The 72,089-nt window shown below is 38.9% G+C and overlaps 2 protein-coding genes across 2 annotated transcripts; both read right to left on the bottom strand.

Moving 5' to 3' along the window:
* Positions 1–54,019: 54,019 nt before the first annotated feature.
* LOC106602034 (mannose-binding protein) lies at positions 54,020–60,179 on the bottom strand. Its single transcript, XM_082972895.1, has 6 exons — positions 60,136–60,179; positions 59,324–59,462; positions 58,872–58,922; positions 55,197–55,286; positions 55,074–55,121; positions 54,020–54,603 (listed from the first exon to the last, which is right to left on the bottom strand). Exons 2-6 carry the CDS (start codon positions 59,457–59,459, stop codon positions 54,224–54,226), a joined length of 705 nt encoding a protein of 234 aa, XP_082829021.1. The 5' UTR covers positions 59,460–59,462; positions 60,136–60,179; the 3' UTR covers positions 54,020–54,223.
* A 7,106-nt stretch (positions 60,180–67,285) lies between these two features.
* On the bottom strand, positions 67,286–68,672 carry LOC145877431 (mannose-binding protein-like). Its single transcript, XM_082972894.1, has 3 exons — positions 68,462–68,672; positions 68,339–68,386; positions 67,286–67,869 (listed from the first exon to the last, which is right to left on the bottom strand). The coding sequence occupies exons 1-3, from the start codon at positions 68,658–68,660 to the stop codon at positions 67,490–67,492; spliced, it is 627 nt and encodes a 208-aa protein (XP_082829020.1). The 5' UTR covers positions 68,661–68,672; the 3' UTR covers positions 67,286–67,489.
* Positions 68,673–72,089: the final 3,417 nt, after the last annotated feature.

Below are 72,089 nucleotides of genomic sequence, written 5' to 3'. Positions count from 1 at the left end.
TTTTTGGAGAGAAGGACTAACTCTCCCATTATTAGAGAAAATAACTAACCCTCCCATTATAGGAGAGAACTATGAACTCTCCCATTATAACATTATTGGAGAGAAGAACTAACTCTCCCATTATAACATTATTGGAGAGAAGGACTAACTCTCCCATGACTGGAGAGAAGGACTAACTCTTCCATTATAACCTTATTGGAGAGAAGGACTAACTCTCCCATTATTTCCTTATTGGAGAAAAGGACTAACTCTCCCATTATTGGAGAGAAGGGCTAACTCTCCCATTAGTGGAGAGAAGGCCTAACTCTCCCAATATTGGAAAGAAGAACTAACTCTCCCATTATAACCTTATTAGAGAGAAATCCTAACTCTCCCATTATACCATTATTGGAGATAAGGACTAACTCTTACATTATTGGAGAGAAGAACAAACTCTCCCATTATAACATTATGGAAGAGAAGAACTAACTCTTCCATTATAACCTTATTGGAGAGAAGGACTAACTCTTCCATTATATCCTTATTGGAGAGAAGGACTAAGTCTCCCAGTATTGGAAAGAAGAACCAACTCTCCCATTATAGCATTATTGGAGAGAAGGACTAACTGTCCCATTACTGGAGAGAAGGACAAACTCTCCCATTATAACCTTATTTGAGAGAAGGACTAACTCTCCCATTATTGGAGAGAAGGACTAACTCTCCCATTATTGGAGAGAAGTACTAACTCTCCCATTATTGTAGAGAATAACTAACTCTCCCATTATAACCTTATTGGAGAGAAGGATTTACTCTTCCATTATTGGAGAGAGGGACTAACTCTCCCATTATTGGAGAGAAGGGCTAACTCTCTCATTATTGGAGAGAAGGCCTAACTCTCCCATTATTGGAGAGAAGGACTAAGTCTCCCAGTATTGGAAAGAAGAACCAACTCTCCCATTATAGCATTATTGGAGAGAAGGGCTAACTCTCTCATTATTGGAGAGAAGGCCTAACTCTCCCATTATTGGAGAGAAGGACTAACTCTCCCATTATTGGAGAGATGAACAAACTCTCCGATTATAACATTATGGAAGAGAAGAACTAACTCTTCCATTATAACCTTATTGGAGAGAAGGACTAACTCTTCCTTTATATCCTTATTGGAGAAAATGACTAACTCTCCCATTATTGGAGAGAAGGGCTAACTCTCTCATTATTGGAGAGAAGGCCTAACTCTCCCATTATTGGAGAGAAGGACTAAGTCTCCCAGTATTGGAAAGAAGAACCAACTCTCCCATTAAAGCATTATTGGAGAGAAGGACTAACTGTCCCATTACTGGAGAGAAGGACAAACTCTCCCATTATAACCTTATTTGAGAGAAGGACTAACTCTCCCATTATTGGAGAGAAGGACTAACTCTCCCATTATTGGAGAGAAGGCCTAACTCTCCCATTATTGGAGAGAAGAACTAACGCTCCCATAATAACCGTATTGGAGAGAAGAACTGACTCTCCCATTATTGAAGAGAAGGACTAACTCTCCCAATATTGGAAAGAAGAACTAACTCTCCCTTTATAACCTTATTAGAGAGAAATCCTAACTCTCCCATTATACCATTATTGGAGATAAGGACTAATTCTCCCATTATTGGAGAGAAGAACAAACTCTCCCATTATAACATTATGGAAGAGAATAACCAACTCTTCCATTTTAACCTTATTGGAGAGAAGGACTAACTCTTCCATTATATCCCTTTTGGAGAGAAGGACTAACTCTCCCATTATTGGAGAGAAGAACTAACCCTCCCATTATAGGAGAGAACTATGAACTCTCCCATTATAACATTATTGGAGAGAGGGACTAACTCTCCCATTATTGGAGAGAAGGGCTAACTCTCCCATTATTGGAGAGAAGGCTTAACTCTCCCATTATTGGAGAGAAGAACTAACTCTCCCATTATAACCTTATTAGAGAGAAATCCTAACTATCCCATTATACCATTATTGGAGATAAGGACTAACTCTCCCATTATTGGAGAGAAGGACTAACTCTTCCATTATATACTTTTTGGAGAGAAGGACTAACTCTCCCATTATTGGAGAGAAGATCTAACCCTCCCATTATAGGAGAGAACTATGAACTCTCCCATTATAACATTATTGGAGAGAAGAACTAACTCTCCCATTATAACATTATTGGTGAGAAGGACTAACTCTCCCATTACTGGAGAGAAGGACTAACTCTTCCATTATAACCTTATTGGAGAGAAGGACTAACTCTCCCATTATATCCTTATTGGAGAAAAGGACTAACTCTCCCATTATTGGAGAGAAGAACTAACCCTCCCATTATAGGAGAGAACTATGAACTCTCCCATTATAACATTATTGGAGAGAGGGACTAACTCTCCCATTATTGGAGAGAAGGGCTAACTCTCCCATTAGTTGAGAGAAGGCCTAACTCTCCCATTATTGGAGAGAAGGCCTAACATTTGCCATTATTGGAGAGAAGAACTAACGCTCCCATTATAACCTTATTGGAGAGAAGAACTAACTCTCCCATTATTGAAGAGAAGGACTAACTCTCCCAGTATTGGAAAGAAGAACTAACTCTCCCTTTATAACCTTATTAGAGAGACATCCTAACTCTCCCATTATACCATTATTGGAGATAAGGACTAACTCTTCCATTATTGGAGAGAAGAACAAACTCTCCCATTATAACATTACGGAAGAGAATAACTAACTCTTCATTATAACCTTATTGGAGAGAAGGTCTAACTCTTCCATTATATCCTTATTGGAGAGAAGGACTAACTCTCCCATTATAACATTATTGGAGAGAAGGACCAACTCTCCCATTATAACCTTATTGTAGAGAAATCCTTACTCTCCCATTATACCATTATTGGAGATAAGGACTAACTCTCCCATTATTGGAGAGAAGGACTAACTCTTCCATTATATCCTTTTTGGAGAGAAGAACTAACCCTCCCATTATAGGAGAGAACTATGAACTCTCCCATTATAACATTATTGGAGAGAAGGACCAACTCTCCCATTATAACCTTATTAGAGAGAAATCTTAACTATCCCATTATACCATTATTGGAGATAAGGACTAACTCTTCCATTATATCCTTTTTGGAGAGAAGGACTAACTCTCCCATTATTAGAGAAAATAACTAACCCTCCCATTATAGGAGAGAACTATGAACTCTCCCATTATAACATTATTGGAGAGAAGAACTAACTCTCCCATTATAACATTATTGGAGAGAAGGACTAACTCTCCCATGACTGGAGAGAAGGACTAACTCTTCCATTATAACCTTATTGGAGAGAAGGACTAACTCTCCCATTATATCCTTATTGGAGAAAAGGACTAACTCTCCCATTATTGGAGAGAAGGGCTAACTCTCCCATTAGTGGAGAGAAGGCCTAACTCTCCCAATATTGGAAAGAAGAACTAACTCTCCCATTATAACCTTATTAGAGAGAAATCCTAACTCTCCCATTATACCATTATTGGAGATAAGGACTAACTCTTCCATTATTGGAGAGAAGAACAAACTCTCCCATTATAACATTATGGAAGAGAAGAACTAACTCTTCCATTATAACCTTATTGGAGAGAAGGACTAACTCTTCCATTATATCCTTATTGGAGAGAAGGACTAAGTCTCCCAGTATTGGAAAGAAGAACCAACTCTCCCATTATAGCATTATTGGAGAGAAGGACTAACTGTCCCATTACTGGAGAGAAGGACAAACTCTCCCATTATAACCTTATTTGAGAGAAGGACTAACTCTCCCATTATTGGAGAGAAGGACTAACTCTCCCATTATTGGAGAGAAGTACTAACTCTCCCATTATTGTAGAGAATAACTAACTCTCCCATTATAACCTTATTGGAGAGAAGGATTTACTCTTCCATTATTGGAGAGAGGGACTAACTCTCCCATTATTGGAGAGAAGGGCTAACTCTCTCATTATTGGAGAGAAGGCCTAACTCTCCCATTATTGGAGAGAAGGACTAAGTCTCCCAGTATTGGAAAGAAGAACCAACTCTCCCATTATAGCATTATTGGAGAGAAGGGCTAACTCTCTCATTATTGGAGAGAAGGCCTAACTCTCCCATTATTGGAGAGAAGGACTAACTCTCCCATTATTGGAGAGATGAACAAACTCTCCGATTATAACATTATGGAAGAGAAGAACTAACTCTTCCATTATAACCTTATTGGAGAGAAGGACTAACTCTTCCTTTATATCCTTATTGGAGAAAATGACTAACTCTCCCATTATTGGAGAGAAGGGCTAACTCTCTCATTATTGGAGAGAAGGCCTAACTCTCCCATTATTGGAGAGAAGGACTAAGTCTCCCAGTATTGGAAAGAAGAACCAACTCTCCCATTAAAGCATTATTGGAGAGAAGGACTAACTGTCCCATTACTGGAGAGAAGGACAAACTCTCCCATTATAACCTTATTTGAGAGAAGGACTAACTCTCCCATTATTGGAGAGAAGGACTAACTCTCCCATTATTGGAGAGAAGGCCTAACTCTCCCATTATTGGAGAGAAGAACTAACGCTCCCATAATAACCGTATTGGAGAGAAGAACTAACTCTCCCAATATTGGAAAGAAGAACTAACTCTCCCTTTATAACCTTATTAGAGAGAAATCCTAACTCTCCCATTATACCATTATTGGAGATAAGGACTAATTCTCCCATTATTGGAGAGAAGAACAAACTCTCCCATTATAACATTATGGAAGAGAATAACCAACTCTTCCATTTTAACCTTATTGGAGAGAAGGACTAACTCTTCCATTATATCCCTTTTGGAGAGAAGGACTAACTCTCCCATTATTGGAGAGAAGAACTAACCCTCCCATTATAGGAGAGAACTATGAACTCTCCCATTATAACATTATTGGAGAGAGGGACTAACTCTCCCATTATTGGAGAGAAGGGCTAACTCTCCCATTATTGGAGAGAAGGCTTAACTCTCCCATTATTGGAGAGAAGAACTAACTCTCCCATTATAACCTTATTAGAGAGAAATCCTAACTATCCCATTATACCATTATTGGAGATAAGGACTAACTCTCCCATTATTGGAGAGAAGGACTAACTCTTCCATTATATACTTTTTGGAGAGAAGGACTAACTCTCCCATTATTGGAGAGAAGATCTAACCCTCCCATTATAGGAGAGAACTATGAACTCTCCCATTATAACATTATTGGAGAGAAGAACTAACTCTCCCATTATAACATTATTGGTGAGAAGGACTAACTCTCCCATTACTGGAGAGAAGGACTAACTCTTCCATTATAACCTTATTGGAGAGAAGGACTAACTCTCCCATTATATCCTTATTGGAGAAAAGGACTAACTCTCCCATTATTGGAGAGAAGAACTAACCCTCCCATTATAGGAGAGAACTATGAACTCTCCCATTATAACATTATTGGAGAGAGGGACAAACTCTCCCATTATTGGAGAGAAGGGCTAACTCTCCCATTAGTTGAGAGAAGGCCTAACTCTCCCATTATTGGAGAGAAGGCCTAACATTTGCCATTATTGGAGAGAAGAACTAACGCTCCCATTATAACCTTATTGGAGAGAAGAACTAACTCTCCCATTATTGAAGAGAAGGACTAACTCTCCCAATATTGGAAAGAAAAACTAACTCTCCCATTATAACCTTATTAGAGAGAAATCCTAACTCTCCCATTATACCATTATTGGAGATAAGGACTAACTCTTCCATTATTGGAGAGAAGAACAAACTCTCCCATTATAACATTATGGAAGAGAAGAACTAACTCTTCCATTATAACCTTATTGGAGAGAAGGACTAACTCTTCCATTATATCCTTATTGGAGAGAAGGACTAACTCTTCCATTATTGGAGAGAAGAACAAACTCTCCCATTATAACATTATGGAAGAGAAGAACTAACTCTTCCATTATAACCTTATTGGAGAGAAGGACTAACTCTTCCTTTATATCCTTATTGGAGAAAATGACTAACTCTCCCATTATTGGAGAGAAGGGCTAACTCTCTCATTATTGGAGAGAAGGCCTAACTCTCCCATTATTGGAGAGAAGGACTAAGTCTCCCAGTATTGGAAAGAAGAACCAACTCTCCCATTATAGCATTATTGGAGAGAAGGACTAACTGTCCCATTACTGGAGAGAAGGACAAACTCTCCCATTATAACCTTATTTGAGAGAAGGAATAACTCTCCCATTATTGGAGAGAAGGACTAACTCTCCCATTATTGGAGAGAAGGCCTAACTCTCCCATTATTGGAGAGAAGAACTAACGCTCCCATAATAACCTTATTGGAGAGAAGAACTAACTCTCCCATTATTGAAGAGAAGGACTAACTCTCCCAATATTGGAAAGAAGAACTAACTCTCCCTTTATAACCTTATTAGAGAGAAATCCTAACTCTCCCATTATACCATTATTGGAGATAAGGACTAACTCTTACATTATTGGAGAGAAGAACAAACTCTCCCATTATAACATTATGGAAGAGAATAACTAACTCTTCATTATAACCGTATTGGAGAGAAGGTCTAACTCTTCCATTATATCCTTATTGGAGAGAAGGACTAACTTTCCCATTATAACATTATGGAAGAGAAGAACTAACTCTTCATTATAACCGTATTATAGAGAAGGACTAACTCTTCCATTATATCCTTATTGGAGAGAAGGACTAACTCTCCCATTATTGGAGAGAAGAACTAACCCTCCCATTATAGGAGAGAACTATGAACTCTCCCATTATAACATTATTGGAGAGAAGGACCAACTCTCCCATTATAACCTTATTAGAGAGAAATCCTAACTCTCCCATTATATCCTTATTGGAGAGAAGGACTAACTTTCCCATTATAACATTATGGAAGAGAAGAACTAACTCTTCATTATAACCGTATTATAGAGAAGGACTAACTCTTCCATTATATCCTTATTGGAGAGAAGGACTAACTCTCCCATTATTGGAGAGAAGAACTAACCCTCCCATTATAGGAGAGAACTATGAACTCTCCCATTATAACATTATTGGAGAGAAGGACCAACTCTCCCATTATAACCTTATTAGAGAGAAATCCTAACTCTCCCATTATACCATTATTGGAGATAAGGACTAACTCCCGTTATTGGAGAGAAGGACTCACTCTCCCATTTTAACATTATTGAGAGAAGAACTAATTCTCCCATTATTGGAGAGAAGAACAAACTCTCCCATTATAACATTATGGAAGAGAATAACTAACTCTTCCATTTTAACCTTATTGGAGAGAAGGACTAACTCTTCCATTATATCCCTTTTGGAGAGAAGGACTAACTCTCCCATTATTGGAGAGAAGAACTAACCCTCCCATTATAGAAGAGAACTATGAACTCTCCCATTATAACATTATTGGAGAGAGGGACTAACTCTCCCATTATTGGAGAGAAGGGCTAACTCTCCCATTATTGGAGAGAAGGCTTAACTCTCCCATTATTGGACAGAAGAACTAACTCTCCCATTATAACCTTATTAGATAGAAATCCTAACTATCCCATTATACCATTATTGGAGATAAGGACTAACTCTCCCATTATTGGAGAGAAGGACTAACTCTTCCATTATATACTTTTTGGAGAGAAGGACTAACTCTCCCATTATTGGAGAGAAGAACTAACCCTCCCATTAAAGGAGAGAACTATGAACTCTCCCATTATAACATTATTGGAGAGAAGAACTAACTCTCCCATTATAACATTATTGGAGAGAAGGACTAACTCTCCCATTACTGGAGAGAAGGACTAACTCTTCCATTATAACCTTATTGGAGAGAAGGACTAACTCTCCCATTATATCCTTATTGGAGAAAAGGACTAACTCTCCCATTATTGGAGAGAAGAACTAACCCTCCCATTATAGGAGAGAACTATGAACTCTCCCATTATAACATTATTGGAGAGAGGGACTAACTCTCCCATTATTGGAGAGAAGGGCTAACTCTCCCATTAGTTGAGAGAAGGCCTAACTCTCCCATTATTGGAGAGAAGGCCTAACTCTGCCATTATTGGAGAGAAGAACTAACGCTCCCATTATAACCTTATTGGAGAGAAGAACTAACTCTCCCATTATTGAAGAGAAGGACTAACTCTCCCAATATTGGAAAGAAGAACTAACTCTCCCATTATAACCTTATTAGAGAGAAATGCTAACTCTCCCATTATACCATTATTGGAGATAAGGACTAACTCTTCCATTATTGGAGAGAAGAACAAACTCTCCCATTATAACATTATGGAAGAGAAGAACTAACTCTTCCATTATAACCTTATTGGAGAGAAGGACTAACTCTTCCATTATATCCTTATTGGAGAGAAGGACTAACTCTTCCATTATTGGAGAGAAGAACAAACTCTCCCATTATAACATTATGGAAGAGAAGAACTAACTCTTCCATTATAACCTTATTGGAGAGAAGGACTAACTCTTCCTTTATATCCTTATTGGAGAAAATGACTAACTCTCCCATTATTGGAGAGATGGGCTAACTCTCTCATTATTGGAGAGAAGGCCTAACTCTCCCATTATTGGAGAGAAGGACTAAGTCTCCCAGTATTGGAAAGAAGAACCAACTCTCCCATTATAGCATTATTGGAGAGAAGGACTAACTGTCCCATTATTTGAGAGAAGGACTAACTCTCCCATTATTGGAGAGAAGGACGACTAACTCTCCCATTATTGGAAAGAAGAACTAAGTCTCCCATTATAACCTTATTAGAGAGAAATCCTAACTCTCCCATTATACCATTATTGGAGATAAGGACTAACTCTTCCATTATTGGAGAGAAGAACAAACTCTCCCATTATAACATTATGGAAGAGAAGAACTAACTCTTCATTATAACCGTATTATAGAGAAGGACTAACTCTTCCATTATATCCTTATTGGAGAGAAGGACTAACTCTCCCATTATTGGAGAGAAGAACTAACCCTCCCATTATAACCTTATTAGAGAGAAATCCTAACTCTCCCATTATACCATTATTGGAGATAAGGACTAACTCCCGTTATTGGAGAGAAGGACTCACTCTCCCATTTTAACATTATTGAGAGAAGAACTAACTCTTCCATTTTAACCTTATTGGAGAGAAGGACTAACTCTTCCATTATATCCCTTTTGGAGAGAAGGACTAACTCTCCCATTATTGGAGAGAAGAACTAACCCTCCCATTATAGAAGAGAACTATGAACTCTCCCATTATAACATTATTGGAGAGAGGGACTAACTCTCCCATTATTGGAGAGAAGGGCTAACTCTCCCATTATTGGAGAGAAGGCTTAACTCTCCCATTATTGGAGAGAAGAACTAACTCTCCCATTATAACCTTATTAGATAGAAATCCTAACTATCCCATTATACCATTATTGGAGATAAGGACTAACTCTCCCATTGTTGGAGAGAAGGACTAACTCTTCCATTATATACTTTTTGGAGAGAAGGACTAACTCTCCCATTATTGGAGAGAAGAACTAACCCTCCCATTAAAGGAGAGAACTATGAACTCTCCCATTATAACATTATTGGAGAGAAGAACTAACTCTCCCATTATAACATTATTGGAGAGAAGGACTAACTCTCCCATTACTGGAGAGAAGGACTAACTCTTCCATTATAACCTTATTGGAGAGAAGGACTAACTCTCCCATTATATCCTTATTGGAGAAAAGGACTAACTCTCCCATTATTGGAGAGAAGAACTAACCCTCCCATTATAGGAGAGAACTATGAACTCTCCCATTATAACATTATTGGAGAGAGGGACTAACTCTCCCATTATTGGAGAGAAGGGCTAACTCTCCCATTAGTTGAGAGAAGGCCTAACTCTCCCATTATTGGAGAGAAGGCCTAACTCTGCCATTATTGGAGAGAAGAACTAACGCTCCCATTATAACCTTATTGGAGAGAAGAACTAACTCTCCCATTATTGAAGAGAAGGACTAACTCTCCCAATATTGGAAAGAAGAACTAACTCTCCCATTATAACCTTATTAGAGAGAAATGCTAACTCTCCCATTATACCATTATTGGAGATAAGGACTAACTCTTCCATTATTGGAGAGAAGAACAAACTCTCCCATTATAACATTATGGAAGAGAAGAACTAACTCTTCCATTATAACCTTATTGGAGAGAAGGACTAACTCTTCCATTATATCCTTATTGGAGAGAAGGACTAACTCTTCCATTATTGGAGAGAAGAACAAACTCTCCCATTATAACATTATGGAAGAGAAGAACTAACTCTTCCATTATAACCTTATTGGAGAGAAGGACTAACTCTTCCTTTATATCCTTATTGGAGAAAATGACTAACTCTCCCATTATTGGAGAGAAGGGCCAACTCTCTCATTATTGGAGAGAAGGCCTAACTCTCCCATTATTGGAGAGAAGGACTAAGTCTCCCAGTATTGGAAAGAAGAACCAACTCTCCCATTATAGCATTATTGGAGAGAAGGACTGACTGTCCCATTACTGGAGAGAAGGACAAACTCTCCCATTATAACCTTATTTGAGAGAAGGACTAACTCTCCCATTATTGGAGAGAAGGACGACTAACTCTCCCATTATTGGAAAGAAGAACTAACTCTCCCATTATAACCTTATTAGAGAGAAATCCTAACTCTCCCATTATACCATTATTGGAGATAAGGACTAACTCTTCCATTATTGGAGAGAAGAACAAACTCTCCCATTATAACATTATGGAAGAGAAGAACTAACTATTCCATTATAACCTTATTGGCAAGAAGGACTAACTCTTCCATTATATCCTTATTGGAGAGAAGGACTAACTCTTCCATTATTGGAGAGAAGAACAAACTCTCCCATTATAACATTATGGAAGAGAAGAACTAACTCTTCCATTATAACCTTATTGGAGAGAAGGACTAACTCTTCCATTATATCCTTATTGGAGAGAAGGACTAACTCTTCCATTATTGGAGAGAAGAACAAACTCTCCCATTATAACATTATGGAATAGAAGAACTAACTCTTCCATTATAACCTTTTTGGAGAGAAGGACTAACTCTTCCTTTATATCCTTATTGGAGAAAATGACTAACTCTCTCATTATTGGAGAGAAGGGCTAACTCTCTCATTATTGGAGAGAAGGCCTAACTCTCCCATTATTGGAGAGAAGGACTAAGTCTCCCAGTATTGGAAAGAAGAACCAACTCTCCCATTATAACCTTATTTGAGAGAAGGACTAACTCTCCCATTATTGGAGAGAAGGACTAACTCTCCCATTATTGGAGAGAAGGCCTAACTCTCCCATTATTGGAGAGAAGAACTAACGCTCCCATAATAACCTTATTGGAGAGAAGAACTAACTCTCCCATTATTGAAGAGAAGGACTAACTCTCACAATATTGGAAAGAAGAACTAACTCTCCCTTTATAACCTTATTAGAGAGAAATCCTAACTCTCCCATTATACCATTATTGGAGATAAGGACTAACTCTTACATTATTGGAGAGAAGAACAAACTCTCCCATTATAACATTATGGAAGAGAATAACTAACTCTTCATTATAACCTTATTGGAGAGAAGGTCTAACTCTTCCATTATTGGAGAGAAGAACTAACCCTCCCATTAAAGGAGAGAACTATGAACTCTCCCATTATAACATTATTGGAGAGAAGAACTAACTCTCCCATTATAACATTATTGGAGAGAAGGACTAACTCTCCCATTACTGGAGAGAAGGACTAACTCTTCCATTATAACCTTATTGGAGAGAAGGACTAACTCTCCCATTATATCCTTATTGGAGAAAAGGACTAACTCTCCCATTATTGGAGAGAAGAACTAACCCTCCCATTATAGGAGAGAACTATGAACTCTCCCATTATAACATTATTGGAGAGAAGGACTAACTCTTCCATTATATCCTTATTGGAGAGAAGGACTAACTCTTCCATTATTGGAGAGAAGAACAAACTCTCCCATTATAACATTATGGAAGAGAAGAACTAACTCTTCCATTATAACCTTATTGGAGAGAAGGACTAACTCTTCCTTTATATCCTTATTGGAGAAAATGACTAACTCTCCCATTATTGGAGAGAAGGGCTAACTCTCTCATTATTGGAGAGAAGGCCTAACTCTCCCATTATTGGAGAGAAGGACTAAGTCTCCCAGTATTGGAAAGAAGAACCAACTCTCCCATTATAGCATTATTGGAGAGAAGGACTAACTGTCCCATTACTGGAGAGAAGGACAAACTCTCCCATTATAACCTTATTTGAGAGAAGGACTAACTCTCCCATTATTGGAGAGAAGGACTAACTCTCCCATTATTGGAGAGAAGGCCTAACTCTCCCATTATTGGAGAGAAGAACTAACGCTCCCATAATAACCTTATTGGAGAGAAGAACTAACTCTCCCATTATTGGAGAGAAGGACTAACTCTTCCATTATATCCTTTTTGGAGAGAAGGACTAACTCTCCCATTATTGGAGAGAAGAACTAACCATCCCATTATAGTAGAGAACTATGAACTCTCCCATTATAACATTATTGGAAAGAAGGACTAACTCTTCCATTATATCCTTTTTGGAGAGAAGGACTAACTCTCCCATTATTGGAGAGAAGAACTAACCCTCCCATTATAGGAGAGAACTATGAACTCTCCTATTATAACATTATTGGAGAGAGGGACTAACTCTCCCATTATTGGAGAGAAGGGCTAACTCTCCCATTATTGGAGAGAAGGCTTAACTCTCCCATTATTGGAGAGAAGAACTAACTCTCCCATTATAACCTTATTAGAGAGAAATCCTAACTATCCCATTATACCATTATTGGAGATAAGGACTAACTCTCCCATTATTGGAGAGAAGAACTAACTCTCCCATTATAACATTATTGGAGAGAAGGACTAACTCTCCCATTACTGGAGAGAAGGACTAACTCTTCCATTATAACCTTATTGGAGAGAAGGACCAACTCTCCCATTATATCCTTATTGGAGAAAAGGACTAACTCTCCCATTATTGGAGAGAAGAACTAACCCTCCCATTATAGGAGAGAACTATGAACTCTCCCATTATAACATTATTGGAGAGAGGGACTAACTCTCCCATTATTGGAGAGAAGGGCTAACTCTCCCATTAGTTGAGAGAAGGCCTAACTCTCCCATTATTGGAGAGAAGGCCTAACTCTGCCATTATTGGAGAGAAGAACTAACGCTCCCATTATAACCTTATTGGAGAGAAGAACTAACTCTCCCATTATTGAAGAGAAGGACTAACTCTCCCAATATTGGAAAGAAGAACTAACTCTCCCATTATACCATTATTGGAGATAAGGACTAACTCTTCCATTATTGGAGAGAAAAACAAACTCTCCCATTATAACATTATGGAAGAGAAGAACTAACTCTTCCATTATAACCTTATTGGAGAGAAGGACTAACTCTTCCATTATATCCTTATTGGAGAGAAGGACTAACTCTTCCATTATTGGAGAGAAGAACAAACTCTCCCATTATAACATTATGGAATAGAAGAACTAACTCTTCCATTATAACCTTTTTGGAGAGAAGGACTAACTCTTCCTTTATATCCTTATTGGAGAAAATGACTAACTCTCCCATTATTGGAGAGAAGGGCTAACTCTCTCATTATTGGAGAGAAGGCCTAACTCTCCCATTATTGGAGAGAAGGACTAAGTCTCCCAGTATTGGAAAGAAGAACCAACTCTCCCATTATAACCTTATTTGAGAGAAGGACTAACTCTCCCATTATTGGAGAGAAGGACTAACTCTCCCATTATTGGAGAGAAGGCCTAACTCTCCCATTATTGGAGAGAAGAACTAACGCTCCCATAATAACCTTATTGGAGAGAAGAACTAACTCTCCCATTATTGAAGAGAAGGACTAACTCTCACAATATTGGAAAGAAGAACTAACTCTCCCTTTATAACCTTATTAGAGAGAAATCCTAACTCTCCCATTATACCATTATTGGAGATAAGGACTAACTCTTACATTATTGGAGAGAAGAACAAACTCTCCCATTATAACATTATGGAAGAGAATAACTAACTCTTCATTATAACCTTATTGGAGAGAAGGTCTAACTCTTCCATTATATCCTTATTGGAGAGAAGGACTAACTCTCCCATTATAACATTATGGAAGAGAAGAACTAACTCTTCATTATAACCGTATTGGAGAGAAGGACTAACTCTTCCATTATATCCTTATTGGAAAGAAGGACTAACTCTCCCATTATTGGAGAGAAGAACTAACCCTCCCATTTTAGGAGAGAACTATGAACTCTCCCATTATAACCTTATTAGAGAGAAATCCTAACTCTCCCATTATACCATTATTGGAGATAAGGACTAACTCTCCCGTTATTGGAGAGAAGGACTCACTCTCCCATTTTAACATTATTGAGAGAAGAACTAATTCTCCCATTATTGGAGAGAAGAACAAACTCTCCCATTATAACATTATGGAAGAGAATAACTAACTCTTCCATTTTAACCTTATTGGAGAGAAGGACTAACTCTTCCATTATATCCCTTTTGGAGAGAAGGACTAACTCTCCCATTATTGGAGAGAAGAACTAACCCTCCCATTATAGGAGAGAACTATGAACTCTTCCATTATAACATTATTGGAGAGAGGGACTAACTCTCTCATTATTGGAGAGAAGGGCTAACTCTCCCATTATTGGAGAGAAGGCTTAACTCTCCCATTATTGGAGAGAAGAACTAACTCTCCCATTATAACCTTATTAGAGAGAAATCCTAACTATCCCATTATACCATTATTGGAGATAAGGACTAACTCTCCCATTATTGGAGAGAAGGACTAACTCTTCCATTATATCCTTTTTGGAGAGAAGGACTAACTCTCCCATTATTGGAGAGAAGAACTAACCCTCCCATTATAGGAGAGAACTATGAACTCTCCCATTATAACATTATTGGAGAGAAGAACTAACTCTCCCATTATAACATTATTTGAGAGAAGGACTAACTCTCCCATTACTGGAGAGAAGGACTAACTCTTCCATTATAACCTTATTGGAGAGAAGGACTAACTCTCCCATTATATCCTTATTGGAGAAAAGGACTAACTCTCCCATTATTGGAGAGAAGGACTAACTCTCCCATTATTGGAGAGAAGAACTAACCCTCCCATTATAGGAGAGAACTATGAACTCTCCCATTATAACATTATTGGAGAGAAGGACTAACTCTCCCATTACTGGAAAGAAGGACTAACTCTTCCATTATAACCTTATTGGAGAGAAGGACTAACTCTCCCATTATATCCTTATTGGAGAAAAGGACTAACTCTCCCATTATTGGAGAGAAGGACTAACTCTCCCAATATTGGAAAGAAGCACTAACTCTCCCATTATAGCATTATTGGAGAGAAGGACTAACTGTCCCATTACTGGAGAGAAGGACAAACTCTTCCATTATAACCTTATTGGAGAGAAGGACTAACTCTCCCATTATAACCTTATTGGAGAGAAGGACTAACTCTCCCATTATTGGAGAGAAGGACTAACTCTCCCATTATTGGAGAGAACTATGAACTCTCCCATTATAACATTATTGGAGAGAAGGACCAACTCTCCCATTATAACCTTATTAGAGAGAAATCCTAACTCTCCCATTATACCATTATTGGAGATAAGGACTAACTCTCCCGTTATTGGAGAGAAGGACTCACTCTCCCATTTTAACATTATGGAAGAGAATAACTAACTCTTCCATTTTAACCTTATTGGAGAGAAGGACTAACTCTTCCATTATATCCCTTTTGGAGAGAAGGACTAACTCTCCCATTATTGGAGAGAAGAACTAACCCTCCCATTATAGGAGAGAACTATGAACTCTTCCATTATAACATTATTGGAGAGAGGGACTAACTCTCCCATTATTGGAGAGAAGAACTAACCCTCCCATTATAGGAGAGAACTATGAACTCTCCCATTATAACATTATTGGAGAGAAGAACTAACTCTCCCATTATAACATTATTTGAGAGAAGGACTAACTCTCCCATTACTGGAGAGAAGGACTAACTCTTCCATTATAACCTTATTGGAGAGAAGGACTAACTCTCCCATTATATCCTTATTAGAGAAAAGGACTAACTCTCCCATTATTGGAGAGAAGAACTAACCCTCCCATTATAGGAGAGAACTATGAACTCTCCCATTATATCATTATTGGAGAGAAGGACTAACTCTCCCATTACTGGAAAGAAGGACTAACTCTTCCATTATAACCTTATTGGAGAGAAGGACTAACTCTCCCATTATATCCTTATTGGAGAAAAGGACTAACTCTCCCATTATTGGAGAGAAGGACTAACTCTCCCAATATTGGAAAGAAGCACTAACTCTCCCATTATAGCATTATTGGAGAGAAGGACTAACTGTCCCATTACTGGAGAGAAGGACAAACTCTTCCATTATAACCTTATTGGAGAGAAGGACTAACTCTCCCATTATAACCTTATTGGAGAGAAGGACTAACTCTCCCATTATTGGAGAGAAGGACTAACTCTCCCATTATTGGAGAGAACTATGAACTCTCCCATTATAACATTATTGGAGAGAAGGACCAACTCTCCCATTATAACCTTATTAGAGAGAAATCCTAACTCTCCCATTATACCATTATTGGAGATAAGGACTAACTCTCCCGTTATTGGAGAGAAGGACTCACTCTCCCATTTTAACATTATGGAAGAGAATAACTAACTCTTCCATTTTAACCTTATTGGAGAGAAGGACTAACTCTTCCATTATATCCCTTTTGGAGAGAAGGACTAACTCTCCCATTATTGGAGAGAAGAACTAACCCTCCCATTATAGGAGAGAACTATGAACTCTTCCATTATAACATTATTGGAGAGAGGGACTAACTCTCCCATTATTGGAGAGAAGGGCTAACTCTCCCATTATTGGAGAGAAGGCTTAACTCTCCCATTATTGGAGAGAAGAACTAACTCTCCCATTATAACCTTATTAGAGAGAAATCCTAACTCTCCCATTATACCATTATTGGAGATAAGGACTAACTCTTCCATTATACCATTATTGGAGATAAGGACTAACTCTTCCATTATTGGAGAGAAGAACAAACTCTCCCATTATAACATTATGGAAGAGAAGAACTAACTCTTCCATTATAACCTTATTGGACAGAAGGACTAACTCTTCCATTATATCCTTATTGGAGAGAAGGACTAACTCTTCCATTATTGTAGAGAAGAACAAACTCTCCCATTATAACATTATGGAAGAGAAGAACTAACTCTTCCATTATAACCTTATTGGAGAGAAGGACTAACTCTTCCTTTATATCCTTATTGGAGAAAATGACTAACTCTCCCATTATTGGAGAGAAGGACTAAGTCTCCCAGTATTGGAAAGAAGAACCAACTCTCCCATTATAGCATTATTGGAGAGAAGGACTAACTGTCCCATTACTGGAGTGAAGGACAAACTCTCCCATTATAACCTTATTTGAGAGAAGGACTAACTCTCCCATTATTGGAGAGAAGGACTAACTTCCCCATTATTGGAGAGAAGGCCTAACTCTCCCATTATTGGAGAGAAGAACTAACGCTCCCATAATAACCTTATTGGAGAGAAGAACTAACTCTCCCATTATTGAAGAGAAGGACTAACTCTCCCAATATTGGAAAGAAGAACTAACTCTCCCTTTATAACCTTATTAGAGAGAAATCCTAACTCTCCCATTATACCATTATTGGAGATCAGGACTAACTCTTACATTATTGGAGAGAAGAACAAACTCTCCCATTATAACATTATGGAAGAGAATAACTAACTCTTCATTATAACCGTATTATAGAGAAGGTCTAACTCTTCCATTATATCCTTATTGGAGAGAAGGACTAACTTTCCCATTATAACATTATGGAAGAGAAGAACTAACTCTTCATTATAACCGTATTATAGAGAAGGACTAACTCTTCCATTATATCCTTATTGGAGAGAAGGACTAACTCTCCCATTATTGGAGAGAAGAACTAACCCTCCCATTATAGGAGAGAACTATGAACTCTCCCATTATAACATTATTGGAGAGAAGGACCAACTCTCCCATTATAACCTTATTAGAGAGAAATCCTAACTCTCCCATTATATCCTTATTGGAGAGAAGGACTAACTTTCCCATTATAACATTATGGAAGAGAAGAACTAACTCTTCATTATAACCGTATTATAGAGAAGGACTAACTCTTCCATTATATCCTTATTGGAGAGGACTAACTCTCCCATTATTGGAGAGAAGAACTAACCCTCCCATTATAGGAGAGAACTATGAACTCTCCCATTATAACATTATTGGAGAGAAGGACCAACTCTCCCATTATAACCTTATTAGAGAGAAATCCTAACTCTCCCATTATACCATTATTGGAGAGGACTCACTCTCCCATTTTAACATTATTGAGAGAAGAACTAATTCTCCCATTATTGGAGAGAATAACAAACTCTCCCATTAAAACATTATGGAAGAGAAGAACTAACTCTTCCATTTTAACCTTATTGGAGAGAAGGACTAACTCTTCCATTGTATCCTTTTTGGAGAGAAGGACTAACTCTCCCATTATTGGAGAGAAGGACTAAGTCTCCCAGTATTGGAAAGAAGAACCAACTCTCCCATTATAACCTTATTTGAGAGAAGGACTAACTCTCCCATTATTGGAGAGAAGAACTAACCCTCCCATTATAGGAGAGAACTATGAACTCTCCCATTATAACATTATTGGAGAGAAGGACCAACTCTCCCATTATAACCTTATTAGAGAGAAATCGTAACTCTCCCATTATACCATTATTGGAGATAAGGACTAACTCTCCCGTTATTGGAGAGAAGGACTCACTCTCCCATTTTAACATTATTGAGAGAAGAACTAATTCTCCCATTATTGGAGAGAAGAACAAACTCTCCCATTATAACATTATGGAAGAGAATAACTAACTCTCCCATTATAGGAGAGAACTATGAACTCTTCCATTATAACATTATTGGAGAGAGGGACTAACTCTCTCATTATTGGAGAGAAGGGCTAACTCTCCCAATATTGGAGAGAAGGCTTAACTCTCCCATTATTGGAGAGAAGAACTAACTCTCCCATTATAACCTTATTAGAGAGAAATCCTAACTATCCCATTATACCATTATTGGAGATAAGGACTAACTCTCCCATTATTGGAGAGAAGGACTAACTCTTCCATTATATCCTTTTTGGAGAGAAGGACTAACTCTCCCATTATTGGAGAGAAGAACTAACCCTCCCATTATAGGAGAGAACTATGAACTCTCCCATTATAACATTATTGGAGAGAAGAACTAACTCTCCCATTATAACATTATTGGAGAGAAGGACTAACTCTCCCATTACTGGAGAGAAGAACTAACCCTCCCATTATAGGAGAGAACTATGAACTCTCCCATTATAACATTATTGGAGAGAAGGACCAACTCTCCCATTATAACCTTATTAGAGAGAAATCCTAACTCTCCCATTATATCCTTATTGGAGAGAAGGACTAACTTTCCCATTATAACATTATGGAAGAGAAGAACTAACTCTTCATTATAACCGTATTATAGAGAAGGACTAACTCTTCCATTATATCCTTATTGGAGAGGACTAACTCTCCCATTATTGGAGAGAAGAACTAACCCTCCCATTATAGGAGAGAACTATGAACTCTCCCATTATAACATTATTGGAGAGAAGGACCAACTCTCCCATTATAACCTTATTAGAGAGAAATCCTAACTCTCCCATTATACCATTATTGGAGAGGACTCACTCTCCCATTTTAACATTATTGAGAGAAGAACTAATTCTCCCATTATTGGAGAGAATAACAAACTCTCCCATTATAACATTATGGAAGAGAATAACTAACTCTCCCATTATAGGAGAGAACTATGAACTCTTCCATTATAACATTATTGGAGAGAGGGACTAACTCTCTCATTATTGGAGAGAAGGGCTAACTCTCCCAATATTGGAGAGAAGGCTTAACTCTCCCATTATTGGAGAGAAGAACTAACTCTCCCATTATAACCTTATTAGAGAGAAATCCTAACTATCCCATTATACCATTATTGGAGATAAGGACTAACTCTCCCATTATTGGAGAGAAGGACTAACTCTTCCATTATATCCTTTTTGGAGAGAAGGACTAACTCTCCCATTATTGGAGAGAAGAACTAACCCTCCCATTATAGGAGAGAACTATGAACTCTCCCATTATAACATTATTGGAGAGAAGAACTAACTCTCCCATTATAACATTATTGGAGAGAAGGACTAACTCTCCCATTACTGGAGAGAAGAACTAACCCTCCCATTATAGGAGAGAACTATGAACTCTCCCATTATAACATTATTGGAGAGAAGGACCAACTCTCCCATTATAACCTTATTAGAGAGAAATCCTAACTCTCCCATTATATCCTTATTGGAGAGAAGGACTAACTTTCCCATTATAACATTATGGAAGAGAAGAACTAACTCTTCATTATAACCGTATTATAGAGAAGGACTAACTCTTCCATTATATCCTTATTGGAGAGGACTAACTCTCCCATTATTGGAGAGAAGAACTAACCCTCCCATTATAGGAGAGAACTATGAACTCTCCCATTATAACATTATTGGAGAGAAGGACCAACTCTCCCATTATAACCTTATTAGAGAGAAATCCTAACTCTCCCATTATACCATTATTGGAGAGGACTCACTCTCCCATTTTAACATTATTGAGAGAAGAACTAATTCTCCCATTATTGGAGAGAATAACAAACTCTCCCATTAAAACATTATGGAAGAGAAGAACTAACTCTTCCATTTTAACCTTATTGGAGAGAAGGACTAACTCTTCCATTGTATCCTTTTTGGAGAGAAGGACTAACTCTCCCATTATTGGAGAGAAGGACTAAGTCTCCCAGTATTGGAAAGAAGAACCAACTCTCCCATTATAACCTTATTTGAGAGAAGGACTAACTCTCCCATTATTGGAGAGAAGGACTAACTCTCCCATTATTGGAGAGAAGGCCGAACTCTCCCATTATTGGAGAGAAGAACTAACGCTCCCATAATAACCTTATTGGAGAGAAGAACTAACTCTCCCATTATTGAAGAGAAGGACTAACTCTCACAATATTGGAAAGAAGAACTAACTCTCCCTTTATAACCTTATTAGAGAGAAATCCTAACTCTCCCATTATACCATTATTGGAGATAAGGACTAACTCTTACATTATTGGAGAGAAGAACAAACTCTCCCATTATAACATTATGGAAGAGAATAACTAACTCTTCATTATAACCTTATTGGAGAGAAGGTCTAACTCTTCCATTATATCCTTATTGGAGAGAAGGACTAACTCTCCCATTATAACATTATGGAAGAGAAGAACTAACTCTTCATTATAACCGTATTGGAGAGAAGGACTAACTCTTCCATTATATCCTTATTGGAGAGAAGGACTAACTCTCCCATTATTGGAGAGAAGAACTAACCCTCCCATTATAGGAGAGAACTATGAACTCTCCCATTATAACATTATTGGAGAGAAGGACCAACTCTCCCATTATAACCTTATTAGAGAGAAATCGTAACTCTCCCATTATACCATTATTGGAGATAAGGACTAACTCTCCCGTTATTGGAGAGAAGGACTCACTCTCCCATTTTAACATTATTGAGAGAAGAACTAATTCTCCCATTATTGGAGAGAAGAACAAACTCTCCCATTATAACATTATGGAAGAGAATAACTAACTCTCCCATTATAGGAGAGAACTATGAACTCTTCCATTATAACATTATTGGAGAGAGGGACTAACTCTCTCATTATTGGAGAGAAGGGCTAACTCTCCCAATATTGGAGAGAAGGCTTAAATCTCCCATTATTGGAGAGAAGAACTAACTCTCCCATTATAACCTTATTAGAGAGAAATCCTAACTATCCCATTATACCATTATTGGAGATAAGGACTAACTCTCCCATTATTGGAGAGAAGGACTAACTCTTCCATTATATCCTTTTTGGAGAGAAGGACTAACTCTCCCATTATTGGAGAGAAGAACTAACCCTCCCATTATAGGAGAGAACTATGAACTCTCCCATTATAACATTATTGGAGAGAAGAACTAACTCTCCCATTATAACATTATTGGAGAGAAGGACTAACTCTCCCATTACTGGAGAGAAGGACTAACTCTTCCATTATAACCTTATTGGAGAGAAGGACTAACTCTCCCATTATATCCTTATTGGAGAAAAGGACTAACTCTCACCTTTATTGGAGAGAAGAAATAACCCTCCCATTATAGGAGAGAACTATGAACTCTCCCATTATAACATTATTGGAGAGAAGGACTAACTCTCCCATTACTGGAGAGAAGGACTAACTCTTCCATTATAACCTTATTGGAGAGAAGGACTAACTCTCCCATTATATCCTTATTGGAGAAAAGGACTAACTCTCCCATTATTTGAGAGAAGGACTAACTCTCCCAATATTGGAAAGAAGCACTAACTCTCCCATTATAGCATTATTGGAGATAAGGACTAACTCTCCCGTTATTGGAGAGAAGGACTCACTCTCCCATTTTAACATTATGGAAGAGAATAACTAACTCTTCCATTTTAACCTTATTGGAGAGAAGGACTAACTCTTCCATTATATCCCTTTTGGAGAGAAGGACTAACTCTCCCATTATTGGAGAGAAGAACTAACCCTCCCATTATAGGAGAGAACTATGAACTCTTCCATTATAACATTATTGGAGAGAGGGACTAACTCTCCCATTATTGGAGAGAAGGGCTAACTCTCCCATTATTGGAGAGAAGGCTTAACTCTCCCATTATTGGAGAGAAGAACTAACTCTCCCATTATAACCTTATTAGAGAGAAATCCTAACTATCCCATTATACCATTATTGGAGATAAGGACTAACTCTCCCATTATTGGAGAGAAGGACTAACTCTTCCATTATATCCTTTTTGGAGAGAAGGACTAACTCTCCCATTATTGGAGAGAAGAACTAACCCTCCCATTATAGGAGAGAACTATGAACTCTCCCATTATAACATTATTGGAGAGAAGAACTAACTCTCCCATTATAACATTATTGGAGAGAAGGACTAACTCTCCCATTACTGGAGAGAAGGACTAACTCTTCCATTATAACCTTATTGGAGAGAAGGACTAACTCTCAAAATATATCCGTATTGGAGAAAAGGACTAACTCTCAAATTATTGGAGAGAAGAACTAACCCTCCCATTATAGGAGAGAACTATGAACTCTCCCATTATAACATTATTGGAGAGAAGGACTAACTCTCCCATTACTGGAGAGAAGGACTAACTCTTCCATTATAACCTTAATGGAGAGAAGGACTAACTCTTCCATTATATCCTTTTGGAGAGAAGGACTAACTCTCCCATTATTGGAGAGAAGAACTAACCCTCCCATTATAGGAGAGAACTATGAACTCTCCCATTATAACATTATTGGAGAGAAGAACTAACTCTCCCATTATAACATTATTGGAGAGAAGGACTAACTCTCCCATTACTGGAGAGAAGGTCTAACTCTTCCATTATAACCTTATTGGAGAGAAGGACTAACTCTCCCATTATATCCTTATTGGAGAAAAGGACTAACTCTACCATTATTGGAGAGAAGAACTAACCCTCCCATTATAGGAGAGAACTATGAACTCTCCCATTATAACATTATTGGAGAGAAGGACTAACTCTCCCATTACTGGAGAGAAGGACTAACTCTTCCATTATAACCTTATTGGAGAGAAGGACTAACTCTCCCAATATATCCTTATTGGAGAAAAGGACTAACTCTCCCATTATTGGAGAGAAGGACTAACTCTCCCAATATTGGAAAGAAGCACTAACTCTCCCATTATAGCATTATTGGAGAGAAGGACTAACTGTCCCATTACTGGAGAGAAGGACAAACTCTTCCATTATAACCTTATTGGAGAGAAGGACTAACTCTCCCATTATAACCTTATTGGAGAGAAGAACTAACTCTCCCATTATTGGAGAGAAGGACTAACTCTCCCATTATTGGAGAGAACTATGAACTCTCCCATTATAACATTATTGGAGAGAAGGACCAACTCTCCCATTATAACCTTATTAGAGAGAAATCCTAACTCTCCCATTATACCATTATTGGAGATAAGGACTAACTCTCCCGTTATTGGAGAGAAGGACTCACTCTCCCATTTTAACATTATGGAAGAGAATAACTAACTCTTCCATTTTAACCTTATTGGAGAGAAGGACTAACTCTTCCATTATTGGAGAGAAGAACTAACCCTCCCATTATAGGAGAGAACTATGAACTCTTCCATTATAACATTATTGGAGAGAGGGACTAACTCTCCCATTATTGGAGAGAAGGGCTAACTCTCCCATTATTGGAGAGAAGGCTTAACTCTCCCATTATTGGAGAGAAGAACTAACTCTCCCATTATAACCTTATTAGAGAGAAATCCTAACTCTCCCATTATACCATTATTGGAGATAAGGACTAACTCTTCCATTATACCATTATTGGAGATAAGGACTAACTCTTCCATTATTGGAGAGAAGAACAAACTCTCCCATTATAACATTATGGAAGAGAAGAACTAACTCTTCCATTATAACCTTATTGGACAGAAGGACTAACTCTTCCATTATATCCTTATTGGAGAGAAGGACTAACTCTTCCATTATTGTAGAGAAGAACAAACTCTCCCATTATAACATTATGGAAGAGAAGAACTAACTCTTCCATTATAACCTTATTGGAGAGAAGGACTAACTCTTCCTTTATATCCTTATTGGAGAAAATGACTAACTCTCCCATTATTGGAGAGAAGGACTAAGTCTCCCAGTATTGGAAAGAAGAACCAACTCTCCCATTATAGCATTATTGGAGAGAAGGACTAACTGTCCCATTACTGGAGTGAAGGACAAACTCTCCCATTATAACCTTATTTGAGAGAAGGACTAACTCTCCCATTATTGGAGAGAAGGACTAACTTCCCCATTATTGGAGAGAAGGCCTAACTCTCCCATTATTGGAGAGAAGAACTAACGCTCCCATAATAACCTTATTGGAGAGAAGAACTAACTCTCCCATTATTGAAGAGAAGGACTAACTCTCCCAATATTGGAAAGAAGAACTAACTCTCCCTTTATAACCTTATTAGAGAGAAATCCTAACTCTCCCATTATACCATTATTGGAGATCAGGACTAACTCTTACATTATTGGAGAGAAGAACAAACTCTCCCATTATAACATTATGGAAGAGAATAACTAACTCTTCATTATAACCGTATTATAGAGAAGGTCTAACTCTTCCATTATATCCTTATTGGAGAGAAGGACTAACTTTCCCATTATAACATTATGGAAGAGAAGAACTAACTCTTCATTATAACCGTATTATAGAGAAGGACTAACTCTTCCATTATATCCTTATTGGAGAGAAGGACTAACTCTCCCATTATTGGAGAGAAGAACTAACCCTCCCATTATAGGAGAGAACTATGAACTCTCCCATTATAACATTATTGGAGAGAAGGACCAACTCTCCCATTATAACCTTATTAGAGAGAAATCCTAACTCTCCCATTATATCCTTATTGGAGAGAAGGACTAACTTTCCCATTATAACATTATGGAAGAGAAGAACTAACTCTTCATTATAACCGTATTATAGAGAAGGACTAACTCTTCCATTATATCCTTATTGGAGAGGACTAACTCTCCCATTATTGGAGAGAAGAACTAACCCTCCCATTATAGGAGAGAACTATGAACTCTCCCATTATAACATTATTGGAGAGAAGGACCAACTCTCCCATTATAACCTTATTAGAGAGAAATCCTAACTCTCCCATTATACCATTATTGGAGAGGACTCACTCTCCCATTTTAACATTATTGAGAGAAGAACTAATTCTCCCATTATTGGAGAGAATAACAAACTCTCCCATTAAAACATTATGGAAGAGAAGAACTAACTCTTCCATTTTAACCTTATTGGAGAGAAGGACTAACTCTTCCATTGTATCCTTTTTGGAGAGAAGGACTAACTCTCCCATTATTGGAGAGAAGGACTAAGTCTCCCAGTATTGGAAAGAAGAACCAACTCTCCCATTATAACCTTATTTGAGAGAAGGACTAACTCTCCCATTATTGGAGAGAAGGACTAACTCTCCCATTATTGGAGAGAAGGCCGAACTCTCCCATTATTGGAGAGAAGAACTAACGCTCCCATAATAACCTTATTGGAGAGAAGAACTAACTCTCCCATTATTGAAGAGAAGGACTAACTCTCACAATATTGGAAAGAAGAACTAACTCTCCCTTTATAACCTTATTAGAGAGAAATCCTAACTCTCCCATTATACCATTATTGGAGATAAGGACTAACTCTTACATTATTGGAGAGAAGAACAAACTCTCCCATTATAACATTATGGAAGAGAATAACTAACTCTTCATTATAACCTTATTGGAGAGAAGGTCTAACTCTTCCATTATATCCTTATTGGAGAGAAGGACTAACTCTCCCATTATAACATTATGGAAGAGAAGAACTAACTCTTCATTATAACCGTATTGGAGAGAAGGACTAACTCTTCCATTATATCCTTATTGGAGAGAAGGACTAACTCTCCCATTATTGGAGAGAAGAACTAACCCTCCCATTATAGGAGAGAACTATGAACTCTCCCATTATAACATTATTGGAGAGAAGGACCAACTCTCCCATTATAACCTTATTAGAGAGAAATCGTAACTCTCCCATTATACCATTATTGGAGATAAGGACTAACTCTCCCGTTATTGGAGAGAAGGACTCACTCTCCCATTTTAACATTATTGAGAGAAGAACTAATTCTCCCATTATTGGAGAGAAGAACAAACTCTCCCATTATAACATTATGGAAGAGAATAACTAACTCTTCCATTTTAACCTTATTGGAGAGAAGGACTAACTCTTCCATTATATCCCTTTTGGAGAGAAGGACTAACTCTCCCACTATTGGAGAGAAGAACTAACCCTCCCATTATAGGAGAGAACTATGAACTCTTCCATTATAACATTATTGGAGAGAGGGACTAACTCTCTCATTATTGGAGAGAAGGGCTAACTCTCCCATTATTGGAGAGAAGGCTTAACTCTCCCATTATTGGAGAGAAGAACTAACTCTCCCATTATAACCTTATTAGAGAGAAATCCTAACTATCCCATTATACCATTATTGGAGATAAGGACTAACTCTCCCATTATTGGAGAGAAGGACTAACTCTTCCATTATATCCTTTTTGGAGAGAAGGACTAACTCTCCCATTATTGGAGAGAAGAACTAACCCTCCCATTATAGGAGAGAACTATGAACTCTCCCATTATAACATTATTGGAGAGAAGAACTAACTCTCCCATTATAACATTATTGGAGAGAAGGACTAACTCTCCCATTACTGGAGAGAAGGACTAACTCTTCCATTATAACCTTATTGGAGAGAAGGACTAACTCTCCCATTATATCCTTATTGGAGAAAAGGACTAACTCTCACCTTTATTGGAGAGAAGAAATAACCCTCCCATTATAGGAGAGAACTATGAACTCTCCCATTATAACATTATTGGAGAGAAGGACTAACTCTCCCATTACTGGAGAGAAGGACTAACTCTTCCATTATAACCTTATTGGAGAGAAGGACTAACTCTCCCATTATATCCTTATTGGAGAAAAGGACTAACTCTCCCATTATTTGAGAGAAGGACTAACTCTCCCAATATTGGAAAGAAGCACTAACTCTCCCATTATAGCATTATTGGAGATAAGGACTAACTCTCCCGTTATTGGAGAGAAGGACTCACTCTCCCATTTTAACATTATGGAAGAGAATAACTAACTCTTCCATTTTAACCTTATTGGAGAGAAGGACTAACTCTTCCATTATATCCCTTTTGGAGAGAAGGACTAACTCTCCCATTATTGGAGAGAAGAACTAACCCTCCCATTATAGGAGAGAACTATGAACTCTTCCATTATAACATTATTGGAGAGAGGGACTAACTCTCCCATTATTGGAGAGAAGGGCTAACTCTCCCATTATTGGAGAGAAGGCTTAACTCTCCCATTATTGGAGAGAAGAACTAACTCTCCCATTATAACCTTATTAGAGAGAAATCCTAACTATCCCATTATACCATTATTGGAGATAAGGACTAACTCTCCCATTATTGGAGAGAAGGACTAACTCTTCCATTATATCCTTTTTGGAGAGAAGGACTAACTCTCCCATTATTGGAGAGAAGAACTAACCCTCCCATTATAGGAGAGAACTATGAACTCTCCCATTATAACATTATTGGAGAGAAGAACTAACTCTCCCATTATAACATTATTGGAGAGAAGGACTAACTCTCCCATTACTGGAGAGAAGGACTAACTCTTCCATTATAACCTTATTGGAGAGAAGGACTAACTCTCCCATTATATCCGTATTGGAGAAAAGGACTAACTCTCAAATTATTGGAGAGAAGAACTAACCCTCCCATTATAGGAGAGAACTATGAACTCTCCCATTATAACATTATTGGAGAGAAGGACTAACTCTCCCATTACTGGAGAGAAGGACTAACTCTTCCATTATAACCTTAATGGAGAGAAGGACTAACTCTTCCATTATATCCTTTTGGAGAGAAGGACTAACTCTCCCATTATTGGATAGAAGAACTAACCCTCCCATTATAGGAGAGAACTATGAACTCTCCCATTATAACATTATTGGAGAGAAGAACTAACTCTCCCATTATAACATTATTGGAGAGAAGGACTAACTCTCCCATTACTGGAGAGAAGGTCTAACTCTTCCATTATAACCTTATTGGAGAGAAGGACTAACTCTCCCATTATATCCTTATTGGAGAAAAGGACTAACTCTACCATTATTGGAGAGAAGAACTAACCCTCCCATTATAGGAGAGAACTATGAACTCTCCCATTATAACATTATTGGAGAGAAGGACTAACTCTCCCATTACTGGAGAGAAGGACTAACTCTTCCATTATAACCTTATTGGAGAGAAGGACTAACTCTTCCATTATATCCTTTTTGGAGAGAAGGACTAACTCTCCCATTATTGGAGAGAAGAACTAACACTCCCATTATAGGAGAGAACTATGAACTCTCCCATTATAACATTATTGGAGAGAAGAACTAACTCTCCCATTATAACATTATTGGAGAGAAGGACTAACTCTCCCATTACTGGAGAGAAGGACTAACTCTTCCATTATAACCTTATTGGAGAGAAGGACTAACTCTCCCATTATATCCTTATTGGAGAAAAGGACTAACTCTCCCATTATTGGAGAGAAGAACTAACCCTCCCATTATAGGAGAGAACTATGAACTCTCCCATTATAACATTATTGGAGAGAAGGACTAACTCTCCCATTACTGGAGAGAAGGACTAACTCTTCCATTATAACCTTATTGGAGAGAAGGACTAACTCTCCCAATATATCCTTATTGGAGAAAAGGACTAACTCTCCCATTATTGGAGAGAAGGACTAACTCTCCCAATATTGGAAAGAAGCACTAACTCTCCCATTATAGCATTATTGGAGAGAAGGACTAACTGTCCCATTACTGGAGAGAAGGACAAACTCTTCCATTATAACCTTATTGGAGAGAAGGACTAACTCTCCCATTATAACCTTATTGGAGAGAAGAACTAACTCTCCCATTATTGGAGAGAAGGACTAACTCTCCCATTATTGGAGAGAACTATGAACTCTCCCATTATAACATTATTGGAGAGAAGGACCAACTCTCCCATTATAACCTTATTAGAGAGAAATCCTAACTCTCCCATTATACCATTATTGGAGATAAGGACTAACTCTCCCGTTATTGGAGAGAAGGACTCACTCTCCCATTTTAACATTATGGAAGAGAATAACTAACTCTTCCATTTTAACCTTATTGGAGAGAAGGACTAACTCTTCCATTATATCCTTATTGGAGAGAAGGACTAACTCTCCCATTATTGGAGAGAAGAACTAACCCTCCCATTATAGGAGAGAACTATGAACTCTTCCATTATAACATTATTGGAGAGAGGGACTAACTCTCCCATTATTGGAGAGAAGGGCTAACTCTCCCATTATTGGAGAGAAGGCTTAACTCTCCCATTATTGGAGAGAAGAACTAACTCTCCCATTATAACCTTATTAGAGAGAAATCCTAACTATCCCATTATACCATTATTGGAGATAAGGACTAACTCTCCCATTATTGGAGAGAAGGACTAACTCTTAAATTATATCCTTTTTGGAGAGAAGGACTAACTCTCCCATTATTGGAGAGAAGAACTAACCCTCCCATTATAGGAGAGAACTATGAACTCTCCCATTATAACATTATTGGAGAGAAGAACTAACTCTCCCATTATAACATTATTGGAGAGAAGGACTAACTCTCCCATTACTGGAGAGAAGGACTAACTCTTCCATTATAACCTTATTGGAGAGAAGGACTAACTCTCCCATTATATCCGTATTGGAGAAAAGGACTAACTCTCCCATTATTGGAGAGAAAAACTAACCCTCCCATTACAGGAGAGAACTATGAACTCTCCCATTATAACATTATTGGAGAGATGGAGTAACTCTCCCATTACTGGAGAGAAGGACTAACTCTTCCATTATAACCTTATTGGAGAGAAGGACTAACTCTCCCATTGTATCCTTATTGGAGAAAAGGACTAACTCTCCCATTATTGGAGAGAAGGACTAACTCTCCCATTATTGGAGAGAAGAACTAACGCTCCCATTATAACCTTATTGGAGAGAAGAACTAACTCTCCCATTATTGGAGAGAAGTACTAACTCTCCCATTATTGGAGAGAAGAACAAACTCTCCCATTATAACCTTATTGGAGAGAAGGATTAACTCTTCCATTATTGGAGAGAGGGACTAACCGTCCCATTATTGGAGAGAAGGACTAACTCTCCCATTATTGGAGAGAAGAACTAACCCTCCCATTATAGGAGAGAACTATGAACTCTCCCATTATAACATTATTGGAGAGAAGGACTAACTCTCCCATTACTGGAGAGAAGGACTAACTCTTCCATTATAACCTTATTGGAGAGAAGGACTAACTCTCCCATTATATCCTTATTGGAGAAAAGGACTAAATCTCCCATTATTGGAGAGAAGGGCTAACTCTCCCATTATTGGAGATAAGGCCTAACTCTCCCATTATTGGAGAGAAGGGCTAACTCTCCCATTATTGGAGAGAATGCCGAACTCTCCCATTATTGGAGAGAAGAACTAACGCTCCCATTATAACCTTATTGGAGAGAAGAACTAACTCTCCCATTATTGGAGAGAAGGACTAACTCTCCCAATATTGGAAAGAAGAACTAACGCTCCCATTATAGCATTATTGGAGAGAAGGACTAACTGTCCCATTACTGGAGAGAAGGACAAACTCTTCCATTATAACCTTATTGGAGAGAAGGACTAACTCTCCCATTATAACCTTATTGGAGAGAAGGACTAACTCTCCCATTATTGGAGAGAAAGACTAACTCTCCCATTATTGGAGAGAAGTACTAACTCTCCCATTATTGGAGAGAAGAACAAACTCTCCCATTATAACCTTATTGGAGAGAAGGACTCACCCTCCCATTTTAACATTATTGAGAGAAGAACTAATTCTCCCTATTATTGGAGAGAAGAACAAACTCTCCCATTATAACATTATGGAAGAGAAGAACTAACTTTTCCATTTTAACCTTATTGGAGAGAAGGACTAACTCTTCCATTATTGGAGAGAAGAACTAACCCTCCCATTATAGGAGAGAACTATGAACTCTCCCATTATAACATTATTGGAGAGAGGGACTAACTCTCCCATTATTGGAGAGAAGGGCTAACTCTCCCATTATTGGAGAGAAGGCTTAACTCTCCCATTATTGGAGAGAAGAACTAACGCTCCCATTATAACCTTATTGGAGAGAAGAACTAACTCTCCCAATATTGGAAAGAAGAACTAACTCTCCCATTAAAACCTTATTAGAGAGAAATCCTAACTATCCCATTATACCATTATTGGAGATAAGGAATAACTCTCCCATTATTGGAGAGAAGGTCTAACTCTTCCATTATATCCTTTTTGGAGAGAAGGACTAACTCTCCCATTGTTGGAGAGAAGAAGAACTAACCCTCCCATTATAGGAGAGAACTATGAACTCTCCCATTATAATATTATTGGAGAGAAGAACTAACTCTCCCATTATAACATTATTGGAGAGAAGGACTAACTCTCCCATTACTGGAGAGAAGGACTAACTCTTCCATTATAACCTTATTGGAGAGAAGGATTAACTCTTCCATTATTGGAGAGAGGGACTAACCGTCCCATTATTGGAGAGAAGGACTAACTCTCCCATTATTGGAGAGAAGAACTAACCCTCCCATTATAGGAGAGAACTATGAACTCTCCCATTATAACATTATTGGAGAGAAGGACTAACTCTCCCATTACTGGAGAGAAGGACTAACTCTTCCATTATAACCTTATTGGAGAGAAGGACTAACTCTCCCATTATATCCTTATTGGAGAAAAGGACTAAATCTCCCATTATTGGAGAGAAGGGCTAACTCTCCCATTATTGGAGATAAGGCCTAACTCTCCCATTATTGGAGAGACGGGCTATCTCTCCCATTATTGGAGAGAATGCCGAACTCTCCCATTATTGGAGAGAAGAACTAACGCTCCCATTATAACCTTATTGGAGAGAAGAACTAACTCTCCCATTATTGGAGAGAAGGATTAACTCTCCCAATATTGGAAAGAAGAACTAACTCTCCCATTATAGCATTATTGGAGAGAAGGACTAACTCTCCCATTACTGGAGAGAAGGACTAACTCTTCCATTATAACCTTATTGGAGAGAAGGACTAACTCTCCCATTATATCCTTATTGGAGAAAAGGACTAAATCTCCCATTATTGGAGAGAAGGGCTAACTCTCCCATTATTGGAGATAAGGCCTAACTCTCCCATTATTGGAGAGACGGGCTTTCTCTCCCATTATTGGAGAGAATGCCGAACTCTCCCATTATTGGAGAGAAGAACTAACGCTCCCATTATAACCTTATTGGAGAGAAGAACTAACTCTCCCATTATTGGAGAGAAGGACTAACTCTCCCAATATTGGAAAGAAGAACTAACTCTCCCATTATATCCTTATTGGAGAGAAGGACAAACTCTTCCATTATAACCTTATTGGAGAGAAGGACTAACTCTCCCATTATAACCTTATTGGAGAGACGGACTAACTCTCCCATTATTGGAGAGAAGGACTAACTCTCCTATTATTGGAGAGAAGTACTAACTCTCCCATTATTGGAGAGAAGAACAAACTCTCCCATTATAACCTTATTGGAGAGAAGGACTCACCCTCCCATTTTAACATTATTGAGAGACGAACTAATTCTCCCTATTAATGGAGAGAAGAACAAACTCTCCCATTATAACATTATGGAAGAGTAGAACTAACTTTTCCATTTTAACCTTATTGGAGAGAAGGACTAACTCTTCCATTATATCCTTTTTGGAGAGAAGGACTAACTCTCCCATTATTGGAGAGAAGAACTAACCCTCCCATTATAGGAGAGAACTATGAACTCTCCCATTATAACATTATTGGAGAGAGGGACTAACTCTCCCATTATTGGAGAGAAGGGCTAACTCTCCCATTATTGGAGAGAAGGCTTAACTCTCCCATTATTGGAGAGAAGAACTAACGCTCCCATTATAACCTTATTGGAGAGAAGAACTAACTCTCCCAATATTGGAAAGAAGAACTAACTCTCCCATTATAACCTTATTAGAGAGAAATCCTAACTATCCCATTATACCATTATTGGAGATAAGGAATAACTCTCCCATTATTGGAGAGAAGGTCTAACTCTTCCATTATATCCTTTTTGGAGAGAAGGACTAACTCTCCCATTGTTGGAGAGAAGAAGAACTAACCCTCCCATTATAGGAGAGAACTATGAACTCTCCCATTATAATATTATTGGAGAGAAGAACTAACTCTCCCATTATAACATTATTGGAGAGAAGGACTAACTCTCCCATTACTGGAGAGAAGGACTAACTCTCCCATTATATCCTTATTGGAGAAAAGGACTAAATCTCCCATTATTGGAGAGAAGGGCTAACTCTCCCATTATTGGAGATAAGGCCTAACTCTCCCATTATTGGAGAGAAGGGCTAACTCTCCCATTATTGGAGAGAAGGCCGAACTCTCCCATTATTGGAGAGAAGAACTAACTCTCCCATTATAGCATTATTGGAGAGAAGGACTAACTGTCCCATTACTGGAGAGAAGGACAAACTCTTCCATTATAACCTTATTGGAGAGAAGGACTAACTCTCCCATTATAACCTTACTGGAGAGAAGGACTAACTCTCCCATAATTGGAGAGAAGGACTAACTCTCCCATTATTGGAGAGAAGTACTAACTCTCCCATTATTGGAGAGAAGAACAAACTCTCCCATTATAACCTTATTGGAGAGAAGGACTCACCCTCCCATTTTAACATTATTGAGAGAAGAACTAATTCTCCCTATTATTGGAGAGAAGAACAAACTCTCCCATAATAACCTTATTAGAGAGAAATACTAACTCTCCCATTATACCATTATTGGAGAAAAGGATTAACTCTCCCATTATTGGAGAGAACTATGAACTCTCCCTTTATTAAATTATTGGAGAGAAGGCCTAACTCTCCCATTATTGGAGAGAAGGACTAACTCTCCAAATATCGGAAAGAAGAACTACCTCTCCCATTATAACCTTATTAGAGAGAAATCCTAACTCTCCCATTATACCATTATTGGAGATAAGGACTAACTCTCCCGTTATTGGAGAGAAGGATTCACTCTCCCATTTTAACATTATTGAGACAAGAACTAATTCTCCCATTATTGGACAGAAGAACAAACTCTGCCATTATAACATTATGTAAGAGAAGAACTAACTTTTCCATTTTAACCTTATTGGAGAGAAGGACTAACTCTTCCATTGTATCCTTTTTGGAGAGAAGGACTAACTCTCCCATTATTGGAGAGAAGAACTAACCCTCCCATTATAGGAGAGAACTATGAACTCTCCCATTATAACATTATTGGAGAGAGGGACTAACTCTCCCATTATTGGAGAGACGGGCTTTCTCTCCCATTATTGGAGAGAATGCCGAACTCTCCCATTATTGGAGAGAAGAACTAACGCTCCCATTATAACCTTATTGGAGAGAAGAACTAACTCTCCCATTATTGGAGAGAAGGACTAACTCTCCCAATATTGGAAAGAAGAACTAACTCTCCCATTATAGCATTATTGGAGAGAAGGACTAACTGTCGCATTACTGGAGAGAAGGACAAACTCTTCCATTATAACCTTATTGGAGAGAAGGACTAACTCTCCCATTATAACCTTATTGGAGAGACGGACTAACTCTCCCATTATTGGAGAGAAGGACTAACTCTCCCATTATTGGAGAGAAGTACTAACTCTCCCATTATTGGAGAAAAGAACAAACTCTCCCATTATAACCTTATTGGAGAGAAGGACTCACCCTCCCATTTTAACATTATTGAGAGACGAACTAATTCTCCCTATTAATGGAGAGAAGAACAAACTCTCCCATTATAACATTATGGAAGAGTAGAACTAACTTTTCCATTTTAACCTTATTGGAGAGAAGGACTAACTCTTCCATTATATCCTTTTTGGAGAGAAGGACTAACTCTCCCATTATTGGAGAGAAGAACTAACCCTCCCATTATAGGAGAGAACTATGAACTCTCCCATTATAACATTATTGGAGAGAGGGACTAACTCTCCCATTATTGGAGAGAAGGGCTAACTCTCCCATTATTGGAGAGAAGGCTTAACTCTCCCATTATTGGAGAGAAGAACTAACGCTCCCATTATAACCTTATTGGAGAGAAGAACTAACTCTCCCAATATTGGAAAGAAGAACTAACTCTCCCATTATAACCTTATTAGAGAGAAATCCTAAATATCCCATTATACCATTATTGGAGATAAGGAATAACTCTCCCATTATTGGAGAGAAGGTCTAACTCTTCCATTATATCCTTTTTGGAGAGAAGGACTAACTCTCCCATTGTTGGAGAGAAGAAGAACTAACCCTCCCATTATAGGAGAGAACTATGAACTCTCCCATTATAATATTATTGGAGAGAAGAACTAACTCTCCCATTATAACATTATTGGAGAGAAGGACTAACTCTCCCATTACTGGAGAGAAGGACTAACTCTCCCATTATATCCTTATTGGAGAAAAGGACTAAATCTCCCATTATTGGAGAGAAGGGCTAACTCTCCCATTATTGGAGATAAGGCCTAACTCTCCCATTATTGGAGAGAAGGGCTAACTCTCCCATTATTGGAGAGAAGGCCGAACTCTCCCATTATTGGAGAGAAGAACTAACTCTCCCATTATAGCATTATTGGAGAGAAGGACTAACTGTCCCATTACTGGAGAGAAGGACAAACTCTTCCATTATAACCTTATTGGAGAGAAGGACTAACTCTCCCATTATAACCTTACTGGAGAGAAGGACTAACTCTCCCATAATTGGAGAGAAGGACTAACTCTCCCATTATTGGCGAGAAGTACTAACTCTCCCATTATTGGAGAGAAGAACAAACTCTCCCATTATAACCTTATTGGAGAGAAGGACTCACCCTCCCATTTTAACATTATTGAGAGAAGAACTAATTCTCCCTATTATTGGAGAGAAGAACAAACTCTCCCATAATAACCTTATTAGAGAGAAATACTAACTCTCCCATTATACCATTATTGGAGAAAAGGATTAACTCTCCCATTATTGGAGAGAACTATGAACTCTCCCTTTATTAAATTATTGGAGAGAAGGCCTAACTCTCCCATTATTGGAGAGAAGGACTAACTCTCCAAATATCGGAAAGAAGAACTACCTCTCCCATTATAACCTTATTAGAGAGAAATCCTAACTCTCCCATTATACCATTATTGGAGATAAGGACTAACTCTCCCGTTATTGGAGAGAAGGATTCACTCTCCCATTTTAACATTATTGAGAGAAGAACTAATTCTCCCATTATTGGACAGAAGAACAAACTCTGCCATTATAACATTATGTAAGAGAAGAACTAACTTTTCCATTTTAACCTTATTGGAGAGAAGGACTAACTCTTCCATTGTATCCTTTTTGGAGAGAAGGACTAACTCTCCCATTATTGGAGAGAAGAACTAACCCTCCCATTATAGGAGAGAACTATGAACTCTCCCATTATAACATTATTGGAGAGAGTGACTAACTCTCCCATTATTGGAGAGAAGGGCTAACTCTCCCATTATTGGAGAGAAGGCTTAACTCTCCCATTATTGGAGAGAAGAACTAACGCTCCCATTATAACCTTATTGGAGAGAAGAACTAACTCTCCCAATATTGGAAAGAAGAACTAACTCTCCCATTATAACCTTATTAGAGAGAAATCCTAACTATCCCATTATAACATTATTGGAGATAAGGACTAACTCTCCCATTATTGGAGAGAAGGACTAACTCTTCCATTATATCCTTTTTGGAGAGAAGGACTAACTCTCCCATTGTTGGAGAGAAGAAGAACTAACCCTCCCATTATAGGAGAGAACTATGAACTCTCCCATTATAATATTATTGGAGAGAAGAACTAACTCTCCCATTATAACATTATTGGAGAGAAGGACTAACTCTCCCATTACTGGAGAGAAGGACTATCTCTCCCATTATAACCTTATTGGAGAGAATGATTAACTCTTCCATTATTGGAGAGAGGGACTAACTCTCCCATTATTGGAGAGAAGGACTAACTCTCCCAGTATTGGAGAGAAGGCCTAAATCTCCAATTATTGGATAGAAGAACTAACTCTCCCATTATTGAAGAGAAGGACTAACTCTCCCAATATTGGAAAGAAGAACTAACTCTCCCATTATAACCTTATTAGAGAGAAATCCTAACTCTCCCATTATTGGAGAGAAGGACTAACTCTCCCAATATTGGAAAGAAGAACTATCTCTCCCATTATAGCATTATTGGAGAGAAGGACTAACTGTCCCATTACTGGAGAATAGGACAAACTCTTCCATTATAACCTTATTGGAGAGAAGAACTAACTCTCCCATTATAACCTTATTGGAGAGAAGGACTAACTCTCCCATTATTGGAGAGAAGTACTAACTCTCCCATTATTGGAGAGAAGAACAAACTCTCCCATTATAACCTTATTGGAGAGAAGGATTAACTCTTCCATTATTGGAGAGAGGGACTAACCCTCCCATTATTGGAGAGAAGGACTAACTCTCCCATTATTGGAGAGAAGTACTAACCCTCCCATTATAGGAGAGAACTATGAACTCTCCCATTATAACATTATTGGAGAGAAGGACTAACTCTCCCATTACTGGAGAGAAGGACTAACTCTTCCATTATAACCTTATTGGAGAGAAGGACTAACTCTCCCATTATATCCTTATTGGAGAAAAGGACTAACTCTCCCATTATTGGAGAGAAGGGCTAACTCTCCCATTATTGAAGAGAAGGCCTAACTCTCCCATTATTGGAGAGAAGAACTAACGCTCCCATTATAACCTTATTGGAGAGAAGAACTAACTCTCCCATTATTGGAGAGAAGGACTAACTCTCCCAATATTGGAAAGAAGCACTATCTCTCCCATTATAGAATTATTGGAGAGAAGGACTAACTGTCCCATTACTGGAGAGAAGGACAAACTCTTCCATTATAACCTTATTGGAGAGAAGGACTAACTCTCCCATTATAACCTTATTGGAGAGAAGGACTAACTCTCCCATTATTGGAGAGAAGGACTAACTCTCCCATTATTGGAGAGAAGTACTAACTCTCCCATTATTGGAGAGAAGAACAAACTCTCCCACTATAACCTTATTGGAGAGAAGGATTAACTCTTCCATTATTGGAGAGAGGGACTAACCGTCCCATTATTGGAGAGAAGGACTAACTCTCCCATTATTGGAGAGAAGAACTAACCCTCCCATTATAGGAGAGAACTATGAACTCTCCCATTATAACATTATTGGAGAGAAGGACTAACTCTCCCATTACTGGAGAGAAGGACTAACTCTTCCATTATAACCTTATTGGAGAGAAGGACTAACTATCCCATTATATCCTTATTGGAGAAAAGGACTAAATCTCCCATTATTGGAGAGAAGGGCTAACTCTCCCATTATTGGAGAGAATGCCGAACTCTCCCATTATTGGAGAGAAGAACTAACGCTCCCATTATAACCTTATTGGAGAGAAGAACTAACTCTCCCATTATTGGAGAGAAGGACTAACTCTCCCAATATTGGAAAGAAGAACTAACTCTCCCATTATAGCATTATTGGAGAGAAGGACTAACTGTCCCATTACTGGAGAGAAGGACAAACTCTTCCATTATAACCTTATTGGAGAGAAGGTCTAACTCTCCCATTATAACCTTATTGGAGAGAAGGACTAACTCTCCCATTATTGGAGAGAAGGACTAACTCTCCCATTATTGGAGAGAAGTACTAACTCTCCCATTATTGGAGAGAAGAACAAACTCTCCCATTATAACCTTATTGGAGAGAAGGACTCACCCTCCCATTTTAACATTATTGAGAGACGAACTAATTCTCCCTATTATTGGAGAGAAGAACAAACTCTCCCATTATAACATTATGGAAGAGTAGAACTAACTTTTCCATTTTAACCTTATTGGAGAGAAGGACTAACTCTTCCATTATATCCTTTTTGGAGAGAAGGACTAACTCTCCCATTATTGGAGAGATGAACTAACCCTGCCATTATAACCTTATTAGAGAGAAATCCTAAATCTCCCATTATACCATTATTGGAGATAAGGACTAACTCTTCCATTATTGGAGAGAAGAACAAACTCTCCCATTTTAACATTATGGAAGAGAAGAACTAACTCTTCATTATAACCTTATTGGAGAGAAGGACTAACTCTTCCATTATTGGAGAGAAGAACTAACGCTCCCATAATAACCTTATTGGAGATAAGAACTAACTCTCCCATTATTGAAGAGAAGGACTAACTCTCCCAGTATTGGAAAGAAGAACTAAGTCTCCCATTATAACCTTATTAGAGAGAAATCCTAACTCTCCCATTATACCATTAGTGGAGATAAGGACTAACTCTTCCATTATTGGAGAGAAGAACAAACTCTCCCATTATAACATTATGTAAGAGAAGAACAAACTCTTCATTATAACCGTATTGGAGAGAAGGACTAACTCTTCCATTATATCCTTATTGGAGAGAAGGACTAACTCTCCCATTATTGGAGAGAAGAACTAACCCTCCCATTATAGGAGAGAACTATGAAATCTCCCATTATAACATTATTGGAGAGAAGGACCAACTCTCCCATTATAACCTTATTAGAGAGAACTCCTAACTCTCCCATTATACCATTATTGGAGAGGACTCACTCTCCCATTTTAACATTATTGAGAGAAGAACTAATTCTCCCATTATTGGAGAGAATAACAAACTCTCCCATTAAAACATTATGGAAGAGAAGAACTAACTCTTCCATTTTAAACTTATTGGAGAGAAGGACTAACTCTTCCATTATATCCTTTTTGGAGAGAAGGACTAACTCTCCCATTATTGGAGAGAAGAACTAACCCTCCCATTATAGGAGAGAACTATGAACTCTCCTATTATAACATTATTGGAGAGAGGGACTAACTCTCCCATTATTGGAGAGAAACACTAACGCTCCCATTATAATCTTATTGGAGAGAAGAACTAACTCTCCAATTATTGGAGAGAAGGACTAACTCTCCCATTATTGGAGAGAACTACGAACTCTCCCATTATAACATTATTGGAGAGAAGGCCTAACGCTCCCATTATAACCTTATTGGAGAGAAGAACTAACTCTCCCATTATTGGAGAGTAGGACTAAATCTTCCATTATATCCTTATTGGAGAGAAGGACTAACTCTCCCATTATTGGAGAGAAGAACTAACCCTCCCATTATAGGAGAGAACTATGAACTCTCCCATTATAACATTATTGGAGAGAAGAACTAACTCTCCCATTATAACATTATTGGAGAGAAGGACTAACTCTCCCATTACTGGAGAGAAGGACTAACTCTCCCATTATATCCTTATTGGAGAAAAGGACTAACTCTCCCATTATTGGAGAGAACTATGAACTCTCCCATTATAACATTATTGGAGAGAGGGACTAACTCTCCCATTATTGGAGAGAAGGCCTAACGCTCCCATTATAACCTTATTAGAGAGAAATCCTAACTCTCCCATTATACCATTATTGGAGATAAGGACTAACTCTCCCGTTATTGGAGAGAAGGACTAACTCTCCCATTTTAACATTAATGAGAGAAGAACTAACTCTCCCATTATTGGAGAGTGGAACAAACTCTCCCATTATAACATTATGGAAGAGAAGAACTAACTCTTCCATTATAAGCTTATTGGAGAGAAGGACTAACTCTTCCATTATATCCTTATTGGAGAGAAGGACTAACTCTCCCATTATTGGAGAGAAGAACTAACCCTCCCATTATAGGAGAGAACTATGAACTCTCCCATTATAACATTATTGGAGTGAAGAACTAACTCTCCCATTATAACATTATTGGAGAGAAGAACTAACTCTCCCATTACTGGAGAGAAGGACTAACTCTTCCATTATAACCTTATTGGAGAGAAGGACTAACTCTCCCATTATATCCGTATTGGAGAAAAAGACTAACTCTCCAATTATTGGAGAGAAGAACTAACCCTCCCATTATAGGAGAGAACTATGAACTCTCCCATTATAACATTATTGGAGAGAGGGACTAACTCTCCCATTATTGGAGAGAAGGGCTAACTCTCACATTATTGGAGAGAAGGCCTAACTCTCCCATTATTGGAGAGAAGGGCTAACTCTCCCATTATTGGAGAAAAGAACTAACCCTCCCATTATAGGAGAAAACTATCAACTCTCCCATTATAACATTATTGGTGAGAGGGACTAACTCTCCCATTATTGGAGAGAAGGGCTAACTCTCCCATTATAACCTTATTGGAGAGAATGATTAACTCTTCCATTATTGGAGAGAGGGACTAACTCTCCCATTATAACCTTATTGGAGAGAAGGATTAACTCTCCCATTACTGGAGAGAAGGACTAACTCTCCCATTATAACCTTATTGGAGAGAAGGATTAACTCTTCCATTATTGGAGAGAGGGACTAACTCTCCCATAATAACCTTATTGGAGATAAGAACTAACTCTCCCATTATTGAAGAGAAGGACTAAATCTCCCTGTATTGGAAAGAAGAACGAAGTCTCCCATTATAACCTTATTAGAGAGAAATCCTAACTCTCCCATTATACCATTATTGGAGATAAGGACTAACTCTTCCATTATTGGAGAGAAGAACAAACTCTCCCATTATAACATTATGGAAGAGAAGAACTAACTCTTCATTATAACCGTATTGGAGAGAAGGACTAACTCTTCCATTATATCCTTATTGGAGAGAAGGACTAACTCTCCCATTATTGGAGAGAAGAACTAACCCTCCCATTATAGGAGAGAACTATGAAATCTCCCATTATAACATTATTTGGAGAGAAGGACCAACTCTCCCATTATAACCTTATTAGAGAGAAATCCTAACTCTCCCATTATACCATTATTGGAGATAAGGACTAACTCTCCCGTTATTGGAGAGAAGGACTCACTCTCCCATTTTAACATTATTGAGATAAGAACTAATTCTTCCATTATTGGAGAGAAGAACAAACTCTCCCATTATAACATAATGGAAGAGAAGAACTAACTCTTCCATTATGTCCTTTTTGGAGAGAAGGACTAACTCTCCCATTATTGGAGAGAAGGACTAACTCTCCCATTATAACCTTATTGGAGAGAAGGATTAACTCTTCCATTACTGGAGAGAAGGACTAACTCTCCCATTATAACCTTATTGGAGAGAAGGATTAACTCTTCCATTATTGGAGAGAGGGACTAACTCTCCCATTATTGGAGAGAAGGGCTAACGCTCCCATAATAACCTTATTGGAGAGAAGAACTAACTCTCCCATTATTCAAGAGAAGGACTAACTCTTCCATTATGTCCTTTTTGGAGAGAAGGATTAACTCTCCCATTACTGGAGAGAAGGACTAACTCTCCCATTATAACCTTATTGGAGAGAAGGATTAACTCTTCCATTATTGGAGAGAGGGACTAACTCTCCCATTATTGGAGAGAAGGGCTAACGCTCCCATAATAACCTTACTGGAGAGAAGAACTAACTCTCCCATTATTGAAGAGAAGGACTAACTCTCCCAATATTGTAAAGAAGAACTAACTCTCCCATTATAACCTTATTAGAGAGAAATCCTAAATCTCCCATTATACCATTATTGGAGATAAGGACTAACTCTTCCATTATTGGAGAGAAGAACAAACTCTCCCATTTTAACATTATGGAAGAGAAGAACTAACTCTTCATTATAACCTTATTGGAGAGAAGGACTAACTCTTCCATTATTGTAGAGAAGAACTAACGCTCCCATAATAACCTTATTGGAGATAAGAACTAACTCTCCCATTATTGAAGAGAAGGACTAAATCTCCCCGTATTGGAAAGAAGAACGAAGTCTCCCATTATAACCTTATTAGAGAGAAATCCTAACTCTCCCATTATACCATTATTGGAGATAAGGACTAACTCTTCCATTATTGGAGAGAAGAACAAACTCTCCCATTATAACATTATGGAAGAGAAGAACTAACTCTTCATTATAACCGTATTGGAGAGAAGGACTAACTCTTCCATTATATCCTTATTGGAGAGAAGGACTAACTCTCCCATTATTGGAGAGAAGAACTAACCCTCCCATTATAGGAGAGAACTATGAAATCTCCCATTATAACATTATTTGGAGAGAAGGACCAACTCTCCCATTATAACCTTATTAGAGAGAAATCCTAACTCTCCCATTATACCATTATTGGAGATAAGGACTAACTCTCCCGTTATTGGAGAGAAGGACTCACTCTCCCATTTTAACATTATTGAGATAAGAACTAATTCTTCCATTATTGGAGAGAAGAACAAACTCTCCCATTATAACATTATGGAAGAGAAGAACTAACTCTTCCATTATGTCCTTTTTGGAGAGAAGGACTAACTCTCCCATTATTGGAGAGAAGGACTAACTCTCCCATTATAACCTTATTGGAGAGAAGGATTAACTCTTCCATTACTGGAGAGAAGGACTAACTCTCCCATTATAACCTTATTGGAGAGAAGGATTAACTCTTCCATTACTGGAGAGAAGGACTAACTCTCCCATTATAACCTTATTGGAGAGAAGGATTAACTCTTCCATTATTGGAGAGAGGGACTAACTCTCCCATTATTGGAGAGAAGGGCTAACGCTCCCATAATAACCTTATTGGAGAGAAGAATTAACTCTCCCATTATTGAAGAGAAGGACTAACTCTCCCAATATTGTAAAGAAGAACTAACTCTCCCATTATAACCTTATTAGAGAGAAATCCTAAATCTCCCATTATACCATTATTGGAGAGAAGGACTAACTCTCCCATTATTGGAGAGAAGAACTAACTCTTCCATTAAGTCCTTTTTGGAGAGAAGGATTAACTCTCCCATTACTGGAGAGAAGGACTAACTCTCCCATTATAACCTTATTGGAGAGAAGGATTAACTCTTCCATTATTGGAGAGAGGGACTACTTCTCCCATTATTGGAGAGAAGGGCTAACGCTCCCATAATAACCTTATTGGAGAGAAGAACTAACTCTCCCATTTTAACATTATGGAAGAGAAGAACTAACTCTTCATTATAACCTTATTGGAGAGAAGGACTAACTCTTCCATTATTGTAGAGAAGAACTAACGCTCCCATAATAACCTTATTGGAGATAAGAACTAACTCTCCCATTATTGAAGAGAAGGACAAAATCTCCCCGTATTGGAAAGAAGAACGAAGTCTCCCATTATAACCTTATTAGAGAGAAATCCTAACTCTCCCATTATACCATTATTGGAGATAAGGACTAACTCTTCCATTATTGGAGAGAAGAACAAACTCTCCCATTATAACATTATGGAAGAGAAGAACTAACTCTTCATTATAACCGTATTGGAGAGAAGGACTAACTCTTCCATTATATCCTTATTGGAGAGAAGGACTAACTCTCCCATTATTGGAGAGAAGAACTAACCCTCCCATTATAGGAGAGAACTATGAAATCTCCCATTATAACATTATTTGGAGAGAAGGACCAACTCTCCCATTATAACCTTATTAGAGAGAAATCCTAACTCTCCCATTATACCATTATTGGAGATAAGGACTAACTCTCCCGTTATTGGAGAGAAGGACTCACTCTCCCATTTTAACATTATTGAGATAAGAACTAATTCTTCCATTATTGGAGAGAAGAACAAACTCTCCCATTATAACATTATGGAAGAGAAGAACTAACTCTTCCATTATGTCCTTTTTGGAGAGAAGGACTAACTCTCCCATTATTGGAGAGAAGGACTAACTCTCCCATTATAACCTTATTGGAGAGAAGGATTAACTCTTCCATTACTGGAGAGAAGGACTAACTCTCCCATTATAACCTTATTGGAGAGAAGGATTAACTCTTCCATTATTGGAGAGAGGGACTAACTCTCCCATTATTGGAGAGAAGGGCTAACGCTCCCATAATAACCTTATTGGAGAGAAGAACTAACTCTCCCATTATTGAAGAGAAGGACTAACTCTCCCAATATTGTAAAGAACAACTAACTCTCCCATTATAACCTTATTAGAGAGAAATCCTAAATCTCCCATTATACCATTATTGGAGAGAAGGACTAACTCTCCCATTATATCCTTATTGGAGAGAAGGACTAACTCTCCCATTATTGGAGAGAAGAACTAACCCTCCCATTATAGGAGAGAACTATGAAATCTCCCATTATAACATTATTGGAGAGAGGGACTAACTCTCCCATTATTGGAGAGAAGGGCTAACTCTCCCGTTATTGGAGAGAAGGACTCACTCTCCCATTTTAACATTATTGAGATAAGAACTAATTCTTCCATTATTGGAGAGAAGAACAAACTCTCCCATTATAACATTATGGAAGAGAAGAACTAACTCTTCCATTATGTCCTTTTTGGAGAGAAGGACTAACTCTCCCATTATTGGAGAGAAGGACTAACTCTCCCATTATAACCTTATTGGAGAGAAGGATTAACTCTTCCATTACTGGAGAGAAGGACTAACTCTCCCATTATAACCTTATTGGAGAGAAGGATTAACTCTTCCATTATTGGAGAGAGGGACTAACTCTCCCATTATTGGAGAGAAGGGCTAACGCTCCCATAATAACCTTATTGGAGAGAAGAACTAACTCTCCCATTATTGAAGAGAAGGACTAACTCTCCCAATATTGTAAAGAACAACTAACTCTCCCATTATAACCTTATTAGAGAGAAATCCTAAATCTCCCATTATACCATTATTGGAGAGAAGGACTAACTCTCCCATTATATCCTTATTGGAGAGAAGGACTAACTCTCCCATTATTGGAGAGAAGAACTAACCCTCCCATTATAGGAGAGAACTATGAAATCTCCCATTATAACATTATTGGAGAGAGGGACTAACTCTCCCATTATTGGAGAGAAGGGCTAACTCTCCCATTAGTGGAGAGAAGGCCTAACTCTCCCATTATAACCTTATTAGAGAGAAATCCTAACTCTCCCATTATACCATTATTGGAGATAAGGACTAACTCTTCCATTATTGGAGAGAAGAACAAACTCTCCCATTATAACATTATGGAAGAGAAGAACTAACTCTTCATTATAACCGTATTGGAGAGAAGGACTAACTCTTCCATTATATCCTCATTGGAGAGAAGGACTAACTCTCCCATTATTGGAGAGAAGAACTAACCCTCCCATTATAGGAGAGAACTATGAAATCTCCCATTATAACATTATTGGAGAGAAGGACCAACTCTCCCATTATAACCTTATTAGAGAGAAATCCTAACTCTCCCATTATACCATTATTGGAGATAAGGACTAACTCTCCCGTTATTGGAGAGAAGGACTCACTCTCCCATTTTAACATTATTGAGAGAAGAACAAATTCTTCCATTATTGGAGAGAAGAACAAACTCTCCCATTATAACATTATGGAAGACAAGAACTAACTCTTCCATTATGTCCTTTTTGGAGAGAAGGAATAACTCTCCCATTATTGGAGAGAAGAACTAACCCTCCCATTATAGGAGAGAACTATGAACTCTCCCATTATAACATTATTGGAGAGAGGGACAAACTCTCCCATTATTGGAGAGAAGGGCTAACTCTCGCATTATTGGAGAGAAGGCTTAACTCTACCATTATTGGAGAGAAGAACTAACGCTCCCATTATAACCTTATTAGAGAGAAATCCTAACTATCCCATTATACCATTATTGGAGAAAAGGACTAACTCTCCCATTATTGGAGAGAAGAACTAACCCTCCCATTATAGGAGAGAACTATGACCTCTCCCATTATAACATTATTGGAGAGAGGGACTAACTCTCCCATTATTGGAGAGAAGGGCTAACTCTCCCATTAGTGGAGAGAAGGCCTAACTCTCCCATTATTGGAGAGAAGGCCTAACTCTCCCATTATTGAAGAGAAGGACTAACTCTCCCAATATTGGAAAGGAGAACTAACTCTCCCATTATAACCTTATCTGAGAGAAATCCTAACTCTCCCATTATACCATGATTGGAGATAAGGACTAACTCTCCCATTATTGGAGAGACGAACAAACTCTCCCATTATAACATTATGGAAGAGAAGAACTAACTCTTCCATTATAACCTTATTGGAGAGAAGGACTAACTCTTCCATTATATCCTTATTGGAGAGAATGACTATCTCTCTCATAATATAACCTTATTGGAGAGAAGGACTAACTCTTCCATTATATCCTTATTGGAGAGAAGGACTAACTCTCTCATTATTGGAGAGAAGAATTAACCCTCCCATTATAGGAGAGAACTATGAACTCTCCCATTATAACATTATTGTAGAGAAGAACTAACTCTCTCATTATAACATTATTGGAGAGAAGGACTAACTCTCCCATTATAACCTTATTAGAGAGAAATCCTAACTCTCCCATTATACCATTATTGGAGAGAAGGACTAACTCTCCCATTATAACCTTATTAGAGAGAAATCCTAACTCTCCCATTATACCATTATGGGAGATAAGGACTAACTCTCCCATTTTAACATTATTGAGAGAAGAACTAACTCTCCCATTATTGGAGAGAAGAACAAACTCTCCCATTATAACATTATGAAAGAGAAGAACTAACTCTTCCATTATAACCTTATTGGAGAGAAGGGCTAACTCTCCCATTATTGGAGAGAAGGACTAACTCTCCCATTATTGGAGAGAAGGGCTAACTCTCCCATTATTGGAGAGAAGAACTGACCCTCCCATTATAGGAGAGAACTATCAACTCTCCCATTATAACATTATTGGTGAGAGGGACTAACTCTCCCATTATTGGAGAGAAGGGCTAACTCTCCCATTATTGGAGAGAAGGCCTAACTCTCCCATTATTGGAGAGAAGAACTAACGCTCCCATTATAACCTTATTGGAGAGAAGAACTAACTCTCCCATTATTGGAGAGAAGGACTAACTCTCCCAATATTGGAAAGAAAAACTAACTCTCCCATTATAACCTTATTAGAGAGAAATCCTAACTCTCCCATTATACCATTATTGGAGATAAGGACTAACTCTTCCATTATATCCTTATTGGAGAGAAGGACTAACTCTCCCATAATTGGAGAGAAGAACTAACCCTCCCATTATAGGAGAGAACTATGAACTCTCCCATTATTACATTATTGGAGAGAAGAACTAACTCTCCCATTATAACATTATTGAAGAGAAGGACTAACTCTCCCATTACTGGAGAGAAGGACTAACTCTCCCATTATAACCTTATTGGAGAGAAGGATTAACTCTTCCATTATTGGAGAGAAGGGCTAACTCTCCCATTATTGGAGAGAAGGCCTAACTCTCCCATTAATGGAGAGAAGAACTAACACTCCCATAATAACCTTATTGGAGAGAAGAACTAACTCTCCCATTATTAAAGAGAAGGAATAACTCTCCCATTATTGTAAAGAAGAACTAACTCTCCCATTATAACCTTATTAGAGAGAAATCCTAACTCTCCCATTATACCATTATTGGAGATAAGTACTAACTCTTCCATTATTGGAGAGAAGAACAAACTCTCCCATTTTAACATTATGGAAGAGAAGATCTAACTCTTCATTATAACCTTATTGGAGAGAAGAACTAACTCTCCCATTATTAAAGAGAAGGACTAACTCTCCCAATATTGGAAAGAAGAACTAACTCTCCCATTATAACCTTATTAGAGAGAAATCCTAACTCTCCCAATATACCATTATCGGAGATAAGGACTAACTCTTCCATTATTGGAGAGAAGAACAAACTCTCCCATTATAACATTATGGAAGAGAAGAACTAACTCTTCATTATAACCGTATTGGAGAGAAGGACTAACTCTTCCATTATATCCTTATTGGAGAGAAGGACTAACTCTCCCATTATTGGAGAGAAGAACTAACCCTCCCATTATAGGAGAGAACTATGAAATCTCCCATTATAACATTATTGGAGAGAAGGACCAACTCTCCCATTATAACCTTATTAGAGAGAAATCCTAACTCTCCCATTATACCATTATTGGAGATAAGGACTAACTCTCCCGTTATTGGAGAGAAGGACTCACTCTTCCATTTTAACATTATTGAGAGAAGAACTAATTCTCCCATTATTGGAGAGAAGAACTAACCCTCCCATTATAGGAGAGAACTATGAACTCTCCCATTATAACATTATTGGAGAGAGGGACTAACTCTCCCATTATTGGAGAGAAGGACTAACTCTCCCATTATTGGAGAGAAGGGCTAACTCTCCCATTATTGGAGAGAAGGCCTAACTCTCCCAATATTGGAGAGAAGGACTAACTCTTCCATTATAACCTTATTGGTGAGAAGGACTAACTCTCCCATTATATCCTTATTGGAGAAAAGGACCAACTCTCCCCTTACTGGAGAGAACTATGAACTCTCCCATTATAACATTATTGGAGAGAGGGACTAACTCTCCCATTATTGGAGAGAAGGGCTAACTCTCCCATTATTGGCGAGAAGGTCTAACTCTCCCATTATTGTAGAGAAGGCCTAACTCTCCCAATATTTGGAGAGAAGAACTAACTCTCCCATTATTGGAGAGAAGGAGAGAACTATGAACTCTCCCATTATAACATTATTGGAGAGAAGAACTAACTCTCCAATTATAACATTATTGGAGAGAAAGTCTAACTCTCCCATTACTGGAGAGAAGGGCTAACTCTCCCATTATTGGAGAGATGGCCGAACTCTCCCATTACTGGAGAGAATGACTAACTCTTCCATTATAACCTTATTGGAGAGAAGGACTAACTCTCCCATTATATCCTTATTGGAGAAAAGGACTAACTCTCCAATCCCATCAAGATTATGATCAGTGATTAGTTAATTGACTATAACTGCCTTGGAAGTGAGGGATCTAACATTAAGTAACCCTATTTTCAGTTGTGAGGTATCACAATCTCTTTCAGTAATGGCAGGAATGGAGGAGGTCTTTATTCCAATGAGATTGCTAAGGCGAATACAGCCATGTTTAGTTTTGCCCAACCTAGGTCGAGGCACAGACATGGTCTCAATGGGGATAGCTGAGCTGACTACACTGACTGTGCTAGTGGCAGACTCCACTAAGCTGGCAGGCTGGCTAACAGCCTGCTGCCTAGCCTGCATCCTATCTCATTGTGGAGCTAGGGGAGTTAGAGCCCTGTCTATGTCCGTAGATAAGATGACAGCGCCCCTCCAGCTAGAATGGAGTCCATCACTCCTCAACAGGCCAGGCTTGGTCCTGTTTGAGGGTGAGTCCCAGACAGAGGGCCAATTATCTCCAAATTCAATCTTTTGGGAGGGGCAGAAAACAGTTTTCAACCAGCGATTGAGTTTTGAGACTGATGCTGTAGAGCTCATCACTCCCCTTAACTGGGAGGGGGCCAGAGACAATTACTCGATGCCGACACATCTTTCCAGCTGATTTACACACTGAAGCTATGTTGCGCTTGGTGACCTCTGACTGTTTCATCCTAACATCGTTGGTGCCGACGTGGATAACAATATCCCTATACTCTCTACACTCGACAGTTTTAGCTTTAGCCAGCACCATCTTCAGATTAGCCTTAATGTTGGTAGCCCTGCCCCCTGGTAAACAGTGTATGATCGCTGGATGATTCGTTTTAAGTCTAATACTGCGGGTAATGGAGTCACCAATGACAAGGGTTTTCAATTTGTCAGAGCTAATGGTGGGAGGCTTCGGCGTTTCAGACCCTGTAACGGGAGTAGAGACCAGAGAAGGCTCGGCCTCCGACTCGCTTAATGGGGAGAACCAGTTGAAAGTTTCTGTCGGCTGAATGAGCGACACCGGTTGAGCATTCCTACAGCATTTCCCTCCAGAAGCCATGAGAAAGTTGTCCTGCTGCGGGGACTGTGCGAGGGGATTTATACTACTATCTGTACTTACTGGTGGCACAGACGCTGTTTCATCCTTTCCTACACTGAAATTACCCTTGCCTAACTATTGCGTCTGAAGCTGGGCTTGCAGCACAGCTATCCTTGCCGTAAGACGATCGCTCTCCTGTATATTATGAGTACAGCGACTGCAATTAGAAGGCATCATGTTAATGTTACTACTTCGGCTGGTGGAGGTACTAACGAACCACGTCCAGATAATGCGTCCAGAGTGAAAAAGTTGAATGAAAAAAAGTTGAGCGAAGGAAAAACTAAAAATATAAACAGTAATTAAAAAGTAAAAACAGTAAAATTGTCAGGTAGCAAAGTAAGGTTAGCAACAAAACGCACAGCAGCACGTAAACAAGTCTGCAAGTTGTAACCGGAAATGACCATACCACCCAAAATACCTTAACAAGTTGAACATAAAAAATATTGGAGGACATTATAGGAATTCTTGTATTTATATAACATTTTCAGTAGACTAATTATTTTTTGAAGACCAAAAAATCATTATGAGTACATTCAGAGGGTGGATGGTTTCTGTACTACAGTTCTACTAAGTATTCATATCACTTACAGACTTTTATGAGCTGTTTTGACTACAACTTAAGCGTATATCTAAGGTAAAGTAAGTTGATTTTGTACACGGTCATACATATGGTCATACCTAGTTATAACTACATGGCTGCACCATTGAGAGCATCCTGACGTGTTGCATCACTTCCTGGGGACAAGCTTCCTGCCATTCAGGACCTCTCTACCAGGCGGTGTCAGAGGAAGGCCCTACAAATTGTCAGACTCCAGCCACCCTTGTCATAGAATGTTCCCTCTGCTACCGCACAGCAAGTGGTACCGGGGTACCAAGTCTAGGTCCAAGAGGCTTCTAAACAGCTTTTAACCCCAAGCCATAAGACTCCCGAACAGCTAATCAAATGGCTACCCAGACTATTTGCATTGCTCCCTCCCCCCGCACCCTCTTCTGCGCTGCTACAACTCTGTTATTATCGATGCATAGTCATTTTAACGCTACCTACATGTACATATTACCTCGACACCGGTGCCCCCGCACATTGACTCTGTACCGGTACCCCCTATATATAGCCCCGCTATTGTTATTTACTGCTGCTCTTAAATTATTGATATTTTTTTTGTATTTTTTGTTGGTTAAGGTTAAGGGCTTGTAAGTAAGCATTTAACAGTAAGGTCTACACCTGTTGTATTCGGCGCATGTGACAAATAACATTTGTTTTTATAACCGTAGGTGAGTACATGAGGTGATCTGCAGGTGATCTGTCTATCTGGTCAAAATCCCTGATACACTCCACCCTCTGATGATATGAATAACTTAAAGAAACGTAGATTCAAGTAAAGAGTTTTTTTTAGATTTGTCGTAGAACAATGAATTCTCAGGGAAGACGCAGCAGTACAGCTTTGTGTAGATTCAGAGTATATCTGAGTTCTGTATTGCACTTATATCAATTATTTGTACCATTGGCAGACATTGTATACCATTGGCATATTTTTATATGAACAAAAATAAGGTAATTTTGGTTTTGCGCGATCATACGATATGTGTGACAGAAAAGTACAATCTTAGGTGAGTACATGGGGTGTTATATCTCAGCAGAGGGTCAGTCTATCTGGTCAACATCACTGATACAGGTCTCCCTTCACTCTCTGGTGTAACGGATAACTTGTCATTATGTCTCCAGAGAAACATATAAAACCAGCACTAAGGAGGGTCTCCCTCACAGACATCTTCCTTTCGTGTTGAGATGCATTGCTTTTACTAGGGGAGGTTCCAGGTCTGTCAGCCTATTCATAAAAGTTTAACTTGATATTTTGTTGTTTGGAAATATATAGTTCTTATTCCTCTGTCATCAAACTGTAGGTCAAAGTAGCCATGTGCATGAGCAGTAGCCCATCTGTTCAGAGAGAAGGAGCATGACGGAGACAGACAAGCACCAAAGTAAATATGTTTGTTACTTTATTCCACAAATGTCCCTTCATATTTTACCTCACATTTTAAATAGCTAATTTGAATAAAGGTAAAGAACTGGAAATACGCACAAGATAAGGAACAGAGATAATATATTGAGATTAAACATAAGACATTTTAATTGAGAATAAATATTTCATATTAAATTCAGAAACAGCATTTCATTGACGTGTCTCTATATCTCACATACGATATAGGCATTGAAGGAGCAATCGTATGTCACCTGCCATGCACCTGACTCTGTCAACATTGTACAGCCCTTATCCCCATTAGGCACTTTTGGTTCCCCATCTCCCCATTTGGAAAAGGTGAGGGGATGGCCTTTCAAATCTACCTGAAACTTCCCCTCTTTACTGTTGTCAACATTGAGCCATGCATTCTTCAAAGCCCCTTCAAAGACCTGCGTGAGAGCAGTGTTTTCCTCCTCGTTCTTCGGCAAAGCCAACACCAAGCCCCTCTTGGTACAGAACTGAACAGCGTCGTCAAAAGAACCCGGTCTCTTGTGTGACACAAAGTACTTCTTGTCAACTCTTCTGGTGAAATCATAGTTTATGGCTGAAGAGAAACCAGGTATTAATGCAGTCAGTGTAACATTAAAAGTGGAAGCAAAAGTTGGTGTTTTACATTTCACAAATGGCAACACTATGAATATTGCATAATTTATGTTGAACGGATTGTTTATAAGTACAATATAATCTACGGATGCAGTATCTTAGTTTGAGCCAGTTTCAGAGCAGGAAAATAATCCTGCAGGAAGAGGTAGCTAGGAATTGTCATGTGGATTATAATTAATGGTCATTATTTGTAGGGATTTATCGTTTCTTTGTCGGCCAAATCAAGTCTGACATTTTTTAAGAGGAAATGTAAACTTTAGAAGCATTTTTAGACCTTGAATACACTACCAGTTTGCGTTTCCTGATGTGCAGGAAAATTCTCTGCGACAACAATGATCAAATTAAGATATGGGATCTGTCATGTTGCATTCAAGTACATAACATCATGTTTTCTGAAATTCACTTCCTTACCCAACTGCAATTTGACCAAGCTTTCTTGCAGGGGTTCCAAGTCTAAGTCTGTGAAAACAGAAGGTGTGACTAGAGAACCAAATAATCAATACATAACCAGGAAGAGATCAATCAGCTGAATACCAGTAGCTCCTGCAAGGCCCGGGGGTCCAGGTAGACCACGGACTCCATCACGTCCAACTCTACCAGGATATCCAGGAAGTCCAGGACGTCCTATGGAGAGATAATAGAGATGTGGATGGATGGCTGTGTAATGATAGGAGACAGGCATAGGAATACGTAGTAAAGTTTTTTTTTCTCCACTCAAAATAAAGTACGTCATGAAAACGATTGGGAAGAAGCCCAAAATAAACACACACGTGTGTATATATATATATAGATAAGACAGGGATGTAACCCAAAAAAAAGAGTGAGGTGTAAACCTCTAAATAATACATGGGACGAGACCCATAATAACAAGTACACAATAACACGTAGCATGAAAGCCGAAACAACAGAGCACAGGTACTCACAAGACCAACGGACATGGAACAAAAATCGACAGGTACAATGGGGAACAGAGGGCACATATATAACATCCTAATCAGGGGGAATGGAACCAGGTGTGCGCAATGAGACAAGACAGTCCGGGGTTGGTGAAAATGAATCCAGTGCAGTGACACCTAGAAGGCCGGTGACGTAGACTTCCGGAATGAGCAGCAGTACCGGGGCGGATCCGTGACAATGGACTTGTGGTTCATGAGAATACGTTTTTTTTAAGTTTTCCCAAATGTCCAAGATGGAGGTAAATCTATCCTGACAGACTTTATGGGTAATTGAGGCAAAAGTGTTTAGCATGAGGAAAGACTCCTACCGTAATTTCCGGACCATTAAGCGCACCTGAATATGAGCCGAACCCATTGAATTAAAAAAATATATTATTTTGAACATAAATAAGCCGCAGATGCCTACCGGTACATTGAAACAAATTAACTTTACACAGGCTTTAACGAAACACGGCTTGTAACAAAAATAAATAGGCTTTAACGAAACACGGCTTGTAACAAAAATAAATAGGCTTTAACGAAACACGGCTTGTAACAAATCATTTTACATTTGCAGTAAGCTTTAGTTGTCTTTTTGCACTGAGTCAATTCCTCACGCTGCTGTTTCCAACATCTTATCATCGACTCATTAAGACCAAGCTCCCGTGCAGCAGCTCTATTTCCTTTTCCAACAGCCAGATCAATCGCCTTCAACTTGAAAGCTGCATCATATGCATTTCTCCGTGTCTTTGCCATGATGAGGGTGACAAAATGACTACCGTAATCAGAATGATGGGAAGTTTGAGAGCGCTCGATTTAATCAAAACAGTAAACAAAAAAGTTGTTTGACCTTAACCCGTTCGGCAATTTCATTGGTCTAATGAAATCTTCATGCCGCCAAAAAACTGACCAAGTCACAGAATGTGTTTTTTGGAGAAAAAAAAATTGAAAGCGGGAAAAATCCATATACACTGCTCCAAAAAATAAAGGGAACACTTAAACAACACAATGTAACTCCAAGTCAATCACACTTCTGTGAAATCAAACTGTCCACTTAGGAAGCAACACTGATTGACAATAAATGTCACATGCTATTGTGCAACTGGAATAGACAACAGGTGGAAATTATAGGCAATTAGCAAGACACCCCCAATAAAGGAGTGGTTCTGCAGGTGGGGACCACAGACCACTTCTCAGTTCCTATGCTTCCTGGCTGATGTTTTGGTCACTTTTGAATGCTGGCGGTGCTTTCACTCTAGTGGTAGCATGAGACGGAGTCTACAACCCACACTAGTGGCTCAGGTAGTGCAGCTCATCCAGGATGGCACATCAATGCGAGCTGTGTCAAGAAGGTTTGCTGTGTCTGTCAGCGTAGTGTCCAGAGCATGGAGGCGCTACCAGGAGACAGGCCAGTACATCAGGAGACGTGGAGGAGGCCGTAGGAGGGCAACAACCCAGCAGCAGGACCGTTACCTCCGCCTTTGTGCAAGGAGGAGCAGGAGAAGCACTGCCAGAGCCCTGCAAAATAACCTCCAGCAGGCCACAAATGTGCATGTGTCTGCTCATACGGTCAGAAACAGACTCCATGAGGGTGGTATGAGGGCCCGACGTCCACAGGTGGGGGTTGTGCTTACAGTCCAACACCGTGCAGGACTTTTGGCATTTGCCAGAGAACACCAAGATTTCCATTGGCGCCCTGTGCTCTTCACAGATGAAAGCAGGTTCACACTGAGCACGTGACAGACGTGACAGAGTCTTGAGACGCCGTGGAGAACGTTCTGCTGCCTGCAACATCCTCCAGCATGACCGGTTAGGTGGTGGGTCAGTCATGGTGTGGGGTAGCATTTCTTTGGGGGGCCGCACAGCCCTCCATGTGCTCGCCAGAGGTAGCCTGACTGCCATTAGGTACCGAGATGAGATCCTCAGACCCCTTGTGAGACCATATGCTGGTGCGGTTGGCCCTGGGTTCCTCCTAATGCAAGACAATGCTAGACCTCATGTGGCTGGAGTGTGTCAGCAGTTCCTGCAAGAGGAAGGCATTGATGCTATGGACTGGCCCGCCCGTTCCCCAGACCTGAATCCAATTGAGCACATCTGGGACATCATGTCTCGCTCCATCCACCAACGCCACGTTGCACCACAGACTGTCCAGGAGTTGACGGATGCTTTAGTCCAGGTCTGGGAGGAGATCCCTCAGGAGACCATCCGCCACCTCATCAGGAGCATGCCCAGGCATTGTAGGGAGGTCATACAGGCACGTGGAGGCCACACACACTACTGAGCCTCATTTTGACTTGTTTTAAGGACATTACATCAAAGTTGGATCAGCCTGTAGTGTGGTTTTCCACTTTAATTTTGAGTGTGACTCCAAATCCAGACCTCCATGTGTTGATAAATTGGATTTCCATTGATTATTTTTGTGTGATTTTGTTGTCAGCACATTCAACTATGTAAAGAAAAAAGTATTTAATAAGATTATTTCTATCATTCAGATCTAGGATGTGTTGTTTAAGTGTTCCCTTTATTTTATTGAGCAGTATATTAGCCGCGTCATTGTTTAAGCCGAGAAGGTTCAAAGCTTGGGAAAGAAGTTGCGGCTTATAGTCCGGAATTTACAGTAAATACAAATGAGAACAAACGGTCCAATCTATACTTGAGTTATCTGGCCATGTTAAGGATTTTGTATTTATTATCTATGAACAACAAAAGGTTTTACAGCTCTGCTGTGAACCGCTAATAATTCATTATACCCCAGACCCTTTTAATATGTTTATTTTGGCAACTGGTACAGACAAAGTCTCTTTCTAGGAATTGGTGTGCTTTGTCTAATTGAGGTAATTCAGAGATCTTTGTCTTCCAAAAAAATACAGAAGGGGAAAGCAGCACTAGGGTTGTGGTCTACATTGTTTTGAAGGGTATTTGTGTATATTTTGAATCCCCATTAGACCCTGCCAAGGCAGCAGCTACTCTTCCTGGGGTTTATTATGGATCCCCATTAGTTCCTGCCAAGGCAGCAGCTACTCTTGCTGGGGTTTATTAGGGATCCTCATTAGTTCCTGCCAAGGCAGCAGCTAATCTTCCTGGGGTCCAGCATTAAGGCAATTTAACATTTTACATGACATTACATTTCATAACACTATTTACAACACATTCAGTGTGTTCCCTCAGGCCAATACTCTACTAAGACATATCTACAATATAGAATCCACGTGTACGTGTGTTGCTACCCCCTTACATTTTTGGTAAATAATATAGTGAATATGTAAGACTTTACCTCTGGCTCCAGGTTGACCAGGTACACCAACAAGTCCAAGTGGCCCAATGGAGAGATAACAGGAAACAGTACATCATCATACACACCGAGGACTGCCTCATTCAGCCTGTAAAGTGCTCTGCAGTCTGGTCTGCTCTGACTTGCTTAAATTGACAGTTTATTCCAAAATCAACAGTCTTAGGATTTTTCTTTATTTTAATCAAAGGGTAACAGCAGGAAATATACCAGATGGGGATTTCTCATTATCCCCCAGCCCCAGTTTTGTTTGGCAACTTTTACAGACAAAAGCCTTTTTGTAGGAGTAGGACTGCTTATCTAACTGAATTAATTCAGAGTTCTTTGTTTCCCATCATCACTCCATCATCAGGTACGCAAATGAATGTGCATGCTTAAAGTGACAGCTTACTCCAAAATCAACAGTCTTAACTTTTGGGATATGATAGGGTAAGGCAGTTGTTCTAAGCTTACGACGCATTTACCTCCAGGAAAGCCTCTAGGACCCTGGCATTCACACTTCTCCATCTGGCCTGGCAGAACCAGCAGGGAGAGAACACAGAGACCCAAAGTCAGGCGTCTGCTCATAGCCATAACCTAAAACATCAGGGAGAAGACACAGAGACTAAATTCAGACGTCGGCTCAGAGCCATAACCTAAAACATCAGGGAGAAGACACAGAGACTAAATTCAGACGTCGGCTCAGAGCCATAAACTAAAACATCAGGGAGAAGACACAGAGACCAAAGGGACAGTAAATCACTGGTGTCATAAAAATAGAAGCACAGGAAACATCTGCTTATAAATTACATGATAGGAACATTTACTGTCAATGGGATTGACAAGAATACAAGCAGTAGAAAAGTAGCATGCAGAATATGTGAATGTGTCATTTCAACAGCTTGACTCTGCCACTTTGTTGCCAGTTGACGGATGGAACGGAAATGTAACCTCTCTCAAATTAGTTAGATGGAACTATTGATGCAAGGACTGACAGGAGATCAACATGCTAGTTTAAACAGAAGCTATTGGGGTGTTTACAAAGACTCAAATGGAAACAGCAACAGAAACAGTGAAGTAATAGGAACATAGATTGATGACAGGGTAACACAGTTGTAATCAGCTCATAACACATTGATAAACTATATTCTTCAATAATCGATGGTTATAATGATTGAAATGACCATCTAACGTCCGTAAAGCTTACATATTGTGCCTTTAAACTGCAGCAATATAATTAAGACAAAAAGTAAACAAGTGGGTACCATACCTATTAAGTTGATGTGCTGAGAATGGATGTGATGTTTCTGTCCTGCTTTGCAACAGAATGCTAGAGAAATGGGTTGGTGCAGCAACTTATAAAGACATTGGTAAACAACCCGTCACTTTGGAGGATTCATTTTTATCAGGAAGTACTTCTGAAGTTCATTTACAGTTTACTGGAAAAGAGACAAACTTGGAATGTAATTCCCAGAGTACCCTGCCAATGTTCACATTTATTACAAAATACTGATGCACGTGGAATCATCTCGCAAGAACACAAACAAATCTCTGACATCCATTGCGCAAATTCCACTTTAGTTCCATTCTACTTCTGGTGAGTTTGAGAAAGGAAGACTTAAAGTCCAAGGCAAAAACAAAAAAGAAGTACACAATTATCTCATCCGAATGACTTAGTGTCTTCCATAGTTCCATTGTTTTAGCATGCAATGTTGTTTTTTCCCGGCACACATTTAGCTGTTTCAACTCAGAAGATGCATTATACTCATACATTATACTATATATTCAAGCACACATATTTTTGTAGTAAATATTTATTCAGTTTGCCTTCATTGGTTTTTCCTTCACCCCATTTAACAGTAGCACCAGCAGGTATATCAACCTTCCTATTAGAACTGATGAAATACACCTCCAGCCTACACATCTACTGTTGTGTTATCACCAAGGAAATACTTCAACCTAAATAAATAAATATATCATTCATTGATTGTGTTTAGGCAGGTGTTAACCTGTTAGGGCTAGGGGGCAGTATTTGCACGGCTGGATAAAAAAAATGTACCCGATTTAATCTGGTTACTAATCCTACCCAGTAACTAGAATATGCATATACTTATTATATATGGATAGAAAACACTCTAAAGTTTCTAAAACTGTTTGAATGGTGTCTGTGAGTATAACAGAACTCATTTGGCAGGCAAAACCCTGAGACATTTTCTGACAGGAAGTGGATACCTGATGTGTTGTATTACCTTTAAACCTATGCCATTGAAAAACACAGGGGCTGAGTAATATTTTGGCACTTCCTATTGCTTCCACTAGATGTCACCAGCCTTTACAAAGTGTTTTGAGTCTTCTGGAGGGAGATCTGACCGAACAAGAGCCATGGAACGATGATGGCCCATTAGACACCTGGCGCGCGAGTTCATGTTGGGTACCCTCGTATCAATACGTTATAAAAGAGTATGCATTCATCCACCTTGAATATTATTCATGTTCTGGTTAAAAAAGGCCCTAATGATTTATGCGATACAACGTTTGACATGTTTGAACGAACGTAAATATATTTTTTCCCCTCGTTCATGAAGTGAAGTCCGGCAGGCTTAGATCATGTGCTAACAAGACGGAGATTTTTGGACATAAATGATGAGCTTTTTTGAACAAAACTACATTCGTTATGGACCTGTGATACCTGGAAGTGACATCTGATGAAGAGAATCAAAAGTAATGGATTATTTACATAGTATTTTCGATTTTAGATCTCCCCAACATGACGACTAGTCTGTATCGCAACGCGTATTTTTCTGGGCGCAGTGCTCAGATTATTGCAAAGTGTGATTTCCCAGTAAGGTTATTTTTAAATCTGGCAAGTTGATTGCGTTCAAGAGATGTAAATCTATAATTCTTTAAATGACAATATAATATTTTACCAATGTTTTCTAATTTTAATTATTTAATTTGTGATGCTGACTTGACTGCCGGTTATTGGAGGGAAACGATTTCCTCAACATCAATGCCATAGTAAAACGCTGTTTTTGGATATAAATATGAACTTGATAGAACTAAAAATGCATGCATTGTCTAACATAATGTCATAGGAGTGTCATCTGATGGAGATTGTAAAAGGTTAGTGCATCATTTTAGCTGGTTTTATGGTTTTGGTGACCCTGTCTTTGAATTGACAAAACATTACACACAACTCTTGTAAATGTACTGTCCTAACATACTCTAAATTTATGCTTTCGCCGTAAAACCTTTTTGAAATCGTAAAACGTGGTTAGATTAAGGAGATGTTTATCTTTCAAAGGGTGTAAAATAGTTGTATGTTTGAAAAATTGGAATTTTGACATTTATTTGGATTCAAATTTTCCGCTATTGAAATGCACCTGCTGTTGATGGAGTGCACCACGGGGGGGACGCAGGCGTCCCACCTACCCATAGAGGTTAAGAAACATAAGGACATGTCATGACGTTAGCCTCTTTTGGTACAGGGAGGACAGTTGACCCCTCCCTTTTGCACACAATCCACCCTGTGTGTAAAGGGTCGTAAAAACTCTAAAATTCCAGGAGAGTCTCTGGCCACATGGCCCATAGAGAGACACAGGAAATTCTTCCAACTCATAGAATTGGAGAGCCAAGCGACATTTTGTGTTCTGGAGAAGGTATGGAAGATTGGTGACGAATCCAGCTACGAACTGATCCGCTTGGTACCATTTTGTGATACTCAGAAGAGACAATATAGCCATATTACCATAAAACTGTTTATATAATAGACTCAGTTTAAGACTTGCATTATATGGGTGTATGGAATGTATTAATAAGGATAAAGCTTTTGTAAGACATTGAGATGCTATGTACTGATGTAATGTGATAGAATTGTATTTCTGTAACCAAATCTAACTCAGTCATAGGCACGCCCCCAGTGACCCATACAGGACCAGGCGTCATTTGACAAGCTGTTCTATGGGCACTATAAAACACCCCCGGATTTACATTTCTTCAGACCAGGCCTACACTCCGTTGGCTAATAGGTTTTACCTTCCAATTCCTCTACTGAATGTGAACCATACCACGTGGTTAACTTTTAGACTATCGATACTGACAGAATAAGAACAAGTCTTTGATATTAATTATTAGTCTGCAGCTAAGTAAATTATATCATTGAACGCGAAGACCAACGAACCAACCATTCGATGACGACATTAATGAATGTCGCTCTGAAAGATCCATTCTAACCGAGAGAGAGAGAGAGAGAGAACGCGGACAAAACTCCCCAACAGAACTACTCTCCAACAACAATCAGAACGACACACTGAGCGTAAATATATATTGATTGCAATTGTTCCCGAATGAGTGAGCATTCAATTGTCAATTGTTAATATTAATGAACCCTGTGTAACTTCTCAGCCGACCTTTTATGATCCATTGTTCAACAGGCCGACCTGCCTGTTTAGCCAGTAGGGCACATTCCGATACCAATCCTTTGTGACGATAATGACTGTTTGTATGTTTTTCTGTTAATTACTTAGTGTAGTAAATAAATGATTTTAAGACAATTGATGTATGGATGATTTTAGTGAAGACTGGGTTCGTGCAGATACAACAATTTACGACGTTTGGTATGAGACTGGACTAGAGGTAAAATACACCAATTAAACTAGAAGATAATCTGCCTATACTATAATAGAATATAATATTATAGTACAGGAAAGTTATATTAGGAAAATTATAGCTTTGTAATCTGAATATTCTCCTTGGTGCCCCGATCTCCTAGTTAATTACAATTAAATGATTAATCCGTTTAATCGCGTGATAATAATTACAGGGAGCTAATTGATAAACATATCTTCCGTTTAATGGTACCCCAAAGACACGACAGATATGATTTATTTATTTTTCTTCAAAGAACAGAACTTCATATTAATGACTTTAATGTGTATTACTGTATAGGCTGAGGCCAGGATTCAATCCATAGACAGATGTTGACAATGTGCATTTTAAAAGCAATGTTATCACGTTAGGCCCTAGTCTAATGTTATCACGTTAGGCCCTAGTCCAGTGTTATCACGTTATGCCCTAGTCCAGTGTTATCACGTTATGCCCTAGTCCAGTGTTATCACGTTAGGCCCTAGTCCAATGTTATCACGTTATGCCCTAGTCCAATGTTATCACGTTATGCTCTAGTCCAATGTTATCACGTTAGGCCCTAGTCCAATGTTATCACGTTATGCCCTAGTCCAGTGTTATCACGTTAGGCCCTAGTCCAATGTTATCACGTTATGCCCTAGTCCAATGTTATCACGTTAGGCCCTAGTCCAATGTTATCACGTTAGGCCCTAGTCCAATGTTATCACGTTAGGCCCTAGTCCAATGTTATCACGTTAGGCCCTAGTCCAATGTTATCACGTTAGGCCCTAGTCCAATGTTATCATGGTAGGCCCTAGTCCAATGTTATCATGTTAGGCCCTAGTCCAATGTTATCACGTTATGCCCTAGTCCAATGTTATCAGTTTAGGCCCTAGTCCAGTGTTATCACGTTAGACCCTAGTCCAATGTTATCACGTTAGGCCCTAGTCCAATGTTACAATGTTAGGCCCTAGTCCAATGTTATCACGTTAGGCCCTAGTCCAATGTTATCACATTAGGCCCTAGTCCAATGTTATCACGTTAGGCCCTAGTACAATGTATCACATTAGGCCCTAGTCCAATGTTATCATGTTAGGCCCTAGTCCAGTGTTATCACGTTAGGCCCTAGTCCAATGTTATCATGTTAGGCCCTAGTCCAGTGTTATCACGTTAGGCCCTAGTCCAATGTTATCACGTTAGGCCCTAGTCCAATGTTATCACGTTAGGCCCTAGTCCAAGGATCATCACCTAGGATGCATTATTATCGGGAAGTACTTCTGAAGTTCAGTTACAGTTTACTGGATAATATACAAACTTGGAATGTAGTACATGTCAATTTTCACTTTTATTGCAAAACACTTATGCATTTGGAATCGTCTGTCAAGGACCCAAACAAATCTTTGACATCAATCACGCACATTCCATTTTAGTTCCATTCCACTTCTGGTAAGTTTGAGTCAACATGTAATGTAGGTTTTGCCCTGACACACACAAAAAGTATTATATTATATATTCTACCACATGCATTGATGGTAGAATATTAATGCCAAGTTATTATCTCCCATACAGATGTAGAATGTTAATTTGATCACTATTTTGTTGCTGATAATATTCCTGCACAGCAGTAGTGTATTTGCGGTTTAAAATGGCTACTATAGTTTGCAATTTCCGCTTTATTATTTCAGACTTGATTTGTCCTAACGAAAAATGTATCAACCCCTGCAAAACATTTCCATTAATTATAATCGATATAATAATTCACATTTCCTGTTTCTGCAGGATTATTTTCCTGATGTAGCAAACTGGTTCAAATTAAGATCCTAAATATGTATATGTCAGTGTCTTGTGTAAGATCTAGTTTCAGAAACCTGTATTTACAGTACAGTAATAACTAAGAATAACATTGTTTCTTGTTGACAGAAACCTGTATGTACAGTAATAACTAAGAATAACATTGTTTCTTGTTGACAGAAACCTGTATGTACAGTAATAACTAAGAATAACATTGTTTCTTGTTGACAGAAACCTGTATGTACAGTAATAACTAAGAATAACATTGTTTCTTGTTGACAGAAACCTGTATGTACAGGGAAAGCTAAGAATAACATTGATTTTGTTTCTTGTTGACAGAAACCTGTATGTACAGGAATAACTAAGAATAACATTGTTTCTTGTTGACAGAAACCTGTATGTACAGTAATAACTAAGAATAACATTGTTTCTTGTTGACAGAAACCTGTATGTACAGGAATAACTAAGAATAACATTGTTTCTTGTTGACAGAAACCTGTATGTACAGTAATAACTAAGAATAACATTGTTTCTTGTTGACAGAAACCTGTATGTACAGTAATAACTAAGAATAACATTGTTTCTTGTTGACAGAAACCTGTATGTACAGTAATAACTAAGGATAACATTGTTTCTTGTTGACAGAAACCTGTATGTACAGTAATAACTAAGGATAACATTGATTTTGTTTCTTGTTGACAGAAACCTGTATGTACAGTAATAACTAAGAATAACATTGTTTCTTGTTGACAGAAACCTGTATGTACAGTAATAACTAAGAATAACACTGATTTTTGTTTCTTGTTGACAGAAACCTGTATGTATAGTAATAACTAAGAATAACATTGATTTTGTTTCTTGTTGACAGAAACCTGTATGTAAAGTAATAACTAAGAATAACATTGATTTTGTTTCTTGTTGACAGAAACCTGTATGTAAAGTAATAACTAAGAATAACATTGATTTTGTTTCTTGTTGACAGAAACCTGTATGTACAGTAATAACTAAGAATAACATTGTTTCTTGTTTACATAAACCTGTGTGTACAGTGCAGTAATAACTAAGAATAACATTGTTTCTTGTTGACAGAAACCTGTATGTACAGTAATAACTAAGAATAACATTGTTTCTTGTTGACAGAAACCTGTATGCGCAGGGATAACTAAGAATAACATTGTTTCTTGTTGAAAAGTGTTTAGTGACAGCAAATGCTGTGCTCAAAAAAACATTACTCACCGCTATTTTCACAAAGTGTTGATAGAATTGTTTTTCTTCTAAGATGAATCTTTGAATTAACAGACCCATGTTGCTGCTTCCTGTTTTGATCCTGGATATAACCGCAAGTAGTGAGGACTGTCAGAATCCAGTGTCCCAAACCATCTGGCCCTGCGTTTTAATCTGTATTTTCCGTAGCTGTCTACATACCACCACAGACTGAATCTGGCACTAAGACCGCACTGAATGAAATGTATTCCGCCATAAGTAAACAGGTAAACGCTCACCCAGAGGCGGCGCTCCTAGTAGCCGGGGACTTTAATGCAGGGAATTTAAATGCGTATTACCAAATTTCTATCAGCATGTTAAATAGAGGAAACAAACTCTGGCCCACCTTTACTCCACACACAGACACTCATACAAAGCTCTCCCTCGCCCTCCATTTGGCAAATATGACCATAATTCTATCAACCTGATTTCTGTCCCCCTTCACCCTCTGGTGTAACGGATAACTTGTCATTATGTCTCCAGAGAAACATATAAAACCAGCACTAAGGAGGGTCTCCCTCACAGACATCTTCCTTTCGTGTTGAGATGCATTGCTTTTACTAGGGGGGTTCAAGATCTATGTCAGCCTATTCATAAAAGTTTAAATTGATATTTTGTTGTTTGGAAATATATATTTGTTATTCCTCTGTCAGCAAACTGTAGGTCAAAAGTAGCCATGTGCATGAGCAGTAGCCCATCTGTTCAGAGAGAAGGAGCATGAAGGAGACAGACAAGCACCAAAGTAAATGTGTTGGTTGCTTTATTCCACAAATGTCCCTTCAAATTTTACCTCACATTTTAACTAGCTAATTTGAATAAAGGTAAAGAACTGGAAATACGCACAAGATAAGGAATAGAGATAATACATTGAGATTAAACATAAGAAATTTTCATTGAGAATAAATATTTCATATTAAATTCAGAAACAGCATTTAATTGACGTGTCTCTATATCTCACACACGATATAGGCATTGAAGGAGCAATCGTATGTCACCTGCCATGCACCTGACTCTGTCAACATTGTACAGCCCTTATCCCCATTAGGCACTTTTGGTTCCCCATCTCCCCATTTGGAAAAGGTGAGGGGATGGCCTTTCAAATCTACCTGAAACTTCCCCTCTTTACTGTTGTCAACATTGAGCCATGCATTCTTCAAAGCCCCTTCAAAGACCTGCGTGAGAGCAGTGTTTTCCTCCTCGTTCTTCGGCAAAGCCAACACCAAGCCCCTCTTGGTACAGAACTGAACAGCGTCGTCAAAAGAACCCGGTCTCTTGTGTGACACAAAGTACTTCTTGTCAACTCTTCTGGTGAAATCATAGTTTATGGCTGAAGAGAAACCAGGTATTAATGCAGTCAGTGTAACATTAAAAGTGGAAGCAAAAGTTGGTGTTTTACATTTCACAAATGGAAACACTATGAATATTGCATAATTTATGTTGAACGGATTGTTTATAAGTACAATATAATCTACGGATGCAGTATCTTAGTTTGAGCCAGTTTCAGAGCAGGAAAATAATCCTGCAGGAACAGGAGCTAGGAATTGTCATGTGGATTATAAATAATGGTCATTATTTGTAGGGAATTATCGTTTCTTTGTCGGCCAAATCAAGTCTGACATTTTTTAAGAGGAAATGTAAACTTTAGAAGCATTTTTAGACCTTGAATACACTACCAGTTTGCGTTTCCTGATGTGCAGGAAAATTCTCTGCGACAACAATGATCAAATTAAGATATGGGATCTGTCATGTTGCATTCAAGTACATAACATCATGCTTTCTGAAATTCACTTCCTTACCCAACTGCAATTTGACCGAGCTTTCTTGCAGGGGTTCCAAGTCTAAGTCTGTGAAAACAGAAGGTGTGACTAGAGAACGAAATAATCAATACATAACCAGGAAGAGATCAATCAGCTGAATACCAGTAGCTCCTGCAAGGCCCGGGGGTCCAGGTAGACCACGGACTCCATCACGTCCAACTCTACCAGGATATCCAGGAAGTCCAGGAAGTCCTATGGAGAGATAATAGAGATGTGGATGGATGGCTGTGTAATGATAGGAGACAGGCTTAGGAATACGTAGTAAAGTTTTTTTTTCTCCACTCAAAATAAAGTACATCATGAAAACGATGGGGAAGAAGCCCAAAATAAACACACACGTGTGTATATATATATATATAGATAAGACAGGGATGTAACCCAAACAAAAGAGTGAGGTGTAAACCTCTAAATAATACATGGGACGAGACCCATAATAACAAGTACACAATAACACGTAGCATGAAAGCCGAAACAACAGAGCACAGGTACTCACAAGACCAACGGACATGGAACAAAAATCGACAGGGACAATGGGGAACAGAGGGCACATATATAACATCCTAATCAGGGGGAATGTAACCAGGTGTGAGCAATGAGACAAGACAGTCCGGGGTTGGTGAAAATGAATCCAGTGCAGTGACACCTAGAAGGCCGGTGACGTAGACTTCCGGAATGAGCAGCAGTACCGGGGGGGATCCGTGACAATGGACTTGTGGTTCATGAGAATACGTTTTTTTAAAGTTTTCCCAAATGTCCAAGATGGAGGTAAATCTATCCTGACAGACTTTATGGGTAATTGAGGCAAAAGTGTTTAGCATGAGGAAAGACTCCTACCGTAATTTCCGGACCATTATGAGCCGAACCCATTGAATTAAAAAAATATATTATTTTGAACATAAATAAGCCGCACATGTCTATAAGCCGCAGATGCCAACCGGTACATTGAAACAAATTAACTTTACACAGGCTTTAACGAAACACGGCTTGTAACAAAAATAAATAGGCTTTAACGAAACACGGCTTGTAACAAAAAATAAAACATTTGCAGTAAGCTTTAGTTGTCTTTTTGCACTGAGTCAATTCATTACGCTGCTGTTTCCAACATCTTATCATCGAATCATTAAGACTACGCTCCCGTGCAGCAGCTCTATTTCCTTTTCCAACAGCCAGATCAATCGCCTTCAACTTGAAAGCTGCATCATATGCATTTCTCCGTGTCTTTGCCATGATGAGGGTGACAAAATGACTACCGTAATCAGAATGATGGGAAGTTTGAGAGTGCTCGATTTAATCAAAACAGTAAACAAAAAAAGTTGTTTGACCTTAACCCGTTCGGAAATTTCATTGGTCTAATGAAAGCTTCATGCCGCCAAAAAACTGACCAAGTCACAGAATGTGTTTTTTGGAGAAAAGAAAATTGAAAGCAGGACAAATCCATATACACTGCTCCAAAAAATAAAGGGAACACTTAAACAACACAATGTAACTCCAAGTCAATCACACTTCTGTGAAATCAAACTGTCCACTTAGGAAGCAACACTGATTGACAATAAATATCACATGCTGTTGTGCAATTGGAATAGACAACAGGTGGAAATTATAGGCAAATAGCAAGACACCCCCAATAAAGGAGTGGTTCTGCAGGTGGGGACCACAGACCACTTCTCAGTTCCTATGCTTCCTGGCTGATGTTTAGGTCACTTTTGAATGCTGGCGGTGCTTTCACTCTAGTGGTAGCATGAGACGGAGTCTACAACCCACACAAGTGGCTCAGGTAGTGCAGCTCATCCAGGATGGCACATCAATGCGAGCTGTGTCAAGAAGGTTTGCTGTGTCTGTCAGCGTAGTGTCCAAAGCATGGAGGCGCTACCAGGAGACAGGCCAGTACATCAGGAGACGTGGAGGCCGTAGGAGGGCAACAACCCAGCAGCAGGACCGCTACCTCCGCCTTTGTGCAAGGAGGAGCAGGAGAAGCACTGCCAGAGCCCTGCAAAATAACCTCCAGCAGGCCACAAATGTGCATGTGTCTGCTCAAACAGTCAGAAACAGACTCCATGAGGGTGGTATGAGGGCCCGACGTCCACAGGTGGGGATTGTGCTTACAGTCCAACACCATGCAGGACGTTTGGCATTTGCCAGAGAACACCAAGATTTCCATTGGCGCCCTGTGCTCTTCACAGATGAAAGCAGGTTCACACTGAGCACGTGACAGACGTGACAGACTCTTGAGACGCCTTGGAGAATGTTCTGCTGCCTGCAACATCCTCCAGCATGACCGGTTTGGTGGTGGGTCAGTCATGGTGTGGGGTAGCATTTCTTTGGGGGGCCGCACAGCCCTCCATGTGCTCGCCAGAGGTAGCCTGACTGCCATTAGGTACCGAGATGAGATCCTCAGACCCCTTGTGAGACCATATGCTGGTGCGGTTGGCCCTGGGTTCCTCCTAATGCAAGACAATGCTAGACCTCATGTGGCTGGAGTGTGTCAGCAGTTCCTGCAAGAGGAAGGCATTGATGCTATGGACTGGCCCGCCCGTTCCCCAGACCTGAATCCAATTGAGCACATCTGGGACATCATGTCTCGCTCCATCCACCAACGCCACGTTGCACCACAGACTGTCCAGGAGTTGGCGGATGCTTTAGTCCAGGTCTGGGAGGAGATCCCTCAGGAGACCATCCACCACCTCATCAGGAGCATGCCCAGGCATTGTAGGGAGGTCATACAGGCACGTGGAGGTCACACACACTACTGAGCCTCATTTTGACTTGTTTTAAGGATATTACATCAAAGTTGGATCAGCCTGTAGTGTGGTTTTCCACTTTAATTTTGAGTGTGACTCCAAATCCAGACCTCCATGGGTTGATAAATTGGATTTCCATTGATTATTTTTGTGTGATTTTGTTGTCAGCACATTCAACTATGTAAAGAAAAAAGTATTTAATAAGATTATTTCTTTCATTCAGATCTAGGATGTGTTGTTTAAGTGTTCCCTTTATTTTTTTGAGCAGTATATTAGCCGCGTCATTGTTTAAGCTGGGGTCCCCCTTCATTCCTGCCAAGGCAACAGCTACTCTTCCTGGGGTTTATTAGGGATCCTCATTAGTTCCTGCCAAGGCAGCAGCTAATCTTCCTGGGGTCCAGCATTAAGGCAATTTAACATTTTACATGACATTACATTTCATAACACTATTTACAACACATTCAGTGTGTTCCCTCAGGCCAATACTCTACTAAGACATATCTACAATATAGAATCCACGTGTACGTGTGTTGCTACCCCCTTACATTTTTGGTAAATAATATAGTGAATATGTAAGACTTTACCTCTGGCTCCAGGTTGACCAGGTACACCAACAAGTCCAAGTGGCCCAATGGAGAGATAACAGGAAACAGTACATCATCATACACACCGAGGACTGCCTCATTCAGCCTGTAAAGTGCTCTGCAGTCTGGTCTGCTCTGACTTGCTTAAATTGACAGTTTATTCCAAAATCAACAGTCTTAGGATTTTTCTTTATTTTAATCAAAGGGTAACAGCAGGAAATATACCAGATGGGGATTTCTCATTATCCCCCAGCCCCAGTTTTGTTTGGCAACTTTTACAGACAAAAGCCTTTTTGTAGGAGTAGGACTGCTTATCTAACTGAATTAATTCAGAGTTCTTTGTTTCCCATCATCACTCCATCATCAGGTACGCAAATGAATGTGCATGCTTAAAGTGACAGCTTACTC

Source organism: Salmo salar, chromosome 03 (genome assembly GCF_965601325.2).
Source record: "Salmo salar chromosome 03, fSalSal1, whole genome shotgun sequence".
Taxonomy (NCBI): domain Eukaryota; kingdom Metazoa; phylum Chordata; class Actinopteri; order Salmoniformes; family Salmonidae; genus Salmo; species Salmo salar.
This window is presented reverse-complemented; position numbering and strand designations above follow the sequence as displayed.

Excerpts from the sequence above, each read along its gene's own strand:
- LOC106602034 (XM_082972895.1), bottom strand. The coding sequence starts at position 59,459 with ATGGCTATGAGCAGACGCCTGACTTTGGGTCTCTGTGTTCTCTCCCTG. Across the intron at positions 55,287-58,871 it reads TGGTCAACCTGGAGCCAGAG|GACGTCCTGGACTTCCTGGA; the intron begins GTAAAGTCTTAC and ends ATCTCTCCATAG. Across the intron at positions 54,604-55,073 it reads CTTGGTCAAATTGCAGTTGG|CCATAAACTATGATTTCACC; the intron begins GTAAGGAAGTGA and ends GTTTCTCTTCAG.
- LOC145877431 (XM_082972894.1), bottom strand. The coding sequence starts at position 68,660 with ATGATGTACTTTATTTTGAGTGGAGAAAAAAAAACTTTACTACGTATT. Across the intron at positions 68,387-68,461 it reads GGGCCTTGCAGGAGCTACTG|ACTTAGACTTGGAACCCCTG; the intron begins GTATTCAGCTGA and ends CTGTTTTCACAG. Across the intron at positions 67,870-68,338 it reads CTCGGTCAAATTGCAGTTGG|CCATAAACTATGATTTCACC; the intron begins GTAAGGAAGTGA and ends GTTTCTCTTCAG.